At 44.5% G+C, this 72089-nt stretch overlaps 1 protein-coding gene and 1 long non-coding RNA gene across 3 annotated transcripts; one reads left to right on the top strand and one right to left on the bottom strand.

Annotated features, from left to right (window-relative positions):
- The first annotated feature begins 45955 nt into the window (after positions 1 to 45955).
- Positions 45956 to 48105, top strand: LOC125509268 (uncharacterized). 2 transcript variants are annotated; one of them, XR_015604783.1, is made up of 3 exons: positions 45956 to 46273; positions 47025 to 47467; positions 47650 to 48105. It is a non-coding gene; the product is annotated as an uncharacterized LOC125509268 (long non-coding RNA). The 2 variants fall into 2 exon arrangements; XR_007284020.2 differs by having other exon boundaries at positions 45959 to 46273; positions 47044 to 47467.
- A 4870-nt stretch (positions 48106 to 52975) lies between these two features.
- On the bottom strand, positions 52976 to 70265 carry LOC125507058 (F-box/FBD/LRR-repeat protein At1g13570-like). Its single transcript, XM_087524059.1, has 5 exons — positions 70099 to 70265; positions 55674 to 56496; positions 54473 to 54619; positions 54089 to 54368; positions 52976 to 53461 (listed from the first exon to the last, which is right to left on the bottom strand). Exons 1-5 carry the CDS (start codon positions 70263 to 70265, stop codon positions 53439 to 53441), a joined length of 1440 nt encoding a protein of 479 aa, XP_087380185.1. The 3' UTR covers positions 52976 to 53438.
- Positions 70266 to 72089: the final 1824 nt, after the last annotated feature.

The following is a 72089-nucleotide window of genomic DNA, read 5'->3' as shown; positions in this document are numbered from 1 at the left end:
AGGCAAGCCATAGTCAAGTATTCAATAGAGTGAAAGCACAATGACTAAGAGCAGCAATGTAGTAAGGATCAAGTAGGAAGAAATTATGAAGCCAAACAGAACACGCAGTCACTCAGTGAAGATAAAAGATAGTGCAATCATACAATGTCTTCACAAGGAGTAATAGTACGTAAAGAGAAGGGAAGGATGAAACCAGTGACTTGTTGAAGACAATGATGTGTTGGACCAGTTCCAGTTGCTGTGACAACTGTACGTCTGGTTAGGGCGGCTAGGTATTTAAACCTGAGGACACACAGTCCCGGACACCCAGTCCTGAACACGCAGCTCAGGACACCCAGTCCTCACCGTATTCCCCTTGAGCTAAGGTCACACAGACCTCGCCCAATCACTCTGGTAAGTCTTCAAGGTAGACTCCCAAACCTTCACAAACTTCGTTCACCGGCGATCCACAATGTCTCTTGGATGCTCAGAAGCGACGCCTAACCGGCTGGAGGATGCACAGTCCTCAAGTGTAATAAGTCTTCAGATCACACAGACAAGAAGACTTAAGTGATGCCTAATTCTCTTTGGCTTTGGGTGGTTAGGGCTTTATCCTCGCGAGGAATTCTCTCTCAAATGCTTCGAGGTGGGTTGCTCTCAAGTGACAAAAGTCGTACACTAACTCTGAGCAGCCAACCGTTTATGGTTGTAGGGGGTGGGCTATTTATAGCCACTAGGCAACTCGACCTGATTTTTCCGAAATGACCCTTGGTCACTAAGGAACTGACACGTGTTCCAACGGTCAGATTTCAAACTCACACGGCAACTTTACTTGGCTGCAAGCAAAGCTGACTTGTCCGACTCTGGACAAGATTCGCTCTCATAGTCTTCACTCGAAGACACAGGTTTTGGTTAGGCATCACTTCAGTCATTCTGACTGGTTCTCTTGGACCCCACTTAACAGTACGGTGGTTCCTATGACTCAACAAAGAAGAAAAGGAACTACGAAAGATCTAAGTCTTCCAGCTCCATAGGCTTCATGTGATGTCTTCTCTTGTCATAGTCTTCAATGTGAATATCTTCATATACCACCTTTGACTTCAATGTCTTCATACATTTTTAGGGGTCATCTCTGGTAGGAAAACCGAATCAATGAGGGACTTCTACCTGTGTTATCCTGCAATTCTCACAAACACATTAGTCCCTCAACTAAGTTTGTCGTCAATACTCCAAAACCAACTAGGGGTGGCACTAGATGCACTTACAATCTCCCCCTTTTTGGTGATTGATGACAAACTAGTTGAAGTTTTCAACGGGGAATATAATATGTGAAATTGTAAAGGATAAGGAATTGTCTTCATAAGTTGCAAGGGCTCCCCCTGAAGATGTGCATATAAGTAATTTGCTTTTGGAATGCAAATGCACATGGCAGGTTGTGCTTGCGGAGATCCTCTTCAACTTATGATGACAATCCACTATGCATGTGAAGCTATGTGAAGATAATGATATGTATAATGGAAAATGGACGTCTGCAAAATGTTCTAAGTGCGGAATTTATCATCGCACATGCGGAATTTATCATCGCATCACAAGGTGGCAAATAAGTAGCAGATGGCCATCGAGTTTTAAGTGTTACAACTCAAAGAACCAAATGTATCAAAATGAGAGTTGTAAACACGAAGCAAAATATAAAGCACCCGCCCATATGGACCCCCTTGAAGACTATCAAACTCAGCTTCTCCCCCTTTTGTCAGTAAGGACCAAAAAGGTTTGAAGACATAGAGCATCTACTCGTTCCCATGAAGAGTAGGTGAAGCAGCAGGGTCGTTGGTGGTGTTTGGCGGTGCAGAAGATCTTGGAGCAGAGTCGAAGCATGCTGAAGGAGGTGGCGTGAAGTAGCATCGTCTTCATCCTCGATCACTCTGGCATTCATAGTTGCAGCAAAGGAAGAGAACTCAGAGTCTTCAAGAGATGGAGTTCATCGCAGCACTGCCCTTCGAGGAGGTGTGGAGTCAAACTTGAAGCGCTCAGTGAAGCCATCCTCTTGAAGATCATCTTCAGAACACATCAGTGTCAGCCCTTTCCATGTGCGGCGAGAGGTTTCATGGGAACAAAAGCATTCTTGGTGGCAAGATTGCGAATGCGATTAACATCCACCAAGAGGCTTTGCATTTGACGCTTCAGCCAGTCATGATGCCTATCCTGTTTCTGATGAAGAGCCACAAGAAGCTCTCGGTCATTGAGAACACGAGTGCACTTCTTGGGTCGTGGAGCAGTTGTACTGTCAGTGGCTTCAGTGAGAGCAGGATGCGGTGCACGTGTAGTGCCAGCCAAAGGATACACACGAGTGAATGCTTCAACTCCTTGAATGTTCTGAGAAAAACTTTGATGCTCCGCATTCTGAAGACTTAGAGGTTCCTTGGTAGGCCCAGGATAGATGGCTTCAATAGACATATCCACATCAGGTAGAAAAATCTGATGATTGCGAGCAGATGGCTGATATGAGATAGCAGAGTGAAGTTTGATCAGCCGCATTATCCATGGGGCATAGAACTTCAAGCCAAAAAGATCAGAGCCTGATGCAGCAAGTTGGCGAATGAAGAAGTCCTGTGCATTGAAGCATTTTCCATGAAGAATATAGAAGACCAAAGCCTTCATTGCACCTTCAAGCTTGGCATGTGGAGAGTGCCCTTTGATGGGCCAGAGAGTTCGCCTTATGATGTGATAAATAGTCCTTGGCAGATACTCTAGGTCTTCAACAAAGAACTCTTTGGGATATGCAGCATCTTGGGGTAATGGCTTCATCATACTGAGCATCTGACTCATGTTAGGTTCAGGCTTCTGAAAGATGAAGTTGACAGCCAGATTCATAGAGATCTCCGGGAGTGGGCAGACCAGTGAGCTCAATGATGTCAAAGGCTTTGGCTTTGTGATGAACGTTTCCTGTCATCCACTCCAGGACCCAAGTCTTCGAATCTCTGTTATACCCGCGGATGTGAAGTGTGGCATAGAATTGGAGCAGCAACTCTTCATTCCAATGCTCTTGGTCAGTGACGAATGGCAGCAATCCAACTTCTTTGAAGCAATCCAGAGCTTCTTCCAGATAGGGCAGACCAGCTATAGCTTCAATGTCAAGACGCTTGTGTGGGAAGATGCGACCTTGATTGTATAGAATGCAGGAGTAATAGCTTCGCTGCGGATAGCTCCAGAACCGATCAGATGATATTCTTTCCCTTGAGTAGGGGTTCCTGGAGCTATTGAAGAATGTGTTGCCTGCTCTGAAGCCATTGATATTGAAGGATCCAGGTGCTGCTGCAGGACCTGGGAACCTGGGAAATCTTGGGATTGGCTTTTGTACCTGAGGCCTGTGCTCAACATGTTAGTCGAACTGTGGACCGGCAGCAGGTGTAGGAACAGAAGTGGTGGGATCAGTGGCTTCGCTGACTTCTGATGCTTTTGTTGGGGAGGGCTCCACATTAGCTTCAGCCATGACAGCGTTAGTGGCTTCATTGGTGGTGGTGGCAGCCTCAAGGTTTTCAACCTCCACTTGACGAGCTGGAGGGTCGGTCACAATCACGTTCTCCTCGAGAACCGCTTCTTGGTGGGACAGGGGAGTAGCAGTTTGTGGGACTTCTTCTTCATCGGCTGATGCAGTCAGAATGTCTTCAGCAGTTTCAGCTTCAGATGCAGAGACTGGAGGCCTAGGTCCTTTGCGAAGCCTGCGCAACGCAGGCGACGCATGTGTAGTTGGAGTTGGCTGGGCCTCAAAGTCTTCTTCCTCTTGTGGGCGATCAGCCCATGAAGCATCCTGATCGATTGGCGTCAGAGGACGACCAATGCTAAGGAGTTCGTTGTGCTCGAGCTGAGGAAGGACTGCACCATCTTCTACATGGTCATGTTGACCAATGTCTTCAGCAGCGATGGGATCAGCTGCTGGAAAGTCTTCAGCTTCATGAGCCTCTGTGAAAGCAGGCTCATGGATTGTCAGTTGGCGTTCAGCGTCAGGACGAACCATGGAAATGGGTTCAACTATCAAAGGCTCTGTGGGAGCAGCCCGCTCTTTCTTGGTCTTCCTCTTTTTCTTGGAGGGGGCAGTAGGAGAGGCTTCAGGATGTTTCCTCTTCCTGGCTTCAGCCTCAGCAGTCCTCGTCTTCTTGAGCTCTGAAGTGGTTGACCGGCTTTTTGGCTTCGAGCCAGTCATTCAAGTTGGGAAGACAATGGGATCTGCTTCCTGCCTTGGTGCGTCAGGTTCTGCCGTAGCGGGCATCTTCATCTTCTTTGCGGCCATCCTGGGGTCGATGCCAGGACGCCCAAGGGCCTTGCGCTTCTCAGCCTCATTGTAGGCCTACACACATTTGTCAGCCAGAACCTTCATGCGCTCACGAGAACCCTGAGCTTCTGCATGTTTCTTGAGAAAGGCTTCCTTGAGCTCGTGCAGCATAATCTTGAAGTTCTTCACCTCTTGCACGCTGAGCTTGGCCATATGCTTCTTGAACTGAGCCTTTTCATAGTCAATCTTTTGCTTCAATTCAACAATGCGCTGGGCGATAGCTAACTCGGAAGCAATGGTGCCATGAAAGGCGACACTGAGGCCAATGGGTAGTTGCAGATCATCGAAGCTGATGTTTGGCGTGTCAAACCATTCATCAATGAAGTTGTGGATGATTGTTACATCAAAGAGAGGCAGATCATTGAAGATTTCTACTTCTTCTTTGCTCTTGATGAGTTTCTCAAGAGTGTCATCTGCAAGATCTTCATCACTTGATAGATCAATGGCATCATTGCACAGAATGGCAGCAGCTGTTAGCTCTTGGCCGGTGTGTGGCAGAGGCATCTTGACCTTCTGGGGCTTGGAGATGCGTGACAAATCTTCAGACTGCACACTATCTTCAGGAGGTGCAGTTGCCAGTGGCTTCGCCCGTGAGAGTTTTGGAGCAGAGGCAGGCTTTGAAGCTTTTGGCTGCTTCTTTGGCTTCGGTGCTGCAGGCGCTTCATCTGATTCAGCGTCATCTGCAGGCTCGTTCACGGCTGTCCCTTGAACCAAGATATGGGTAATGAGACCTTCAAGGTTGTAGAAAGGACCGACGACATTGGGTTCTGCATCACATGTGCCGTCAGCCCTTGGAGCAGAAGGACCAGGGTTGAAGTCTGGTCCCAATGTCTTCTTGTTTTGCTTTGCTGAGTTCTGGGCAAACTGGAAGTTGCGCTTGAACAGAATGTCGTCACGACACCATAGCAGGGACGATGGGTCAGCATCCGCAGGTTGTGGTCCACGGACCATGCAGGGATAGAAGCCTTGTTCAATGGCTTCATCTCTGGTCCTGGGTTGAAGATTTTTGTAGAGGATGTCTCCCCATGGTCGCTTGATGGCATTCTTTTCAGCATATTCCTTGGTCACAAATCTGTACTTGAACCACTGTTCTGCCCAATAGCGTCGAATCCATTGGATTCGTGTCTTGCGCTGATTGTAATCCTCTTCAGGATCTGTCTTGTACAGCTCTGAGAGGTCATCGGGCAGATCTCTTGATGTTTCTCCTTGACGCTTTCTGCCACTCTTCCTTGCTGAATTTTCTGAAGCCATGAACCTTAATCTGAAAGGCTTCAATACGTTCAGAGGCTTCAAAGGTTTTCGCTTGTTGGACAAACAGGAACTGGCTTCGGGAGAATTTATGTGATGCTGTAAGAATTCTGCAAATGAATGCAGACTATGAGAACCAAAGGATTCTCCCACGGACATGTACCTGTGACAGCATTAAGGTGCGAGGGAAGGGGAAGAGGTCATATGCATTCTCAGAAGATTTTGAAGATAAATCAGTTTAGAATACATTGACCTCATCGTGCGAAGAGATTCACTCATAGATAAGGAGTTGGTTCCAGATTTGTACGAATCCATGGGTCAGTACAAGTGAGGAATCTAACTACTTTGTGAAGCATAAGTGAATATACTAGGCATGTTATGAGATGCAGTATGAAAGGGATCCAACTTGTGTGAATAGAAACTGCTTGTGGTAGAAAGTGATAAAGCTATAGGATCAAAGGGGGCCGTAAAAAGGAGGTTTTATTTACCACACGAAGAACTGCTAGACGGAGTGGAAGAGGAGGCCGAGCAGTTCAATCTTCCGTTCCCTAACTTGGCGACGGAGGACACCTACGGCGACGGCGGAGAGGACGATGTCCGCGGTCGGCGTGAAGACGGTGTCGGAGAGGTTGCGGCAGCGAAGCGCTTCGTCGCCGGCGTCGTCGAGTGCTAGCGGTGGCGCTAGGGTTCGTGCGAGAGTGGAAGAAGAGATAATGACTGTGGTGAGGCATGTATTTATAGGTACAGGGGCGGCACTGCGTTATTACACAGGAGCCCCTGGCGATTCACATCTGATGGGCATGTGGCCGTCATGCAGCATATCGGGGGTTGTTCCACGTCCCACGCACGCCTGGATTGTCGGGTGGTCGTTCCCACTTCTTCGGGTTTCAGGTAAAGGAATGAGCATTGAAAACAAACTTAATGGTTGTCTCTGTATCTTCTGCTGACAAGGACGCAGAGAAGACATTCAACAGTTTCAATAGAATGCATATGATTTGGAGAGATAGAGTCTGAGATAGAAAGCATAGAGAGGTTAGGGTCCGATCACATTCACTTAGTTCAAAAGATTCAACAAGAAGACATAGCTATAAGTGAATGCTGTAGAGGACAGAACACTAGTATATGTATATATATAATCAACATAGTGAAGATAATCATGAAGACATGTTGAGATTGAAGCCAAACCAAATGTGAAGACATAGCTAATGTAACACCATGAGTGAAACACTTCAAACAAAAAGTTTGGTGGTGGCGTTACCCACCGTATAGGAAGTATTAGACCCAGACACGGCGCACAATTATCGTGGTGCTCTGAAGTCAAATTCCACATTAATGTATTCACACTTGGAATGTATGTCTTCATTGATTGAAGATATATTTTTCTTCGTGTGTTGCACATCTAAGTCATCAATATGCATAAGTGTTAAGATGTGTGCCTAATCACAGGACATTTGAGGATTCCAAGATATTTAGCTCACACCGTAACTTGCAAAATCTCTTCTCATCCAAGGGCTTGGTGAAGATATCTGCCAATTGCTCTTCAGTGTTGACGTGTATGATATCAATATCTTCCTTCACAACATGATCTCTGAGAAAGTGATGACGAATTTCAATGTGCTTTATCTTCGAGTGCTGAACTGGGTTGTTGGCAATCTTGATGGCGCTTTCGTTGTCGCAGTAGAGTGGCACTTGCTTCAGATGAATGCCATAGTCCTTGAGTGTTTGCTTCATCCACAGAAGCTGAGCGCAGCAAGATCCAGCAGCAATGTATTCAGATTCAGCAGTGGAGAGAGATACACAGTTCTGCTTCTTTGAAGACCAACATACAAGTGATCGTCCCAGAAAATGACATGTGCCTGATGTAGACTTGCGATCCACCTTGTCACCAGCATAATCAGCATCCGAGAATCCAACCAGATCAAACTCTGAGCCCTTTGGATATCATAATCCTAGAGTTGGGGTGTGAGCCAAATATCGAAGAATTCGCTTCACAGCTAAGTGATGCGACTCCTTTGGTGCCGCTTGGAATCGAGCACACATGCAAACACTAAGCATAATATCTGGCCTAGATGCACATAGATAAAGTAAAGAACCAATCATGGAGCGGTATACCTTTTGATCGAACTCTTTACCATTGTCGTCGGGACCCAGATGATGTTTGGCTGGCATTGGCGTCGTGAAGCCTTTGCAGTCTTGCATACCAAACTTCTTCAGGCAATCTTTGAGATACTTCTCTTGAGATATGAAGATGCCATTGCGTTGCTGTCGTATTTGGAGACCGAGGAAGAACTTCAGCTCTCCCATCATGGACATCTGATATTGCTCTTGCATCATATATCCAAACTCTTCACTGTACTTCTGATTGGTGCAGCCGAAGATAATGTCATCCACATATATTTGGCACACAAACAGTTCACCATCATATGTCTTCATGAAGAGAGTGGGGTCGAGGGAACCAGGTATGAAGCCTTTGCTCTTCAAGAAGTATTTGAGTGTGTCATACCAAGCCCGAGGGGCTTGTTTGAGGCATTACATTGCCTTGTTGAGCTTGTATACCATGTAAGGATGTTTTGGATCTTCAAAGCCAGGCGGTTGTGCAACATACACTTCTTGTTCAATCTTGCCATTGAGAAAAGCACTCTTCACATCCATTTGATATAGAAGTATGTTATGATGATTTGCATAGGCCAGCAGTATGCGTATGGCTTCAAGTCGAGCCACAGGAGCAAATGTTTCATCGAAGTCAATGCCTTCCACTTGAGTATATCCTTGAGCAACGAGGCGAGCTTTGTTTCTGACAACTTGACCATGCTCATCTTGCTTGTTGCGGTATATCCATTTGGTGCCAATTATGTTGTGCTTCCGAGGATCAGGACGCTTAACCAGTTCCCATAAATTATTCAGCTCAAACTGTTGAAGCTCTTCTTGTTGGGTTTCGTAGTAATTTCAAAAAAATTCCTACGCACACGCAAGATCATGTGATGCATAGCAACGAGAGGGGGAGTATGATCTACATACCTAGTAGATCGACAACGGGAGCGTTTGGTTGATGTAGTCGTACGTCTTCACGATCCGACCGATCAAGCACCGAAACTACGGCACCTCCGAGTTCGAGCACACGTTCAGCTTGATGACGATCCCCGGACTCCAATCCAGCAAAGTGTCGGGGAAGAGTTCCATCAGCACGACGGCGTGGTGACGATCTTGATGCACTACAGCAGCAGGGCTTCGCCTAAACTCCGCTACAGTATTATCGAGGACTATGGTGGCTGGGGGCGCCGCACACGGCTAAGGAATAGATCACGTGGATCAACTTGTGTGTCTCTGGGGTGCTCCTGCCTCCGTATATAAAGGACTAGAGGGGGGAGGCTGGCCGGCCAAGGAGGGCGCGCCAGGAGAGTCCTACTCCCTCTGGGAGTAGGATTCCCCCTCCCCAATCCTAGTTGGAATAGGATTCGCGGAGGGGGAAAGAGAGAGAGGGGCCGGCCCCCTCTCCTTATCCTATTTGGACCAAGGGAGGGGAGGGGCGCGCGGCCCATGTAGGGCTGCCTCTTCTCTTTTCCACTAAGGCCCATCATGGCCCATTTAGCTCCCGAGGGGTTCTGGTAACCTCCCGGTACTCCGGTAAAATCCCGATTTCACCCGGAACACTTCCGATATCCAAACATAGGCTTCCAATATATCAATCTTTATGTCTCGACCATTTCGAGACTCCTTGTCATGTCCGTGATCACATCCGGGACTCCAAACAACCTTCGGTACATCAAAATGCATAAACTCATAATATAACTGTCATCGTAACCTTAAGCGTGCGGACCCTACGGGTTCGAGAACAATGTAGACATGACCGAGACATGTCTCCAGTCAATAACCAATAGCGGGACCTGGATGCCCATATTGGCTCCTACATATTCTACGAAGATCTTTATCGGTCAGACCGCATAACAACATACGTCGTTCCCTTTGTCATCGGTATGTTACTTGCCCGAGATTCGATCGTCGGTATTCCAATACCTAGTTCAATCTCGCTGCTGGCAAGTCTCTTTACTCGTTCTGTAATACATCATCCCGCAACTAACTCATTTAGTTGCAATGCTTGCAAGGCTTAAGTGATGTGCATTACTGAGAGGGCCCAGAGATACCTCTCCGACAATCGGAGTGACAAAACCTAATCTCGAAATACGCCAACCCAACATGTACCTTTGGAGACACCTGTAGTACTCCTTTATAATCACCCAGTTACGTTGTGACGTTTGGTAGTACCCAAAGTGTTCCTCCGGTAAACAGGAGTTGCATAATCTCATAGTTATAGGAACATGTATAAGTCATGAAGAAAGCAATAGCAACATACTAAACGATCAGGTGCTAAGCTAATGGAATGGGTCATGTCAATCAGATCATTCAACTAATGATGTGATCCCGTTAATCAAATAACAACTTTTTGTCCATGGTTAGGAAACATAACCATCTTTGATTAACGAGCTAGTCAAGTAGAGGCATACTAGTGACACTCTATTTGTCTATGTATTCACACATGTATTATGTTTCCGGTTAATACAATTCTAGCATGAATAATAAACATTTATCATGATATAAGGAAATAAATAATAAATTTATTATTGCCTCTAGGGCATATTTCCTTCACTTCTTGCATAGCTTGAATCCATTCAGGTTCCATGAAGGCTTCTTCAACTTTCTTGGGTTCTGTTATTGAGACGAAGGCGAAGTGCCCACAGAAATTTGCCAGCTGAGTCGCCCTTGAACGAGTAAGCGGACCAGGTGCATTGATGCTATCAATTATTCTCTCAATCTGCACTTCATTGGCAACACGAGGATGTACAGGGCGAAGATTTTGCTCTTGCTGATCATTGTCATTGTTAGTGGGATTGTCTTCAGACTGAGCATTGTCTTCAGGTTGATCAGGTGCGGAGATGATAAGTTCCTCTTCAGGTTGAGCTTCAGAGGGTATGATTTCTCCAGTTCCCATTAGCTTGATTGATTCGCTGGATGGAACTTCATCTAGCACATTTGGCAGGTGCTCTCTTTGTGAACCGTTAGTCTCATCAAATCGCACATCCACTGTTTCAACCACTTTATAGAGAAAGAGATTGAAGACTATGTAGGAGTGCGAATCCTTTCCATATCCAAGCATAAAACCCTCATGTGCTTTTGGTGCAAATTTTGAAGTGTGATGTGGATCCTTGATCCAGCACCTGGCACCAAATACTCTGAAGTAACTGACATTTGGCTTCTTGCCAGTAAGGAGCTCATAAGATGTCTTGTTCAGAAGCTTGTGAAGATAAACACGATTGATTGTATGGCATGCAGTATCAATGGCTTCAGGCCAGAATTTTCTTGGGGTCTTGTATTCATCCAGCATCATTCTGGCCATCTCAATGAGTGTTCTGTTCTTGCGTTCGACGACGCCATTCTGTTGTGGCGTGTACGGGCTGAGAATTCATGTGTGATGCCCAAGGTATCAAGATATGTATCAAGGCCAGTGTTCTTGAATTCAGTGCCATTGTCACTTCTGATGTGCTTTATCTTGGCGCCATAATTGTTCATAGCTCGATTGGCGAAGCGTCTGAAGACATCCTGCACTTCAGTCTTGTAAAGGATTATGTGCACCCAAGTATATCTAGAATAATCATCAACAATAACAAAGCCATAGAGACAAGCAGTAGTAGTAAGAGTTGAGTAATGAGTGGGACCGAAAAGATCCATGTGGAGCAGTTCGAAGGGTCGAGTGGTTGTCATGATTGTCTTCGAGGGATGTTTGGCCCTCATCATCTTCCCTGCTTCACAGGCACCGCATAAGTGATCTTTCTTGAACTTGACGCCCTCGATGCCTATGACATGCTTCTTCTTTTCAAGGGTGTGGAGGTTCCTCATGCCAGCATGCCCTAGCCTCCGATGCCAGAGCCAGCATTCTGAAGCCTTTGCTAGAAGACATACGGCAAGCTGTGGTCCTGCCGAAAAATCTACCACGTACAAATCATCTTTCCGATACCCTTCAAACACTAGAGACTTGTCAGATTCCATTAGTACAAGGCAACGATATTTTCCAAATATTATGATCATGTTCAAATCGCAAAGCATTGAGACAGACATTAAGTTGAAGCCAAGGGATTCAACAAGCATGACTTTATCCATGTGTCGATCCTTTGAGATTGCAACTCTACCTAGACCCAATACCTTACTTTTACCAGTGTCAGCAAATGTGATGTGACTCTTGTCGGATGGATGTAAGGTTGAGTCCATAAGAAGGCTTCTTTTGCCAGTCATGTGGTTGGTACACCCACTATCAATAATCCATTCTGAAGACGCTGGTTGATCTACGAAGATCAGTAGCAACTTGATCTGACGTTTCATGATCATCATCATTAACTTCCTCACTAGTTGGTGTAGGTGTCACAGAAACCAATTTCCGTGATGTACTACTTTCCAATAAGGGAGCAGATACAGTTACCTCATCAAGTTCTACTTTCCTCCCACTCACTTCTTTCGAGAGAAACTCCTTCTCTAGAAAGGATACAATCTTGGCAACGAATGTATTGCCTTTGGATCTGTGATAGAAGGTGTACCCAACAGTCTCCTTTGGGTATCCTATGAAGACACATTTCTCCTGATTTGGGTTCGAGCTTAACAGGTTGAAGCTTTTTCACATAAGCATCGCAGCCCCAAACTTTAAGAAACGACAACTTTGGTTTCTTGCCAAACCACAGTTCATAAGGCGTCGTCTCAATGGATTTTGATGGTGCCCTATTTAACGTGAATGCGACCGTCTCTAAAGCATAACCCCAAAACGATAGCGGTAAATCTGTAAGAGACATCATAGATCGCACCATATCAAGTAAAGTGCGATTACGACGTTCGGACACACCATTACATTGTGGTGTTCCGGGTGGCGTGAGTTGCAAAACTATTCCACATTGTTTCAAATGTAGACCAAACTCGTAACTCAAATATTCTCCTCCACGATCAGATCGTAGAAACTTTATTTTCTTGTTACGATGATTTTCAACTTCACTCTGAAATTCTTTGAACTAAATGTTTCAGACTTATGCTTCATTAAGTAGATATACCCATATCTGCTTAAATCATATGTGAAGGTGAGAAAATAACGATATCTGCCACGAGCCTCAACATTCATCAGACCACATACATCTGTATGTATGATTTCCAACAAATCTGTTGCTCTCTCCATAGTACCAGAGAACGGCGTTTTAGTCATCTTGCCCATGCGGCACGGTTCACAAGTACCAAGTGATTCATAATCAAGTGGTTCCAAAAAGTCCATCAGTATGGAGTTTCTTCATGCGCTTTATACCGATATGACCTAAACGGCAGTGCCACAAATAAGTTGCACTATCATTATCAACTCTGCATCTTTTGGCTTCAACATTATGAATATGTGTATCACTACTATCGAGATTCATCAAAAATATACCACTCTTTAAGGGTGCATGACCATAAAAGATATTACTCATATAAATAGAACAACCATTATTCTCTGATTTAAATGAATAACTGTATCGCATCAAACAAGATCCAGATATAATGTTCATGCTCAACGCTGGCACCAAATAACAATTATTTAGGTCTAATACTAATCCCGGAGGTAGATGAAGAGGTAGCGTGCCGACCGCGATCACATTGACTTTGGAACCGTTTCCCACGCGCATTGTCACCTCGTCCTTTACCAGTGTTCGCTTAATCCGTAGTCCCTGTTTCGAGTTGCAGATATTAGCAACAGAACCAGTATTAAATACTCAGGTGCTACTGCGAGCTCTAGTAAGGTACACATCAATAACATGTATATCACATATACCTTTGTTCACCTTGCCATCCTTCTTATCCGCCAAATACTTGGGGCGGTTCCGCTTCCAGTGACCAGTCTGCTTGCAGTAGAAGCACTCAGTTTCAGGCTTAGGTCCAGACTTGGGTTTCTTCTCCTGAGCAGCAACTTGCTTGCTGTTCTTCTTGAAGTTCCCCTTGTTCTTCCCTTTGCCCTTTTTCTTGAAACTAGTGGTCTTGTTGACCATCAACACTTGATGCTCCTTCTTGATTTCTACCTCCGCAGCTTTTAGCATTGCGAAGAGCTCGGGAATTGTCTTATTCATCCCTTGAATATTATAGTTCATCACAAAGCTCTTGTAGCTTGGTGGCAGTGATTGAAGAACTCTGTCAATGACACTATCAACCGGAAGATCAACTCCTAGCTGAGTCAAGTGATTATGGTACCCAGACATTCTGAGTACATGTTCACTAACAGAACTATCCTCCTCCATCTTGCAGCTGTAGAACTTATTGCAGACTTCATATCTCTCAATCCGGGAATTTGCTTGAAATATGAACTTCAACTCCTGGAACATCTCATATGCTCCATGACGTTCAAAACGTCGTTGAAGTCCCGGTTCCAAGCCGTGAAGCATGGCACACTGAACTATTGAGTAGTCATCAGCTTTGCTCTGTCAGACGTTCTTAACGTCGTCAGTTGCATCAGCAGCAGGCCTGGCACTCAGCGGTGCTTCCAGGACGTAATTCTTCTGTGCAGCAATGAGGATAATCCTCAAGTTACGGACCCAGTCCGTGTAATTGCTACCATCATCTTTCAACCTTGCTTTCTCAAGGAACACATTAAAATTCAACGGAATAACAGAAGGGGCATCTATCTACAATCAAACATAGACAAGCAAGATACTATCAGGTACTAAGTTCATGATAAATTTAAGTTCAATTAATCATATTACTTAAGAACTCCCACTTAGAAAGACATCCCTCTAATCCTCTAAGTGATCACGTGATCCAAATCAACTAAACCATAACCGATCATCACGTGAAATGGAGTAGCTTTCAATGGTGAACATCACTATGTTGATCATATCTATTATATGGTTCACGCTCGACCTTTTGGTCGCAGTGTTCCGTGGCCATATCTGCATATGCTAGGATTGTCAAGTTTAACCTGAGTATTCTGCGTGTGCAAAACTGGCTTGCACCCGTTGTAGATGGACGTAGAGCTTATCACACCCGATCATCACGTGGTGTCTGGGCACGATGAAATTTGGCAAAGGTGCATACTCAGGGAGAACACTTTTATCTTGAAATTTAGTGAGAGATCATCTTATAATGCTACCGTCAATCAAAGCAAGATAAGATGCATAAAAGATAAACATCACATGCAATCAATATCAGTGATATGATATGGCCATCATCATCTTGTGCTTGTGATCTCCATCTCCGAAGCACCGTCATGATCACCATCTTCACCGGCGCGACACCTTGATCTCCATCGTAGTATCGTTGTCGTCTCGCTAATCTTATGCTTCCACGACTATCGCTACCGCTTAGTGATAAAGTAAAGCATTACAGGGTGATTGCATTGCATACAATAAAGCGACAACCATATGGCTCTTGCCAGTTGCCGATAACTCGGTTACAAAACATGATCATCTCATAAAATAAAATTTAGCATCATGTCTTGACCATATCACATCACAACATGCCCTGCAAAAACAAGTTAGACGTCCTCTACTTTGTTGTTGCAAGTTTTACGTGGCTGCTACGGGCTTAGCAAGAACCGTTCTTACCTACGCATCAAAACCACAACGATAGTTTGTCAAGTTGGTGCTGTTTTAACCTTCGCAAGGACCGGGCGTAGCCACACTAGTTCAACTAAAGTTGGAGAAACTGACACCCGCCAACCACCTATGTGCAAAGCACGTCGGTAGAACCAGTCTCGCGTAAGCATACGCGTAATGCCGGTCCAGGCCGCTTCATCCAACAATACCGCCGAACCAAAGTATGACATGCTGGTAAGCAGTATGACTTATATCGCCCACAACTCACTTGTGTTAAACTCGTGCATATAACAACAACGCATAAAACCTGGCTCGGATGCCACTATTGGGGAACGTAGTAATTTCAAAAAAATTCCTACGCACACGCAAGATCATGGTGATGCATAGAAACGAGAGGGGAGTGTGTTGTCCACGTACCCTCATAGACCGAAAGCGGAAGCGTTAGCACAACGCAGTTGATGTAGTCGTACATCTTCACGATCCGACCGATCAAGTACCGAACGTACGGCACCTCCGAGTTCAGCACACGTTCAGCCCGATGACGTCCCTCGAACTCCTATCCAGCCGAGTGTTGAGGGAGAGTTTCGTCAGCACGACGGCGTGGTGACGATGTTGATGTTGTACCGACGCAGGGCTTCGCCTAAGCACCGCTACAGTATTATCGAGGTGGAGGGGGGCACCGCACACAGCTAAGAGATCAATGATCAATTGTTGTGTCTCTAGGGTGCCCCCTGCCCCCGTATATAAAGGAGCAAGGGGGTGTGGCCGGCTAAGGGACAGGGCGCACCAGGAGGAGTCCTACTCCCACTGGGAGTAGGACTCCCCCCGTTTCCTAGTTGGATTAGGACTTGAGGGGGAAGGAGTGGAGGAGAAGGAAGGAAGGGGGGCGCCGCCCCCCTCTCCTTGTCCTATTCGGACTAGGGGGAGGGGCGCGTGGCCAGCCCTTGCCTCCTCTCCTCTCTTCCATCTAGGCCCACTAAGGCCCATTTGATTCCCGGGGGGTTCCGGTAACCTCCTGGTACTCCCGTAAAATCCCGATTTTACCCGGAACACTTCCGATATCCAAACATAGGCTTCCAATATATCAATCTTCATGTCTCGATCATTTCGAGACTCCTCGTCATGTCCGTGATCACATCCGGTACTCCGAACAACCTTCGGTACATCAAAACATATAAACTCATAATATAACTATCATCGTAATGTTAAGCATGCGGACCCTACGGGTTCAAGAACTATGTAGACATGACCGAGACACGTCTCCGGTCAATAAGCAATAGCGGAACCTGGATGCTCATATTGGCTCCTAGATATTCTACGAAGATCTTTATCGGTCAGACCGCATAACAACATACGTTGTTCCCTTCGTCATTGGTATGTTACTTGCCCGAGATTCGGTCGTCGGTATCTCAATACCTAGTTCAATCTCATTACCGGCAAGTCTCTTTACTCGTTCCGTAATACATCATCCCGCAACTAACTCATTAGTTGCAATGCTTGCAAGGCTTAAGTGATGTGCATTACCGAGAGGGCCCAGAGATACCTCTCCGACAATCGGAGTGACAAATCCTAATCTTGAAATACGCCAACCCAACAAGTACCTTCGGAGACACCTGTAGAGCACCTTTATAATCACCCAGTTACGTTGTGACGTTTGGTAGCACACAAAGTGTTCCTCCGGTAAACGGGAGTTGCATAATCTCATAGTCATATGAACATGTATAAGTCATGAAGAAAGCAATAGCAACATACTAAACGATCGTGTGCTAAGCTAACGGAATGGGTCATGTCAATCACATCATTCTCCTAATGATGTGATCCCGTTAATCAAATGACAACCCATGTCAATGGCTAAGAAACTTAACCATCTTTGATCAACGAGCTAGTCAAGTAGAGGCATACTAGTGACACTCTGTTTGTCTATGTATTCACACATGTATTATGTTTCCGGTTAATACAATTCTAGCATGAATAATAAACATTTATCATGATATAAGGAAATAAATAATGACTTTATTATGGCCTCTAGGGCATATTTCCTTCAGTCTCCCACTTGCACTAGAGTCAATAATCTAGATTACACAGTAATGATTCTAACACCCATGGAGCCTTGGTGCTGATCATGTTTTGCTCGTGGAAGAGGCTTAGTCAGCGGGTCTGCAACATTCAGATCCGTATGTATCTTGCGAATTTCTATGTCTCCCACCTGGGCTAGATCCCGGATGGAATTGAAGCGTCTCTTGATGTGCTTGGTTCTCTTGTGAAATCTGGATTCCTTCACCAAGGCAATTGCACCAGTATTGTCACAAAAGATTTTCATTGGACCCGATGCACTAGGTATGACACCTAGATCGGATATGAACTCCTTCATCCAGACTCCTTCATTTGCTGCTTCCGAAGCAGCTATGTACTCCGCTTCACATGTAGATCCCGCCACGACGCTTTGTTTAGAACTGCACCAACTGACAGCTCCTCCGTTCAATGTAAACATGTATCCGGTTTGCGATTTAGAATCGTCCGGATCAGTGTCAAAGCTTGCATCAACGTAACCATTTACGATGAGCTCTTTGTCACCTCCATAAACGAGAATCATATCCTTAGTCCTTTTCAGGTACTTTAGGATGTTCTTGACCGTTGTCCAGTGATCCACTCCAGGATTACTTTGGTACCTCCCTGCTAGACTTATAGCAAGGCACACATCAGGTCTGGTACACAGCATTGCATACATGATAGAGCCTATGGCTGAAGCATAGGGAACATCTTTCATTTTCTCTCTATCTTCTGCAGTGGTCGGGCATTGAGTCTTACTCAACTTCACACCTTGTAACACATGCAAGAACCCTTTCTTTGCTTGATCCATTTTGAACTTCTTCAAAACTTTGTCAAGGTATGTTCTTTGTGAAAGTCCAATTAAGCGTCTTGATCTATCTCTATAGATCTTAATGCCCAATATGTAAGCAGCTTCACCGAGGTCTTTCATTGAGAAACTCTTATTCAAGTATCCCTTTATGCTATCCAGAAATTCTATATCATTTCCAATCAGTAATATGTCATCCATATATAATATCAGAAATGCTACAGAGCTCCCACTCACTTTCTTATAAATACAGGCTTCTCCAAAAGTCTGTATAAAACCAAATGCTTTGATCACACTATCAAAGCGTTTATTCCAACTCCGAGAGGCTTGAACCAGTCCATAAATGGATCGCTGGAGCATGCACACTTTGTTAGCTCCCTTTGGATCGACAAAACCTCCCGGTTGCATCATATACAACTCTTCTTCCAGAAATCCATTCAAGAATGCAGTTTTGACATCCATCTGCCATATTTCATAATCATAAAACGCGGCAATTGCTAACATGATTCGGACAGACTTAAGCATCGCTATGGGTGAGAAGGTCTCATCATAGTCAATCCCTTGAACTTGTCGAAAACCTTTCGCAACAAGTCGAGCTTTGTAGACAGTAACATTACCGTCAGCGTCAGTCTTCTTCTTGAAGATCCATTTATTCTCAATTGCTTGCCGATCAACGAGCAAGTCAGCCAAAGTCCACACTTTGTTCTCATACATGGATCCCATCTCAGATTTCATGGCTTCAAGCCATTTTGCAGAATCTGGGCTCACCATTGCTTCTTCATAGTTCGTAGGTTCATCATGATCTAGTAGCATGACTTCCAGAATAGGATTACTATACCACTCTGGTGCGGATCTTACTTTGGTTGATCTACGAAGATCAGTAGCAACTTGATCTGACGTTTCATGATCATCATCATTAACTTCCTCACTAGTTGGTGTAGGTGTCACAGAAACCGATTTCTGTGATGTACTACTTTCCAATAAGGGAGCAGGTACAGTTACCTCATCAAGTTCTACTTTCCTCCCACTCACTTCTTTCAAGAGAAACTCCTTCTCTAGAAAGGATCCATTCTTGGCAACAAATGTCTTGCCTTCGGATCTGTGATAGAAGGTGTACCCAACAGTCTCCTTTGGGTATCCTATGAAGACACATTTCTCCTGATTTGGGTTCGAGCTTATCAGGTTGAAGCTTTTTCACATAAGCATCGTAGCCCCAAACTTTAAGAAACGACAACTTTGGTTTCTTGCCAAACCACAGTTCATAAGGCATCGTCTCAACGGATTTTGACGGTGCCCTATTTAACGTGAATGCGGCCTTCTCTAAAGCATAACCCCGAAACGATAGCGGTAAATCTATAAGAGATATCATATATCGCACCATATCAAGTAAAGTGCGATTATGACGTTCGGACACACCATTACGTTGTGGTGTTCCGAGTGGCGTGAGTTGCGAAACTATTCCGCATTGTTTCATGATCATGGCGGTTTGATGAACCGCGCTCATATTCATAGGCTTGAGTACGGTTTCCCTGCAAAACATTTGCGTTAGTGCGACTCAGGTGAGTCCTTTGTCTGTATGAAGCCTTTGGACCGTATGAAGTCTATGGTCTGAGGTTTGTCTTCTTCACGTGTGGTGTCATGATGACATTCACAGGAAGATTCTCTAGACACTTTTTCGGAACATAGATCTTCTTCATAGGCGGTCCATTCCTGCAGTTAGTACCAATGTACCTGGCAAACACTTCACCATTTTGATTCTTAAACAGTTTATAGTTTGCATCAAAGGATTCATCAATGACAATGGGATTTGCACAAGAGAAGCCAGATAGATTGGATAGATCTGTAGAAGATTCCTTTGCAGCAACCCATGTGGTTTTAGGGTACTGCTCAGGTTTCAAGTAAGAGCCATCAGCATTCATTTTCCTTACGAACCCAACACCCTCTTTCCTCGGGTTTCGGTTCAAGATCTGCTTTTTGAGGACATCACATAGTGTCTGATGCCCTTTAAGACTTTTGTACATCCCTGTTTCAAGCAATGTCTTCAATCTAGCATTCTCATCAGCAATAGCAGTGGAATCCTCAGCAGAGGGGTTAGTTCCCACATCAACAGTTGAAGATATTGCAATAGTAGCAGCAGTAGAACATTCAGCAACAGTAGTAGCATTATCACGCTCAATGCACTTAAGACATGGTGGTTCAAATCCTTCCTGAGCGGAACTGATCTGTTTGGAGCGAAGTGACTCATTTTCTTTTTGAAGATCTTCATGATCCGCTCTCAATTTCTCAAGATCTTGCTTCCTTTGAAGATAATCATAGGAAAGCTTTTCATGAGTTGTTGAGAGCGTTTCATGACGACTTTCAAGTTCCTCATACTTAACGTGAAGATTTTTTATATCTTCAATTAAGGACTCAGAACGAGTCATTTCAGCGCCTAACAGATCATCGCTTTTGTCTAATAGTTTTTGAATATGTTCCATGGCTTTCTGTTGTTCAGTTGCAATTTTAGCAAGTGTTTTGTAGCTGGGTTTTGAACCACAATCAGAGTCATCGTCACTGGATGTTTGATAGTGAGTAGTGCGTGTGTTTACCTTGGCACCGCGTGCCATGAAGCAGTAGGTAGGAGCGGAGTAGTCCTTGTCATTTGCATCGGTGTCGGTGATGAGGTCATTGTCTTCAGTGTTGAAGATGGACTTGGCAACGTATGCTGTAGCCAGACTTGCGACGCCAGAATCGGACTCCTCCTCAGACTCCACCTCCGCCTCCTCAGAAGCGGACTCCTCCTCTGAATCCATTTCCTTGCCAACAAACGCACGTGCCTTGCCAGATGAGCTCTTCTTGTGTGATGAAGACTTTGAAGAAGACTTGGAAGAGGACTTTGAGTATTTCTTCTTCTTCTTGTCGTCAGAGTCATATTCCTTGCTCTTCTTCTTCTTTTTGTTCTCATTGTCCCACTGCGGACACTCAGAGATGAAGTGGCCAGGTTTCTTGCACTTGTGACATGTTTTCTTCTTGTAGTCATGAGGAGAAGCTTCATCATTCCTTGAGCTTGATCAGGAAGACTTTCTGAAGCCTTTCTTCTTGGTGAATTTTTGGAACTTCTTGACAAGCATAGCAAGTTCCCTTCCAAGGTCTTCAGGATCATCAGAACTGCTGTCAGATTCTTCTTCAGATGAGGAGACAGCTTTTGCCTTCAAGGCACGAGTTCGCCCATAGTTTGGACCGTAGATATCTCTTTTCTCAGAAAGCTGAAACTCATGTGTGTTGAGCCTCTCAAGTATGTCAGACGGCTCGAGTGTCTTGAAATCAGGACGTTCTTGAATCATCAGGGCTAGGGTGTCAAACGAACTGTCAAGTGATCTCAGTAGTGTCTTGACGACTTCATGCTTGGTGATCTCAATAGCGCCAAGGGCTTGAAGCTCATTCGTGATGTCAGTGAGTCGATCAAATGTGAGTCGGACATTCTCATTGTCATTTCTCTTGAAGCGGTTGAAGAGGTTGCGAACGACACTGATTCTCTGATCTCTCTGGGTTGAGACGCCTTCGTTGACCTTGGAGAGCCAGTCCCAGACTAGCTTAGATGTTTCCAAAGCACTCACGCGGCCATACTGTCCTTTGGTCAGATGACCACAGATGATATTCTTGGCAGTAGAGTCCAGTTGAACGAACTTCTTGACGTCAGCAGCAGTGACACCTTCTCCAGCCTTGGGAACGCCGTTCTTGACGACATACCATAGGTCGACGTCAATGGCTTCAAGATGCATGCGCATCTTATTCTTCTAGTAGGGATATTCAGTTCCATCGAAGACGGGGCACGCAGCGGAGACTTTGATTATCCCTGCAGTCGACATAGCTAAAACTCCAGGTGGTTAAACCGAATCACACAGAACAAGGGAGTACCTTGCTCTGATATCAATTGAAAGTGTGTTATATCGACTAGAGGGGGTGAATAGGCGATTTTTATGAAAGTCTTCAAATCATGGAAGTTATGAAGACAAATGATAGAAATAAACCTAATACCCTGCAGCGGAAGGTAGACTACACTAGGCAAGCCATAGTCAAGTATTCAATAGAGTGAAAGCACAATGACTAAGAGCAGCAATGTAGTAAGGATCAAGTAGGAAGAAATTATGAAGCCAAACAGAACACGCAGTCACTCAGTGGAGATAAAAGATAGTGCAATCATACAATGTCTTCACAAGGAGTAACAGTATGTAAAGAGAAGGGAAGGATGAAACCAGTGACTTGTTGAAGACAATGATGTGTTGGACCAGTTCCAGTTGCTGTGACAACTATACGTCTGGTTAGGGCGGCTAGGTATTTAAACCTGAGGACACACAGTCCCGGACACCCAATCCTGAACACGCAGCTCAGGACACCCAGTCCTCACCGTATTCCCCTTGAGCTAAGGTCACACAGACCTCGCCCAATCACTCTGGTAAGTCTTCAAGGTAGACTCCCAATCCTTCACAGACTTTGTTCACCGGTGATCCACAATGATTCGGACAGACTTAAGCATCGCTATGGGTGAGAAGGTCTCATCGTAGTCAATCCCTTGAACTTGTCGAAAACCTTTCGCAACAAGTCGAGCTTTGTAGACAGTAACATTACCGTCAGCGTCAGTCTTCTTCTTGAAGATCCATTTATTCTCAATTGCTTGCCGATCGACGGGCAAGTCAACCAAAGTCCACACTTTGTTCTCATACATGGTCCCATCTCAGATTTCATGGCTTCAAGCCATTTTGCGGAATCTGGGCTCACCATTGCTTCTTCATAGTTCGTAGGTTCATCATGATCTAGTAGCATGACTTCCAGAATAGGATTACTATACCACTCTGGTGCGGATCTTACTCTGGTTGATCTATGAAGATCAGTAGCAACTTGATCTGACGTTTCATGATCATCATCATTAACTTCCTCACTAGTTGGTGTAGGTGTCACAGAAACCGATTTCTGTGATGTACTACTTTCCAATAAGGGAGCAGGTATAGTTACCTCATCAAATTCTACTTTCCTCCCACTCACTTCTTTCGAGAGAAACTCCTTCTCTAGAAAGGATCCATTCTTGGCAACGAATGTCTTGCCTTCGGATCTGTGATAGAAGGTGTACCCAACAGTCTCCTTTGGGTATCTATGAAGACACATTTCTCCTGATTTGGGTTCGAGCTTATCAGGTTGAAGCTTTTTCACATAAGCATCGTAGCCCCAAACTTTAAGAAACGACAACTTTGGTTTCTTGCCAAACCACAGTTCATAAGGCGTCGTCTCAACGGATTTTGACGGTGCCCTATTTAACGTGAATGCGGCCGTCTCTAAAGCATAACCCCGAAACGATAGCGGTAAATCTGTAAGAGATATCATAGATCGCACCATATCAAGTAAAGTGCGATTATGACGTTCGGACACACCATTACGTTGTGGTGTTCCAGGTGGCATGAGTTGCGAAACTATTCCGCATTGTTTCAAATGTAGACCAAACTCGTAACTCAAATATTCTCCACGATCAGATCGTAGAAACTTTATTTTCTTGTTACGATGATTTCAACTTCACTATGAAATTCTTTGAACTAAATGTTTCAGACTTATGCTTCATTAAGTAGATATACCCATTGAAAGTGCGTTATATCGACTAGAGGGGGGTGAATAGGCGATTTTTATGAAAGTCTTCAAATCGTGGAAGTTATGAAGACAAACAACAGAAATAAACCTATTACCCTGCAGCGGAAGGTAGACTACACTAGGCAAGCCATAGTCAAGTATTCAATAGAGTGAAAGCACAATGACTAAGAGCAGCAATGTAGTAAGGATCAAGTAGGAAGAAATTATGAAGCCAAACAGAACACGCAGTCACTCAGTGAAGATAAAAGATAGTGCAATCATACAATGTCTTCACAAGGAGTAACAGTACGCAAAGAGAAGGGAAGGATGAAACCAGTGACTTGTTGAAGACAATGATGTGTTGGACCAGTTCCAGTTGCTGTGACAACTGTACGTCTGGTTAGGGCGGCTAGGTATTTAAACCTGAGGACACACAGTCCCGGACACCCAGTCCTGAACACGCAGCTCAGGACACCCAGTCCTCACCGTATTCCCCTTGAGCTAAGGTCACACAGACCTCGCCCAATCACTCTGGTAAGTCTTCAAGGTAGACTACCAAACCTTCACAGACTTCGTTCACCGGCGATCCACAATGTCTCTTGGATGTTCAGAACGCGACGCCTAACCGACTGGAGGATGCACAGTCCTCAAGTGTAATAAGTCTTCAGATCACACAGACAAGAAGACTTAAGTGATGCCTAATTCTCTTTTGCTTTGGGTGGTTAGGGCTTTATCCTCGCGAGGAATTCTCTCTCAAATGCTTTGAGGTGGGTTTCTCTCAAACGAGAAAAGCCGTACACTAACTCTGAGCAGCCAACCGTTTATGGTTGTAGGGGGTGGGCTATTTATAGCCACTAGGCAACCCGACCTGATTTGTCCGAAATGACCCTGGGTCACTAAGGAACTGACACGTGTTCCAACGGTCAGATTTCAAACTCACACGGCAACTTTACTTGGGCTGCAAGCAAAGCTGACTTGTCCGACTCTGGACAAGATTCGCTCTCATAGTCTTCACTCGAAGACATAGGTTTTGGTTAGGCATCACTTCAGTCATTCTGACTGGTTCTCTTGGACCCCACTTAACAGTACGGTGGTTCCTATGACTCAACAAAGAAGAAAAGGAACTACGAAAGATCTAAGTCTTCCAGCTCCATAGGCTTCATGTGATGTCTTCTCTTGTCATAGTCTTCAATGGGAATATCTTCATATACCACCTTTGACTTCAATGTCTTCATACATTTTTAGGGGTCATCTCTGGTAGGAAAACCGAATCAATGAGGGACTTCTACCTGTGTTATCCTGCAATTCTCACAAACACATTAGTCCCTCAACTAAGTTTGTCGTCAATACTCCAAAACCAACTAGGGGTGGCACTAGATGCACTTACACCCATATCTGCTTAAATCATCTATGAAGGTGAGAAAATAACGATATCCGCCACGAGCCTCAACATTCATCGGACCACATACATCTGTATGTATGATTTCCAACAAATCTGTTGCTCTCTCCATAGTACCGGAGAACGGCGTTTTAGTCATCTTGCCCATGAGGCACGGTTCACAAGTACCAAGTGATTCATAATCAAGTGGTTCCAAAAAGTCCATCAGTATGGAGTTTCTTCATGCGCTTTATACCGATATGACCTAAATGGCAGTGCCACAAATAAGTTGCACTATCATTATCAACTCTGCATCTTTTGGCTTCAACATTATGAATATGTGTATCACTACTATCGAGATTCATCAAAAATATACCACTCTTTAAGGGTGCATGACCATAAAAGATATTACTCATATAAATAGAACAACCATTATTCTCTGATTTAAATGAATAACCGTATCGCATCAAACAAGATCCAGATATAATGTTCATGCTCAACGCTGGCACCAAATAACAATTATTTAGGTCTAATACTAATCCCGGAGGTAGATGAAGAGGTAGCGTGCCGACCGCGATCACATTGACTTTGGAACCGTTTCCCACGCGCATTGTCACCTCGTCCTTTACCAGTGTTCGCTTAATCCGTAGTCCCTGTTTCGAGTTGCAGATATTAGCAACAGAACCAGTATTAAATACCCAGGTGCTACTGCGAGCTCTAGTAAGGTACACATCAATAACATGTATATCACATATACCTTTGTTCACCTTGCCATCCTTCTTATCCGCCAAATACTTGGGGCGGTTCCGCTTCCAGTGACCAGTCTGCTTGCAGTAGAAGCACTCAGTTTCAGGCTTAGGTCCAGACTTGGGTTTCTTCTCCTGAGCAGCAACTTGCTTGCTGTTCTTCTTGAAGTTCCCCTTGTTCTTCCCTTTGCCCTTTTTCTTGAAACTAGTGGTCTTGTTGACCATCAACACTTGATGCTCCTTCTTGATTTCTACCTCCGCAGCTTTTAGCATTGCGAAGAGCTCGGGAATTGTCTTATTCATCCCTTGAATATTATAGTTCATCACAAAGCTCTTGTAGCTTGGTGGCAGTGATTGAAGAACTCTGTCAATGACACTATCAACCGGAAGATCAACTCCTAGCTGAGTCAAGTGATTATGGTACCCAGACATTCTGAGTACATGTTCACTAACAGAACTATCCTCCTCCATCTTGCAGCTGTAGAACTTATTGCAGACTTCATATCTCTCAATCCGGGAATTTGCTTGAAATATTAACTTCAACTCCTGGAACATCTCATATGCTCCATGACGTTCAAAACGTCGTTGAAGTCCCGGTTCCAAGCCGTGAAGCATGGCACACTGAACTATTGAGTAGTCATCAGCTTTGCTCTGCCAGACGTTCTTAACGTCGTCAGTTGCATCAGCAGCAGGCCTGGCACTCAGCGGTGCTTCCAGGACGTAATTCTTCTGTGCAACAATGAGGATAATCCTCAAGTTACGGACCCAGTCCGTGTAATTGCTACCATCATCTTTCAACTTTGCTTTCTCAAGGAACGCATTAAAATTCAACGGAACAACAGAAGGGGCATCTATCTACAATCAAACATAGACAAGCAAGATACTATCAGGTACTAAGTTCATGATAAATTTAAGTTCAATTAATCATATTACTTAAGAACTCCCACTTAGAAAGACATCCCTCGAATCCTCTAAGTGATCACGTGATCCAAATCAACTAAACCATAACCGATCATCACGTGAAATGGAGTAGCTTTCAATGGTGAACATCACTATGTTGATCATATCTACTATATGATTCACGCTCGACCTTTTGGTCTCAGTGTTGCGAGGCCATATCTGCATATGCTAGGCTCGTCAAGTTTAACCTGAGTATTCTGCATGTGCAAAACTGGCTTGCACCCGTTGTAGATGGATGTAGAGCTTATCACACCCGATCATCACGTGGTGTCTAGGAACGACGAACTTTGGGAACGGTGCATACTCAGGGAGAACACTTTTATCTTGAAATTTAGTGAGAGATCATCTTATAATGCTACCGTTAATCAAAGCAAGATAAGATGCATAAAAGATAAACATCACATGCAATCAATATAAGTGATATGATATGGCCATCATCATCTTGTGCTTGTGATCTCCATCTCCGAAGCACCGTCATGATCACCATCATCACCGGCGCGACACCTTGATCTCCATCGTAGTATCATTGTCGTCTCGCCAATATTATGCTTCCACGACTATCGCTACCACTTAGTGATAAAGTAAAGCATTACAGGGCGATTGCATTGCATACAATAAAGCGACAACCATATGGCTCCTGCCAGTTGCCGATAACTCGGTTACAAAACATGATCATCTCATACAATAAAATTTAGTATCATGTCTTGACCATATCACATGACAACATGCCCTGCAAAAACAAGTTAGACATCCTCTACTTTGCTGTTGCAAGTTTTACGTGGCTGCTACGGGCTTAGCAAGAACCGTTCTTACCTACGCATCAAAACCACAATGATAGTTTGTCAAGTTGGTGTTGTTTTAACCTTCACAAGGACCAGGCGTAGCCACACTCGGTTCAACTAAAGTTGGAGAAACTGACACCCGCCAGTCACCTATGTGCAAAGCACGTCGGTAGAACCAGTCTCGCGTAAGCGTACACGTAATGTTGGTCCGGGCCGCTTCATCCAACAATACCGCCGAACCAAAGTATGACATGTTGGTAAGCAGTATGACTTATATCGCCCACAACTCACTTGTGTTCTACTCGTGCATATAACAACAACGCATAAAACCTGGCTCGGATGCCACTGTTGGGGAACGTAGTAATTTCAAAACAATTCCTACGCACACGCAAGATCATGGTGATGCATAGCAACGAGACGGGAGAGTGTTGTCCATGTACCCTCGTAGACCAAAAGCGAAAGCATTAGCACAACGCGGTTGATGTAGTCATACATCTTCACGATCTAACTGATCAAGTACCGAACGTACTGCACCTCCGAGTTCAGCACACGTTCAGCCCGATGATGTCCCACGAACTCCGATCCAGCCAAGTGTTGAGGGAGAGTTTCGTCAGCACGATGGCGTGGTGACGATGTTGATGTTCTACCGACGCAGGGCTTTGCCTAAGCACCGCTACAGTATTATCGAGGTGGACTATGGTGGAGGGGGGCACCGCACACGGCTAAGAGATCAATGATCAATTGTTGTGTCTCTAGGGTGCCCCCTGCCCCGTATATAAAGGAGCATGGGGGTGTGGCCGGCCAAGGGAGAGGGCGCGCCAGGAGGAGTCATACTCCCACTGGGAGTAGGACTCCCCCCTTTCCTAGTTGGATTAGGACTTGAGGTGGAAGGAGTGGAGGAGAAGGAAGGAAGGGGGGCGCCGCCCCCCTCTCCTTGTCCTATTCGGACTAGGGGGAGGGGCGCACGGCCAGCCCTTTCCTCCTCTCCTCTCTTCCACCTAGGCCCACTAAGGCCCATTTGATTACCGGGGGGTTCCAGTAACCTCCCGGTACTCCGGTAAAATCCTGATTTTACCCGGAACACTTCCGATATCTAAACATAGGCTTCCAATATATCAATCTTCATGTCTCGACCATTTAGAGACCCCTCGTCATCTCCGTGATCACATCTGAGACTCCGAACAACCTTCAGTACATCAAAACATATAAACTCATAATATACCTGTCATCGTAATGTTAAGCGTGTGGACCCTACGGGTTCGAGAACTATGTAGACATGACCGAGACACGTCTCCGGTCAATAACCAATAGAGGAACCTAGATGCTCATATTGGCTCCTACATATTCTACGAAGATCTTTATCGGTCAGACCGCATAACAACATACGTTGTTCCCTTTGTCATCGGTATGTTACTTGCCCGAGATTCGATCGTCGGTATCTCAATACCTAGTTCAATCTCGTTACCGGCAAGTCTCTTTACTCGTTCCGTAATACATCATCCCGCAACTAACTCATTAGTTGCAATGCTTGCAAGGCTTAAGTGATGTGCATTACCGAGAGGGCCCAGAGATACCCCTCCGACAATCGGAGTGACAAATCCTAATCTCGAAATACGCCAACCCAACAAGTACCTTCGGAGACACCTGTAGAGCACCTTTATAATCACCTAGTTACGTTGTGACGTTTGGTAGCACACAAAGTGTTCCTCCGGTAAACGGGAGTTGCATAATCTCATAGTCATAGGAACATGTATAAGTCATGAAGAAAGCAATAGCAACATACTAAATGATCGTGTGCTAAGCTAACAGAATGGGTCATGTCAATCACATCATTCTCCTAATGATGTGATCCCATTAATCAAATGACAACCCATGTCAATGGCTAGGAAACTTAACCATCTTTGATCAACGAGCTAGTCAAGTAGAGGCATACTAGTGACACTCTGTTTGTCTATGTATTCACACATGTATTATGTTTCTGGTTAATACAATTCTAGCATGAACAATAAACATTTATCATGATATAAGGAAATAAATAATAACTTTATTATTGCCTCTAGGGCATATTTCCTTCAATGCCTATATTCATGATCATTGCGTTAGATATCGTCATAAGTTTGCGCTTTTCTATCAATTGCTCGGCAGTAATTTGTTCACCCACCATATTATTTGCTACCTTGAGAGAAGCCTCTAGTGAAACCTATGGCCTCGGGTCTATTTTCCTTCATATAAGTTCCGATCTACTGTTTTTGCAATATTTTACTTTCTGGTCTATAAACCAAAAATACCAAAAATATTTACTTTATCGTTTATCTATATCTATCAGATCTCACTTTTGCAAGTAACCGTGAAGGGATTTACAACCCCTTTATCACGTTGGGTGCAAGTTGTTTGATTGTTTGTGCATGTATTAGGTGATTTGTGTGTTGTCTTCTACTGGATCGATACCTTGGTTCTCAAACCGAGGGAAATACTTATCTCTACTTTACTGCGTCACCCTTTCCTCTTCAAGGAAAAAACAACGAAAGCTCAAGAAGTAGCAAGACATACCAAGTATCTCACTTTTCCGATCTACGCCAAGTCAAGACATACCAAGTATCCATCATAAACTCCCATATCTTGCATTACATTGTTCGCCATTCACCTCTCGTTTTCCTCTCCCCCACTTCTAAAGCGATTTTCAAAAATATTTGTCTTTTCTTCGCCCCTCTTCCGTTCATGTTATTTGTTCACTTTTGGTTTGCTCGTTTGCTAGATTGGTTTGTAGCCACCATGTCTGAAAGTGGGGAGGTTATCATTGAAAATCTTGAGGAAAAACTTGAATCTTGTTCTTTGGATCATGAAGCTGAAAATCCTCCTAATTACAAAGCAAAAACTTTTCATGTGGGGGACAGTAATATTATTGGAAAAAGTGTTATCCAATAATTCTTTGATTGTATGGGATCTATGCCTATTAGTAAAAGATCTATTCTTCTCGATACAAATTGTTATGCGGATGCCATTGTTATGCTTGTTGATAAATTAGAAAGAAAGTTTGTGCATCTTCATCCTGCTTTACAAAAGGCTTTTTATGAACTCCCCAATATTAATCACCCTATAGCTAAAAATATTTCTACCATTATCCTGATGCGGGAATTTGATTTCATAATACAATAAGCTAGGGATATCTTTGCTTTCTATAAAAAAAATATGTTGAACACCCTCGATTGAAGATATACTCCATGATAAAGAAACCATGCGTAGTTTGGAATCTAGGGATTATCAATCTTATAGTGAAAATCTTAGGAGGAGAGTTCCTTATTCAGAAATTTCTCAATATTTGTACCTTGAGGCTTATGAGGAGTTTGATTGGATTACAAGGGGAATTTATGTAGGATTTAATAGGGATTTGTTGAATAAGATGATGAAGGAACCCGTTAGAAACGAGATACGTGTTTTATATGATGATATATATGGTGATGATCCCCACTATGGGTTTATGAATGTTAAAATTAGCAATCAAAGTCCTTTTCATGAGTTAATTTCATCTACTAGGAGGTAAATAAAGGAAATGATAGATTTGCTAAGACGAGTTTTGGAGGATTTGATGAGAAAATAATTGCATATCAAAGATGACAATACCTAGATCTATTCGTGTTTTTATGCCTAGCTAGGGGCGTTAAACAATAGCGCTTGTTGGGAGGCAACCTAATTTTATTTTTGCTTTTTCTTTTTAGGTCCTGTTTTGCAATTAATAATTCATCTAGTCTCTGGTTAGATGTGGTTTTGTGTTTTAATTAGTGTTTGTGCCAAGTAAGACCATTGGGATGGCTTACGGTGATAGTTGATTTGATCTTGCTGAAAAACAGAAACTTTTGCGCTCAGGAAAACAATTCTCATTTTTAACATGGTGTGATAAAATACTGATTATTTTTGCAGAAGATTAATAAACAAATTTCTTAGGTTTTCCTAAATTTTCAGAATTTTTGGAGTTATAGAAGTATTCTAGAGTTACAGATTGCTACAGACTGTTCTATTTTTGACAGATTCTGTTTTCTATGTGTTGTTTGCTTATTTTGATGATTCTATGGGTAGTATCGGGGGGGTATGAACCATGGAAAATTTGGAATACATTAGATATTACACCAATATAAATAAAGAATGGGTTCACAAAAGTACCAAAAGTGGTGATTTATTTGCTTATACTAACGGAGCTTATGAGATTTTCTGTTGAGTTTTGTGTTGTGAAGTTTTCAAGTTTTGGGTAAGGATTTGATGGACTATGGAATAAGGAGTGGAAAGAGCCTAAGCTTGGGGATGCCCAAGGCACCCCAAGGTAATATTCAAGGACAACCAAAAGCCTAAGCTTGCGGATGCCCCGGAAGGCATCCCCTCTTTCGTCTTCGTCCATCGGTAACTTTACTTGAGGCTATATTTTTATTCACCACATGATATGTGTTTTGCTTGGAGAGTCTTGTATGATTTGTGTCTTTTCTTTTTAGTTTGCCACAATCATCCTTGTTGTACACACCTTTTGAGAGGGACACGTATGAATCGTGATTTATTAATACTCTATGTGCTTCACTTATATCTTTTGAGCTAGGCAATTTTGCTCTAGTGCTTCACTTATCTCTTTTTAGAGCACGGCGGTGATTTTATTTTACAGAAATTGTTGAACTATCATGCTTCACTTATATTATTTTCATTGTTCCATGCTATTATATTATCTGTTTTGGATGTTTTATATGTATTAATATGCTATTTTATAAATTTTTTGGACTAATCTATTAACCTAGAGCCGAGTCCCAGTTTTTGATTTTCCTTCGTTTTGAGCTTCACAGAAAAGGAATACAAACCGAGTCCAAATGTAAAGAAACCTTTGCAATGATTTTTCTTGGACTAGAAGACAACCAGGAGACTTGGAGATGAAGTCGGAGGAGCCACGAGGCGGCCACAAGGACGGAGGGCGCGCTAAGGGGGGTAGGGCACGCCCCCACCCTTGTGGGCCCCCATGACCCTCCTAACCTAATTCTTTCACCTATATATTCCCAAATATCCCCAAACCACTAGAGGCATCCACGAAAACACTTTTCCACCGACGAAACCTTCTGTACCCGTGAGATCCCATCTAGGGACCTTTTCTAGCACCCTGCCGGAGGGGGATTCGATCACGGAGGGCTTCTACATGAACTCTATTGCCCTTCCGATGAAGCGTGAGTAGTTTACCACAAACCTACGGGTCCATAGCTAGTAGCTAGATGGCTTCTTCTCTCTCTTTGATTCTCAATACCATGTTCTCCTCGATGTTCTTGGAGATCTATTCTATGTAATACATTTTTTGCGGCGTGTTTGCCGAGATCCAATGAATTGTGGATTTATGATCAGCTTATCTATGAATATTATTTGAATCTTCTCTGAATTCTTTTATGCATGATTTGATATCTTTGTAATTCTATTCAAACTATCGGTTTGGTTTGGCCAACTAGATTGGTTTTTCTTGCAATGGGAGAAGTGCTTAGCTTTGGGTTCAATCTTGCGGTGTCCTTTCCCAGTGACAGTAGGGGCAGCAAGGCACGTATTGTATTGTTGCCATCGAGGATAAAAAGATGGGGTTTTCGTCATCTTGCTGGAGTTAATTCCTCTACATCATGTCATCTTACTTAATGCGTTAGTCTGTTCTTTATGAACTTAATACTCTAGATGCAGGCATGAGTGAGTCGATGTGTGGAGTAATAGTAGTAGATGCAGAATCGTTTCGGTGTACTTGACACGAACGTGATGCCTATATTCATGATCATTGCCTTAGATATCGTCATAAGTTTGCGCTTTTCTATCAATTGCTCGGCAGTAATTTGTTCACCCACTGTATTATTTGCTATCTTGAGAGAAGCCTCTAGTGAAACCTATGGCCCCCGGGTCTATTTTCCTTCATATAAGTTTTCGATCTACTATTTTTGCAATCTTTTACTTTCTGATCTATAAACTAAAAATACCAAAAATATTTACTTTATCATTTATCTATCTCTATCAGATCTCACTTTTGCAACTAACCGTGAAGGGATTGACAACCCCTTTATCATGTTGGGTGCAAGTTGTTTGATTGTTTGTGTAGGTATTAGGTGATTTGTATGTTGTCTCCTACTGTATTGATACCTTGGTTCTCAAACAAAGGGAAATACTTATCTCTACTTTTCCGCATCACCCTTTCCTCTTCAAGAGAAAAACCAACGCAAGCTCAAGTAGTAGGAGTGGCTTCTCTCATGAAAAATAGCATACGACAGGTAAACAGATTACTGTTGGGCAACTAATAGAATTTCTAATGATCTTGATGATATCCAGGCAATGATCATTATATAGACATCACGTCCAAGATTACTAGACCGACTCATGCCTGCATCTACTACTATTACTCCACACATCGACCGATATCCAGCATGCATCTAATGTATTAAGTTCATGGAAAAACGGAGTAATACAATAAGAACGATGACATGTAGACAAGATCTATTCATGTAGGAATAGACCCCATCTTGTTATCCTTAATAGCAACAATACATACGTGTCATGTTCCCTTCTGTCACTGGGGTTGAGCACCGTAAGATCGAACCCGTCATAAAGCACCTCTTCCCATGGCAAGAAAAATCGATCTATTTGGCCTAACTAAACCAAAGATTCGAATAAGAAATACGAGGCTATAAATAATCATGCATATAAGAGATCAAAACTCAAATAACTTTCATGGATATACAGATCTGATCATAAACTCAAAGTTCATCGGATCCTAACAAATACACGGCAAAAAGAGTTACATCAAATAGATCTCCAAGAGACCATTGTATTGAGAATCAAAAGAGAGAGAGGAAGCCATATAGCTACTAACTACAGACCCGTAGGTCTACAATGAACTACTCACAATCATCGGAGAGGCACCAATGAGGATGATGAACCCCTCCGTGATGGTGTCTAGATTGGATATGGTGGTTCTGGAATTTGCGGCGGCTGGAATTGTGTTTCGACGACTCCCCTAGGGTTTTTGGATTTTCAGGGTATTTATAGAGCAAAGAGGCGGTGCGGGAGGCGGCCGAGGTGGGCACAACCCACCAGGGCGTGCCTGGGCCCCCAAGCGCGCCTAGGTGGGTTGTGCCCCCTGATACGTCTCCATCGTATCTACTTTTCCAAACTCTTTTGCCCTTGTTTTGTACTCTAATTTGCATGATTTGAATGGAACTAACCCGGACTGACGCTGTTTTCAGCAGAGTTGCCATAATGTTATTTTTGTGCAGAAATAAAAGTTCTCGGAATGACCTGAAACTTCACGGAGAATAGTTTTGGAATGAATAAAAAATATTGGCGAATGAATCAACAAAAGGGGACCCACCGGCTGTCCACAAGGGTGGAGGGCGCCCCCCTGTCTTGTGGGTCCCAGGAAGCTCCACCGACCTCAACTCCAACTCCATATATTCATGTTCGGGGAGAAAAAAATCAGAGAGAAGGATTCATCGCGTTTTACGATACGGGGCCGCCGTCACCCCCTGTTCTTCATCGGGAGGCCAGATCTGGAGTCCGTTTGGGGCTCCGGAGAGGTGAAATCGTCGCCATCATCATCACCAACCTTCCTCCATCGCCAATTTCATGATGCTCACCGCCGTGTGTGAGTAATTTCATCGTAGGCTTGCTGGACGGTGATGGGTTGGATGAGATTTACCATGTAATCGAGTTAGTTTTGTTAGGGTTTGATCCCTAGTATCCACTATGTTCTAAGATTGATGTTGCTATGACTTTGCTATGCCTAATGCTTGTCACTAGGGCCGGAATGCCATGATTTCAGATATGAACCTATTATGTTTTCATGAATATATTTGTGTTCTTGATCCTATCTTGCAAGTTATAGTCACCATGTGTTATGATCCGGCAGCCCCGGAGTGACAATAGTCGAGACATTTCTCGGTGATGACCGTACTTTGAGGAGTTCATGTATTCACTAAGTGATAATGCTTTGGTCCGGTACTCTATTAAAAGGAGGTATTGACATCCCTTAGTTTCCAATAGGACCCTGCTGCCATGGGAGGGTAGGACAAAAGATGTCATGGAAGTTCTTTTCCATAAGCATGTATGACTATATACGGAATACATGCCTACATTATATTGATGAATTGGAGCTAGTTCTGTATCACCCTATGTTATAATTGTCGCATGATGAATGACATCCGACATAATTATCCATCATTGATCCATTGCCTACGAGTTCGTTTCATATTGATCTTTGCTTTGTTACTTTTCACTTGCCACTATTACAATTGCTACAAAACTGCTACTACTACTTTTGCCACCGTTACCGTTATTTCCACACTACTTTGCTACTAAATACTTTGCTGCAGATATTAAGTCTTTCAGGTATGGTTGAATTGACAACTCGGCTGCTAATACTCGAGAATATTCGTTGGCTCCCCTTGTGTCGAATCAATAAATTTGGGTTGAATAATACTCTGCCCTCGAAAATTGTTGTGATTCCCTATACTTGTGGGTTATCACCCCCTCGGGGCACCCCTCTGGTACTTGTTTGGCCTATCTTGTGTCTTCTGATTCAGAAAAAATCTCCAAAAAGTTTCGCTGCATTTGGACTCTGTTTGGTATTGATTTTCTGTGAAGTAAAAAACAAGCAAAAAACAGCAACTGGCACTGGGCACTATGTCAATAGTTTAGTCCCAAAAATGATATAAAATTGCTATAAAATGATTGTAAAACATTCAATAATGATAATATAACATCATGGAACAAGCAAAAATTATAGATACGTTGGATACGTATCAGCATGCTGGTTCAAACTTGTTGCCTTGTCGGTTGTAGCATCGTGCGATCACCATCCCAGCTCGTTGTCCCGCTGGTCCTAGCATGGCGAGACCATCGTAGTAGCTTGCCGCTCTACCGGTTGCAACATGGTGCGACCACCGATGTAGTTCGCCGCTCTGTTGGTTCCAGCATGAAGAGACCATCGTCGCAGCTCATCGTCGTGCCTGTTGCAGCATGGTGCGACCACTCTCAGGTATTGGCATTATGCCGGTTGTAGCTCGTTTTCCACAACAGCTCCGCCAACACCCCTTGCACCGTCGCACCAAGTCGTAGAAATCCTCTCCCGTCGCCTCCCACACACATTGTCATTCCTGGTCACAACTCCTCTCTGTTGGTTGCAACTCTATCATGTGTACGATGCAACATCACCCTCCCCCATCGCAGCAGCTGACCTTGTGCATCGATGAACCGGTCTTGGCATAGAGAGACTGGCTCACACAGCCTTCGCGCGCGGTGACCGACCTTTGCACGAGGATAACACGACGAAGAGAACTGTAGCACCACGTCCTCTTGCACCGGTCGGAGGTTACCTCACTCGTGCGCACCGACCAAAGCAACAGCACGTGAGGGCGACCATTGGAGTGAGGATGAAAAAATCGGGAAGGTAGAGCTGGGATGAATGACTAGACATGAGGAAAACTGAAGAGATAAGATTTCATGCGAAATCACTAGTTAAGGGGTATCCCTTGCAAAGGCCACTCACACCTCCTTAGGTGCTGACAAGTGGTAACCTAGGAGTTTCCCTTTTTTTTCGTAGATTCATTTTTCAAAACTTTTATCTCTTATACTGTGCGTCCAAATCCTAAACCATTGTCGCCGTTGGATTCTTCGTTCAAATCTTCGAAACTAGATCCCATGTTAATAGATTTTGACGATATTTTTTACGAAATCAGAACAGACCGATAGAAAAAAGCATAGCCGAAAACACGTTTTTTCCTCATTTTTTACCTTTTCGAGAGGCATAACTATGCTTCTCGCGGAAACAAATTTGTGCCTCCACGAGAAGCAAATCCGTGCCTCTCATAAAAAAACATGTTTTTTCTATTCCAAGAAAAACAATTGTGCCTCTTGTGAAAGCAAACATGTGCATCCACAAGAGCAAACATGTGCCTCTCGTGGAATTAGAAAGGTACTTTTCCTTTTCGAGTGCCTCTCGCGTAAACAAATCTGTGCTTCCACGAAAAGAAAATCGCCGCCTCTCATGAAAGCAAAAAACGTGTTCTTTTACTTTTTTGAGAGGCACAATTGTGTCTCTTGCGGAAGCAAACCTATGCCTATCGTAGAAGGAAGAAAAAAAATCATTTCTTTTCCTTTCTAAGAGGCATAGCTGTGCCTCATTGAGAAGCATATGTGCCTCTTATGAAAGAAAAAACGTGTTTTCGCACAATTTTTCTCCCAACAGTTTTGTCTCAAAAATCTCAAGAAAACCGAAAAGCAAAAAAAACTAAAAAAACATCTAAACTACGAAACATGTACTAATCTTTTTTTAATTCCTAAGAGCACTCAAGATGTGACACGTGGCGGTGTCGAGAGTGCGCCAAATGACACACTCTCAACCCACTAAAAATGATCCTCAGGGGCTCCTCAAGGGGTACTTCTTAGTTAGTTGATTTTGACTTTGTGGAAAAGTTCCCTCTTCGCAGAAGATAAGTGACGCGCAAAGAACACAGGGAGTGTGCGTTGTTGAAAAGTGACGGACGCAGCCTCTAGCCAGTGGGCCGATTTAAATCGTTACCCTTTGAAACAGCAATGCTTAGCTGGCCCAACCCCATTTTCATTAGTTACCGTATTTGACTTTTCTTTTTTTTTCAAATATTCACTCACTGGCCTAATTTTTCATTTTGAGGGAAGTTACATTAGGGCATCTCCAACGCGGATCCTCTAACCGCCCATAACCATCTGGACCGTACGGTCCGGACATGCTTTACTATCCAACACGGTTCTGTATTGGTCCATTCGATGATCTGGACGTCATTTTTTCCTCAAATCAGAGGGCTTTGCGAGCATCCGGACCGCTGCCACGCAAGCGTTCGACATCCATGGCCCACCCAAAACCTCTCTCTCATCCGCGCCCTTTCCTGCCCGAAGTAGTCATCACCTCTCCAGAGCGTTGGTGCCGCATTCATACTGGCGCGGAGCACCTCTCCAGACAACGAGGAAGACTAGACCATGGAAGGCCGCCGACTCTCGAGTCCCAGGAAGGCCACCACTCCTCCCCTCCCGCCGAAGCCAAGCTTGGCGAGCTCAGTATCGTCGGCCGATTAGCCGCAAGCAAGCTACGAAGGCGGAGCTTCATTTTCCAGGGCTCATGGCCGGCCCGACATGGGGAATGGCTGTCGGCGGTCATTTAGACTAGGTTTAGAGTACGATCTAGTTGAAATATGTCGAAATGTAATGGATTTGCTTTGCTTTAGATGAAAAGCACCCGGTTTTATGTAAAAATTATCCAAGTATGAATGAATATCGCCCGGTTTATTTAAATATGTATCAAATTTATTCACTTTCATTAAAATTCTTCCAAAATGTTACCGGGCATTTTCTGCTATGGTTGGATGGGCCGCTCCCACGTCAGTGTCCGCGGATTGGTCCCTCCTGGTCCGCGGAAGGATGAGATGTCCGATTTGGGGGTCAATTTTGGAGATGCCCTTTGCTCCTATGGTCACCGCCGCTGCCACACACCTCGCCGCCTGTCACCCATGGCGCATCCCCGCATTCCTCCCTCAACCGTCTTCGGTGGACTCTTTTCTTCATTTTTTTCATTCTTCCCATTGTCTCTGGCCACGCAACACTCCTCGTCATCCTGGCCCAGCGACGCACCCCCCCTTCTGTTGTTACGCAAAGCACCACCACACGGGGTGGAGCACTTAATGAGAAAAAACTTCAAGCGTAGGACAAACCTTGAGAAACCTACAAACAGAAACATGGTTGTCGGCCACGATCGCCGATTCCAATGAATCATTGCATTCTGGACCACGCCATCGCGCCACTAGGAGAAATAAGAGGATAAGAACCCATTTTCTAAGGAATAAGAATCGACGGGTGTCGGGGATATACCTCGCGGTGTAAACCGACCGGAAGTTAGCCCGGCTGAACTTGGCGGTTTATCTGAAGACCCCGCTGACACTTGGCGAGTTACTAGCGACCCGCCCTGACCTGGCGGTTTACAAGCAACCCACCTTGGTCATTGTGACTCACTGGTGATCCGGCGTGCGGGATCGACGGATGATAAGGCCCAAAGCCTAGAAGGTCGGTTCACGTTTAACGGTGGGCCGGTTTAAGAGGAAAGGCATGAGGAACATTTATCTTACAAGGAGTTAAGACCTGGACTTGTATCCGGTTTGTATTAGAGATAGACTAGTCCTAATACTAATAGGACTCTACATGTAACCCGCCCCTCCAACATATATAAGGAGGGGCAGGGCTCCCCAAAAGGGACAAGATTCACAAGTTCCACAAGTTGGACAAGTTAGGTTTAGACAATAGCTCTCGAGATAGAGCACTTTTGTAACCGTTATCATTATCATCAATATCAATGAAGCAGGATGTAGGCTTTTACCTCCACCATGAGGGGGCGAACCTAGGTAAAACATCACGTCTCTCGTCCCGCTCAACCCCTCTCAAGCTACCACATAGATGCGTTGGCCTCGCGACTAAGTCCTCACACTAGGACATCTGCCGTGACAATTCCACGGCAGTTGGCGCCCACCGTGGGGCTAGCGCACGATGGTGTTGAGTTCTTGGAGGGATCTCCCTAGGATCGAGAAGTTTACAATCCATCAGATCAGCAAGGGCCGGTACGGAAGGATTTGCGTCAATACTAGCCTCGTCGGTGGAGATCAAGGAAATATTATTGTCAAGTCTCCATGGACGATCTCGATAGTTGTGATCCGATCTGTGTTGGTTGTCAAATCGCCATGGATTCAACCCGTACGTATCGACTAAAGGAAAATTTAAAGTTGTTGGTTCAATCCGATCTGCAGCAAAACCTAGTTTCGAAGTAAAAAGGAACCAAGGGCTAGACCCCGCTTGGTCATCGTACGATTCATAAGATATTTTCGGCCATAAACCGGATTTGCTGTCGCCGAGTTACAACAGTTTATTCCCCGAGCCATTGCCATGACCCACTCGGCTTCATCTCTGCCGCGATAAATTGGCCAGGCTGTGTCTCCTCTTGCCCCGAGCAGAGAGCTACCCTCGCCTCCTCAATCACAACCCGGAATCAGAGCCGGCCGCGACCCGGAGTCCTCCATGATCCGCTCGCCTCGAGGCGCCTGACGAATTCTCAGATGCCGGTGGTTGCAGTTCCAATGGACGGCCTCTTCTGCCGCTCCGGGCTGCCAGCTCGCCTCGCCGGGTCAAGTCTGCAACAGCTACGAGTCAACCTCGGATTAAAGTCAATCCGCCAGCCGCAACTACCGGGTTATCCGAGCAACCGCGCTGGCCGAGCGGCCTTGTCTCTGCCTGGTGGTACAATGAAAACCGCCCGCTTCACTGATGCGCCCTACGAGCTGTCCTGCTCCTTCCACGCACCGTGTCGCCGGTCTTTACCCCCTCCTCGCCGGCTTACTACGGTTGTGCCATATTTTCCACCAACCTACTGCCGCGGGTTGCCTTTGCCATCTTCGCTGGTGTTGTCTCGCCCTCACAGCCTCTTCACCCGCGGCCCCCGATTCATCCCCGCCAGAGACAGCACCGCTGCACTTCACTGGTGTCACCTTCAAACCACCGCTAGATGGGCATAGCCGTGCCTCAAACCGTCTCCGCCTCGACTCGCCGGGATACGCGCATCCACTGTCTCGCCGCCGGGCCTGAGCCGGCTTCGCCCTGCCCAAAACGCACCACAAGTTGCCGTCGCGGGTGGATAGCAAAAAAGTAATGAGCGGTGGTAACGGATCTGTAGTTGTTGCTGTCGCTTATGATCAAAAAAGAGCTGATGCAAGATCGTCATGGAATTTTATCACGTGAGGAAAGGAAGCAAAGGGATACTACTACTTCAAAATTTTGTCTTCTCAAAACTGCTCGAGCCACCCACATGAAGGGCCAAGCTCCAACGTCTACATGAGAATCAAAAACAAGAGCCACTCCGGTTTAAGGTCTCCTCAAGAGAGTGATTAAAGTGCCACCGGAGTCACCGTGGATTATTCATGGACTCTATGTATACGGACCATCCGTCGTCCAGACAAGTCAGGTGATGTTTATCTAAGTTATTTTGTTGACATATATTGTTTTTTTAAAAGGAACAATTACTTTCGACCGTATATTTTGATATGCAGGACAATTGTTCATTATAAACGTGGTTTATATCATGTGTGCGGAGCATGCGCTGGCAACGCCCTGCCCGGTGTTCGTCCGTGCTACATTACACGGTGAATGGACACGTACAAGATGCCGCCCTTACGGCCCGGATTACATCAGCTTGCCGGGATAGCGCATGTGATTAACTCGCCCGTCCGTACCGGTTCACGACGACACGGACAACTCGCCCATCCACCCTCGCGGCCGGTTCACGCGTCCGCGCCGGTCTACAACGTGGAGGAAAATTTGCTCGTCCGCGCCGGTTTACAACACCGGGCCGGCTCATCTGCTTAGCTCCCGCGGCCGACTCACCTGCGGGTAATTTCAGCTTCACCCGGTGATCATCAACTCCGCGGTGATAATCTCTGACCTGACGCATCAGGTGAAATCCATCCGGTATATTTTTATATTATATATTGCTTTCTTTTAAAAAAGAGGAGCCATTACTTTGTCTTGCAAGTTCTTCAATGTAGGACAAATTAAATCACAAAGCTTTGAAGCTCTCAATATCCGGTTTAACATCCGGTTCAAGAAGAATTTATCTCTTGCAAAAAGTTAAAAATTGCCAAAGAGGACCTGCTGCCATGATGCGCGGTTCAAACATGGGTATCCCGCCTTACTGGCCTGGCATATTATTGATCACATGAGGGCTTCTGCTTCATAAAGCGGGGTCTCTGTTCTTTTACATCATGTGTGGTTACACGGAGTTGTTCTAAAGCGGCCTCCGGTTTATCCCTTGAGTTTGCTTTTTAAAAGCATTGTGTTATATCACTTGGAGGATTGGTCGTGTCCGAACCAATACCATACCTCTTGATAGGCGAGAGCCACCAGATCACTTGGGGACTTGGTCACGTCTGAACCACTCATGCCTCTTGATCGGCCTAAGGCCACAGAATCACTCGGGGGCTTGGTCGAACCCGAACCATCGCCATGCCACTTGGTCGGCATAAATGCCACGGTTTTATTTGGGGACCTGGCTGACTAGAACCATAGTTACACCTAACGGGAGCTTGGTCGTGTTCGGCCATGGTAACGCCATTTGATCAACTCAAATAAACCTTTTTTGCAAACGGTTTTGTCATTGCTTTTGCTTCGCACTTTTCTTTGCAAGATACCTTTTTCTTTTTTTATTGCGTTTTTTTTAAAACCGACAAAGTTTTCAACCAATCAATTGACGGAACACAGTTCACGTCAATCCGGAGACTATTTGCCCGGTTTGATCCTTGTTGTTAACATCCTCTTATGGAGTAACACGGTGTTTATCACAGCCTGGCACGGTTTTATCATAAACTGGCACAATATGCAAGGAGTTATCAGTACTCAAGATTTGGGTTATCACCCTTACTACAAAAAGTTGGTAAAACCAACAATGCGATTCAATGTCACAGGTATGATATATTTCATATTTGATTATTTTTAAGTGCAGCCTTGGTTATAAACCCGGGTTATATGTTGGGTATTATGACCCGTCCGGCGGTAAACCGTCAGGACACTTTAAACTTGTTGTATGCAGAAACAGGTTTGTTAAACCGGCCTGGCTTTGGACAATAAGTCGCCAGTATATATTTGGATTGCGCCATTGGAATCATGCGCTTATAAATCATTGGGTTATATTATTCAAATAGCCAAACTTGGCTGAAATTTCATTATGATATTGAATGAATAAGGTTTTCATACTGGATTATATTATCTTGAATAGCCAACATGGCTGGATTTTTATTATTAAGGTTTTCAAAGTCGCTATAGCGCAATGTCTACTCTTTTATCAAAGGATATGATTTATTCTACAATGGAAGGAATAGTCCCGAGTCGCTGCAGGCTTACAACCCGGCACTTGGGGGCTACATTATTCAAATTGAGATTACATGCAAGTCTCATGTCGCTGCAAGCATGCACCATGACACTTGGGGGCTAATGCAAAGTCATTTTTACTAGTCTTATTGAAGACCCGACTCATCATATTATAATGAGCCGGCCCTTGGGGGCTACCAATTGCTCCTGTCAACAATTCAAGGTACATAAGTTTTCGTCCATAATATTGAAGGATCCATTGCTTAGTTGGTAAAGTACAAAGCTCTTAACCTTGTGGACGTGGGTTCAAGCCCCATGATGGGAGTTACATAATATAATATTATTCTCAATGAAGTATATATAAAGTCCCGGCTCAATATTATCTTACTGAGCTGGCCCTCGGAGGCTACACGTTGCTGTTAAAGTCTACATGATCATATTTTCAAAGTCCCTGCTCATTCTTTACATAATGACCCGGCCCTTGGGGGCTACACTGGTTGAAGTTTTTTATGAGCATCAGGAAATTACAAGTCCCAGGTGCTGCAAGTATGACAACCCGGCACTTGGGGGCTACATATATGGAGTATTCAGTTTATATGATTGAGATGAACTAATCGGATTTCTTCAAGGTTGAAATACTTATTGGAGCAAGTCTTAAGTTATCACTATGTTCTCCTCTTAAGACTTGGGGGCTACAGGTATTATGCATATAAAGAAGGAACATCTTTATTTTATCAGTTTTGAGCAAATCAGGAAGATCAGTTACATGACCCGGTGTCGACAACAATTATGACCCGGCGCCATCAATATTTATAAACCGGCCATTTTGGTAATATTAAACCGGCAAGTTTTACATCTTCAAACCAACTGAATATCAGATAAGTATTTTCAGACCCATATTTCTTAAACCGGCGAAGCTGAGTCAAAGGAGTTATTCTTCACAATATTTCTCGATGACAAGCCAATGTCGGCAAATTGATTATGAAGCTGGTCTGTTGACCCGGATTTCCCAGAAGGAGGAAATAACAAGGACTTAAGGATGATCGGGTACCGGTTTACAAAAATTCTTAACCCGGAGCATAACCTGTCAAATTTGTTCTTGTATTTATTTTGCAGCATAAGTTTACCATGAATAAATCCAAGCTAAACTTGGGGGCTAATGTCGGGGATATACCCCGCGGTGTAAACCGGCCGGAAGTTAACCCGGCCGAACTTGGCGGTTTATCTGAAGACCCCGCTGACACTTGGCGAGTTACTAGCGACCCGCCCTGACCTGGCAGTTTACAAGCAACCCACCTTGGTCATTGTGACTCACTGGTGATCCGGCGTGCGGGATCGACGGATAACAAGGCCCAAAGCCCAGAAGGTCGGTTCACGTTTAACGGTGGGCCGATTTAAGAGGAAAGGCATGAGGAACATTTATCTTACAAGGAGTTAAGACCTGGACTTGTATCCGGTTTGTATTAGAGATAGACTAGTCCTAATCCTAATAGGACTCTACATGTAACCCGCCCCTCCATCATATATAAGGAGGGGCAGGGCTCCCCAAAAGGGACAAGATTCACAAGTTCCACAAGTTGAACAAGTTAGGTTTAGACAATAGCTCTCGACATAGAGCACTCTTGTAACCGTGATCATTATCATCAATATCAATGAAGCAGGATGTAGGCTTTTACCTCCACCGTGAGGGGCCGAACCTGGGTAAAACATCGCGTCTCTCGTCCCGCTCAACCCCTCTCAAGCTACCACATAAATGCGTTGGCCTCGCGACTAAGTCCTCACACTAGGACATCTGCCGTGACAATTCCACGACAACGGGTGTGCACCTTTTAGGGGAAGAATGCCACAACCCTTCTCTTCTCAATTTCTCCTCAACGGAAGCAAAACCTTGATCTTTGGACCCATCAACTTGATAAAACTATCCCCTTGTTCTAGGAATTCTGGTGATAGGAATATTTCGTCAATTTTCAGTTAAGCACTTGATCAGTTCCCTTTAATTATCCCATTGCTCGACTCAGGGGAAGCTGCTTTTTCTCGCTCAATGCCTGGGCTAACGATAGATTAGTCTCTGAGGATTTTTGCCTACATTCTCAACACCTTCATCACACACGTATGTTGCCAACAGTGAGTCTATGAAATTACTTTTGTTAATCGTCTATCCTGGTCCCTGGCTAGCTCATGGACGGTGAGAAGTCAACATTGTTCGCGTGCACGGATGAAGAAAGAAGAACAAAGGCTTCTATGTGGGGTCAAGTGCATTTGGGGGGTTAAGTTGAAGGGATGGACTAGATCGACAAACCCTAAAATATGGGGAATTAAAGGATGGGGAATTAACTTATGTGGGATGGGCTAGATCTCTTCTACATCTACATCTATTTTCTTCGACTATTTCTTCTTCTACTACTACTACTATTAAACAATCGAACAAGAATTTTTTTATGTGTACCCCACAGTTAGACCCACAACACTACACAAACCAATCTGTACCGCACAATTAGACTCACAAATCTTAATCTAACAGCCATCATTGATCTAATAGCTCTATGGGGTGCAGTTAGCAATTTCCCTTGTCTGACCATACTCCGTCCGCAGAGGAATGTTTCACACACTGCGCCCGCGACTGCGCATACAACGCTCATTCCTCTATTTGGTTCGTGAAGCCGTGATGAAACCCTTCCTTGTCTCTCCCTCTCGATCTGCGCCGCCGGCTCCCTTCCCTCGATCTACGCTCGGCTCTTCCACTGCGGCACAGCAGGGGAAGAAGATGGGATTGGCGGGCGAGCGGCTGCGGGGTGCGAGTGGCCTGTGGCGGGCGAGGGCCTGCGGGGCGGCGAAGAGGGGATACTCCGGTGGGCTACCAGCAGCGGCAGAGGCTTAGCGCCTGCTTCTTCTCCTGAAGGTATGAACCGGCCCTTCTCCCACCTTGTATATTTGCAGCTTGTCCCATCTTTCCTACCCAGCCGAGAGAGAGATGGAGAGGATATTGAGATGTCACTCATGGCTATTTTGAATTAATTTTGTACCTCTATGTTGTTCAAACAACTGGGCTCACACCTGACTGCCATAAGAGCAAGCTGAAAGTGGTGTAATCGACTGTAATCCAGCGAGAAGCTGGGATGAGTCTTCCTGCGCACAGCTGTAATCGACTTATGCAAATATACAGTTGCAATACTATTAGTTTACAATGAAAACATGTCCAACCAGCTTAAATCTAGCAATACTTATCTGGAATGGAATGACGTGTCCAGCCAACTTAACATATTCTTTTAATTCTACATCTCCAACTAGAAAGCAATCTTTTGCGGGGAAATTAGTTGTAAATTAAATTAATAACCGGGAAACTGTCTCTTCTTGGAATGTTATGATAAAAATCAACAATTTTAAGGATGGAGATCTGCTTCAGTTGTATGCTCTCTTGTAGCAAGGAAAGTGTGCTGGGTGGTTTATCTTGTATGTGCTTGGTTATGTCTTAAGGTTCAAACGAAAGAAGTACTGAAAGTCTGTTCTGTCCATGCCACCAAACTGCTAGATTGAACAACTAGCACGAGAGATTCATTGTGCAACTAATGGATAGTTTCGTTTTTAGATCAAAAATATTTCCTACAATACTTGTTAAACTACTTCAGAGTGGAATTAATGTAGCTCTTTAGGTTCCCTTATTTTTTTCAGGGTCATCGCCAACTCACTGCTGCTCATAGAGGTGAGTCAAATGCTGTAACAATCTCTGTCATTATTTTGCTGCTCAGGTAGGAGTTCGAGAAATCATGAATTACCTGACAGATAATGCAACCAAAACACAGGAAGAGAAACATATATGGTGATGATGTCCATCATGCTTTTGCAGGTAGTAGTATGCATCCACACAATTCAAATTCATGTTCTGGAAGGACATTGACCAACTAACCATGTATTAATTGTATAGTTAAATTTGTTGTTTTACTTCTATCCGAACTGAGTTCTAACAATCAATATTTGATTCTGCTACACACTTCCAAGGACAGTTACAACAATTCTGGAGCATGTATCGTCCTCAATCCTCTGATTTTGCTACCGTCATTTCCATAGTATTCAAGATGTAAAACCTCGACCTGTGGTACGTGATTAATATTGGGTTCCTAAGCTTGAAATGTTTATGGCATGAATAGTACTTGATTTTATCATGTTTACGTATCAATTATTTTTGCTAGAAGACTACCGTGAGGCGTATCATTTTAGTATGGTACTTATATCTTAGGGTATGGGAAATAATTGTATTAAACTATTTTTTCCGTGTAGGCTACTATGATTTGCAGGAAGTAATTGTTTCCGATGAAGAGTTAGATCTAGGCGCCATGGATGACAACAATTCAGGCTTTTAACTAAATATTTTGTCATGTCCGCAATCGGCTGGTTCATTTAGCCTGATATATATCCACATAACCATCAGATAAAATATTTCATCAAGTAATTAGTGGAAATATTGGATATAGAGAATCAGCATCACAGTTCGGAGGAGCTTCATTTCTCAAACTTTCTGGAGCAGATCATCTTGGTCATTTTCTAAGGATGGGTGCTGGACTTGGCACATTTCCCTGAGAGGATTGCTTCAGCAATAAATGCTGGTTTTTTTATGGAATTATTTATTTGTATTATGCACCGCTACCAATTTTGATTTTGTTCTCTGGTAATCTACAGAACATGAATTCTAATTGTGTCCAACCATAAGGGCGGGACGAATCCCTCATTTTGTCATGTATTTGTTTTTCTCTTGAGTTTCTTTGAAAGAGATAGTTGTTAGGCTCGGCAAAACCAATAGAAAGTAGGAAAAAATGAAACATCCGGATGCCGTTACCTTTGAAGCTGAAGCCCTTCCTCACTTTGCACTGCTTCTAGCCCATTGATCATTGCATTGTCTCTATTATCCGTCTTCTCTGCTTCTTTGCTAAAGCTTACCCAGCTGGCGCTAGCACATGCTGATTTCCATCCGCATGTACTGGCAGGAGAGGTGAGTGGTGCTGTGGGTTGAGGAAAATGATGTACAAGGGGAAGTCAAGGAAAGAGGTGTTGCCCTGAAGGATCTCATCGAGCGTAGGCGCGAGCGTGCGCCCGAAAGGGATGAGGCGGTGGAGGGGTGTTGTTATTGTATACAAGACATGACTTCAAATACAGGAGACGTGTGTTGCACGTGCAAGTTTACTAGTCCTAATAATAAAGCACGGATTGACTTTATCGGGTTCACCGTCACAATACGCTTTCTTCTCATGTCATAATATGCTTTTACGATTTGTGTAGACAAAATTGTAATATAAATGAGGTGGTACTAACCCGCGCTACAGATTTAAGTTACTACAGTAAAAAATTGTTCCGCTCGTTCACAGGAGATACACGAGGAGGTCGGCGACCTAGGCAGCAGACGACGGGGCAGGAGGCGGAGATGGCGTGTGGTGAAGAGCGCCAGGGGAGCAGAGAACGGCGGTGCCGCTGCAAGAAGATGACGGCGTGCTGGACGGCCGGTTGGAGGAGCGAGTAGGCGGAGAGGAAGGGAAGAAGAGGCGGTGGGGTCCAGCCGTCTCGTCGGCCGGCGGCGAGGGACGCCGGCAGGAGTGGCGGATGGGTGCTCACGAGATCTAGCCCCGTTCTCGGCGGCAGGAAGGGAAGAAGAGGCAACGGGGTCTGTCTGGCGACGACGGACGCCGGCAGGAGCGACAGACGGACACTCGGGATCGAGCCCCCACCTCAGCGGCGCGAAAGGAGATCGGGGTGAGGGAGAGAGCCGTCGAAGGGGACCGGGAGGGAGAGAGAGTTGGGATTGAATTTTTTTTAGGCAAAGAGTTGGGATCGAGTGGCTGTGAGGGGATGGAGCGATGGCTCCTGTGCAGCTAGGTTTAGAAGGGTTTAGGCGGGCCTTGGTTAGGAGATGGGCCGGCAGGCGCTGGTAGGCCCAGCTGGGCTGGAGGAAAAACTAGGGAGAGAGAGAGAGAGACAAGGAGAGTTGGGCCAGCCTAGCGCTGCTGAAGATTTTTATTTTCTCATCACACTAGCATAAAAGTGTTTCTATATGCACCATTCTTCTGATGTTCATGTCTCACATAACAGGATTTATTTTCTTATGTATAAGTATATCATGCATGCACACGGGATAACTTGCAATTTCATAGAGCTTTGTGAGAAGATTGCCCATAAGAAAATTGTCTGCGGTTTAGAAAATATAATTATGTGTGTTTCCAGTTAATGAACCAGTCACAACAGTTGAGCAAATATCCCAGATCCTTCTGTCCCTGGCACTACATATATGTTTTGCATTAATCATGGACAATTAGTACACCATTGTTAGTGGATAGCACCTGAAATAGTGGGTGTCCAAATAAAATAAAGAAGTTGGAAATCAAACAATGATTTGGGTGAAAGTACAATTCTTTTTCATGTTAGAGAAACTGGATACTTATTTGGCTAGGGGAGTGCCATATTTTCCCCCATTGCAACGCACGAGCATATGTGCTAGCATTCCAAAAAATCGTATTGCTAATTGATCCATCAACCATATACACTTAATTATCTATGTGGTTCATTTATGTCTAAAAAAATCCATTTGGTTCATTTAGCTGCATTGTCGTCTGCCGCTTGGTTTATCGCAATTGTTGTTTAACCAATAGCGAAGCACGGGCAATGGGCATGTGGTTTTTTCTCCCGTTGCAACGCACGGGCAATTTTTCTAGTATATCCTAATGTATACAAAAATGAGCAAGGAAAATTGTAGATATATAGACCCACCGGAAAATTGTCGCCATCTTCAACATGTAAAAACCAACGGTGCATCGTACACGTAACTCGATGCCATACCTGCTTCACCATGTTGAAGCCAAAAAGTCGTTTAACCGTGGCCTGCAAGTCATCTGACATTATCGGAGAGAGGAGATGCCATCAACGACCGTTCGAACCACGGATCGTTGACCTAATCACATGGAAAGAAGGTACTCCCTCCGTCCGAAAATACTTGTCATCAAAATGGATGAAAATAAATGTATCTAGAACTAAAATACATCTAGATACATCCATTTCAATGACAAGTATTTTCGGACGGAGGAAGTACTAAAAGGTCGGAGAAGGAGATCCACCCCACGTAGATGCTGAGGAACATTGTCTTGTGGTCTTATTGATGAGACCACGGGTGCCACCGTGAATTGAGGCAGAAGTGTCACGGTTGACAATTCTTTTCTCTCAACCCCAACATTAATATGCCATGGGTCAACACCGTAACAAGTGTCGCGCCACCATGACAAGGATAGTAGATACTTGTTCCACCGTGTTGTCCCTTCAACCGCTTGGGTGAGCGGCATGAGGACAAATAAGCTATACATCATGCAAGCGTGAAGGTTCATGGTCTCTCCTTCTCCTGCCTCCCGACGCCAAAATTGGTCATTGGAGCAAGGGTATGGACGAAATCAACCGTTGAGGATGAGAGTTGTGTGTTGTCTACGATATAATGGTACGATGCCAATCTACATAATATAGCTATTGATTATCATGCGCATTTTTGAAGCACATGTTCTCGTGTCATTTTGAGGACTGACAAACTCAAAAAATAATTCAGAATACAGATGTACTTCCTTCGGTCCTTTTTACTCTGCATATTAGAATTGTCTGAAGTCAAATTTCACAAAGTTTGACCGTATTTATATGAAAAAATATCAACATCTGCCATGCTAAAGTTATACAATATGAAACTTTAAGTCATGACACATCTATTGATATTGATTTCAGATTATGAATGCTGGTACTTTTTTCTATAAAGTTGGTCAAACTTTACGAGACTTGACTTCAGTCAAATCTTATATGCGAATTAAAAAGGACAGGAGGAAGTACTAGTACACTGCTATTAAATGTGAATTCACAATTCTTAATCAGACATTAATTTGAGGGTATTTAAAAAATTTTAAGGGTATTAATCAGACATTAAAACCATGAATCCACAATTTTAATGAAAAAATAAGACCACCCAAGGCTTTGCCCTGGAAAGAACTCCATTAAACACTGTATCTATATAAGGGCAATCCCAATGCTCCATCTTGTACGATATCTTAGCCATGACAACTAAGCAAAAATCTGACATGACATCACACTTAATGAAGAAAGAGAGACTTGTCATATCTTAACTAGATATACATTCTACTCACAAAGCCCATTAAATGAGACATATTTTAAGATACAATGCATCGTAAGAGGTATGTGTATGGGGAGTGTCCTAGATTCTTGATTTTGAAACATTTCAGCGCCTCAAAACAACACGAGCATGTGCTTATATGAGTAAACAGTAGTTCTAAATAATTTAGTCAAGTTGAATTGAAATTAATATTTAACCAAATGAAGTGAACAATAAACCGACTCTCATGGCACCATAATGTTTGATTGGGCTCACCTGATATATATATTACTCTTTTCATCGCAAAAAATAATAATTATATACTACTCACTTTGCCTATATTTACATGTCATCCCTACGGCCTCATTCGTCTTGGAGGATTTTCGTATGAAAGAACATAGGAAGAAGGATTCCAGAGGGAAAAAAAATTTATAGATGCATTCGGTTTGTAGGAACGCGGATAGGAATTCCTTAAAAATACTACTCATTTCGTGTATTTTTTAAGGAAACTACACATCCACTTAAAACCCATTTTTTGCATAGGAACGGGTAAGATAGTACTAAGGATGACAAGTGTCGCCCTATCAAATTTCCTGCACTGCTCCTAATTCTTAAGTTTTGGTTTCCTTCAAATCGAATGAGCCCTAAGCATTAATTTAACCAATAATATACGAGACATGTGTCATAAAACATAGAAAACATATTTGTGGTTGGATGGTAATTGTACCATATCAGAGATCAAACTCCAACTTCGACGAATTATGTGTCCCAATAAGGCGGATTATATTTGCTAAAAAAAGGCGGATTATCCTTTCAGTGTAAGGTGATATTCTCATTGATAGCAAGATGCATGCGATGCCTTCCTCAATCTTGAGTCTTCGCGACTATGGTCTTCAGTAGGTGATGCATGCGTAGTAGTACTTGGTGTTTCTAAAAGAAATTGTTTAAAAACCTTTTAAGTACAAATTCAAGGGTATAGTTTTCGTGGAGCATTAGTTGTGTTTTGTTGGCCAAGTTAATAATTAAAGTCGAAATGCAAAATAAGTTGACACCAATGTTAATTGGGGAGGAGGGAGTAATTTAAAGGGAAATAATTCATGATCCAAAATATTTGAAGAAGGTACACATATAGATGATTTGAGTATTGTGTGCATGAGTATATTTTGTGCAAAATACCATGTCAGTGCACACAAAAGAGACGTTGAGCTATTTCTCATCTCGAAACATATTTTCTCAAATTCTTTAGACCACTTTTTTACGGTTCGAGGAAATTTGTGCCCTGATAGTTTGATTCTACTAACTCCATCACACCCAATCAGCAAATGTTTCTCTCAATACTCAGCAAATGTTAGTACCTGGCTGTTTGGCCATCCTCGGCTCAAGCAGCCAATGAAACCATGGAGCAACAAACCTTCTCTTGGTACCTACAAATAACGGCGGCAGAGCCCATATGAGCCTAAGACTGGGGGCTCAGGAACAACCTTTATGTTTTGCTAGCAACAGGATAGCAAGTGCAGTTTTTCTTAAGAATGGAAGATAACTCCCTCGGACTCTCCAGCCTAAATTTGCTACAGCCAGTACAAGGATATAATACCAAAAGGCAAAGTGCGCTTCATTTTCAGAGGCCTGAAAAGTCAAACGAAACACGACCCATGTTCGAAGGCGTCTTCTCGCTACGGTATACTACTAACTAGAGTGCTAGACAAAGACAATGAACTTAAACCTCATCGTCGGCTCTGACCGAAGCACCGATGGTAGGCCAATATATTTCAGAAAAGAACAAAACACAAAATGCTAGCAGTCCCTTTATACTCTAACAGAACTGGTTCCTTTTGATAAGCCATTCTCTGCATGTTGCATCTCTGATCGAAGACACTGCATCAGGCGATAGAACTGTCTCGTCGGAGCCACACCTCTCCAGCGATGCCCAGGAGTTGGTCCTGGCCTAATAATACTCTTCTGCTTTACCTGCATGAAAATGGAAACACACTTTATGCAGCTTATCAAAATAAAGGAAATGCAACCAAAATATATTGCACTTCTGCATATACACGAACTGATCGCCACTTGGCACAAATCAACTTAAAATTTTAGCAGACACATGCATGGCCCAGAGGAAAATATCAGATGCATTACGCGAAAGACCGTGCATCTAAGTCAATCACACAGATTTCGCTTAAGCAAGATACAGAATCCAATGGTTTAAGCTGCTTGGAGTAGTACGGCTTTTCAGTTTTCAATGAAATGCAGCAGAGAACAGGAGATTCTGCCCTTGTTAGAAAAAACAACAGGATTGCTATGTCGAAGCATGCATGAAAATGATGCATTCCACTTGTACCCCTGCCGAGGCACTGACCAAACTAAAATAGCGCGAACAACACCAATTTTGCAAACAGCTAAATAACAAAAATACTGATGATCCTTTTTCAGTTTTATTGCTTTGGTCTTTGTACATAAACTTTAATGGAATTGGGCAATGCACCCATAAGACAATAATTTTAAAAGTTAACAACTTCATGCATTTCATTCATAGTTTTAAATAGACAACGAGAATACATAAGATGAAATTTATTGTGTGAAATTAAGTTTCCCTACCTTTAAATAAGACCTGAGCTTCAGCTGAAGCCCTTTTGTATGTTAGTAATTCATTTATAGCATCCTCACTAGACATCACAACGTTCCCACCATAGCTAATACATAATGCACGAAGAAGCCTTGCTTTAGAGAGAATGAGCTCTATAAAGCACATTTCATTTCGACGCCAATTAATGCCAGTCATCTGCACAACCTGAAGGTTGGCACACATGCCATCAGTCCATAATGCATTTTGAAACTCTCCATTTGCCTCAAATTTCTGCTCCTCCTTATCATAGATCTTCACATATAAAAGTAAAAAAGATAATTAACCTGAAGTGCCAAAATGACCTTTAAACAATGTTATATGAAATATGCATGGGGATATTCATAAATCAGGATTACCTCTATTTTAAGCTTTTCAAGATTTGGGGCACTCTTTAGTAAGCAAAACGCTAACATAATAGGGGGTTGCTCACAAAAGTGCATAAGCAACTTCAAGCTCTTCAAGTTGTGAAAGGTGCACAGAATTATCTTCGGTATCATAGCACTCTGAAAAATAGGACAAAGAGAAAGCGAGGATAATATAAGGACTTAAACTGGATGCATCTCTAGAATCTAGGAGCAATGCAAACGAAGGGACAGATATTGTTTCTAGATAAATAGAAAAGAGATCATAAATGTTCAAAGGTTCAGCACACCATAAACCACACACAAATCAATACATTTTGCAAATGAAAAAGGAAAAATATACATCAGCCTTCTTTATCAAGTTGGGAATTGGAATAATAAAACACCGAGATGAAAATAAATAATATATGCAGGTTAATATGAACCATGTCTGTGGGACAATGCATGTACAAAAACATGATATAATTAAGTACTCCCTCCGTTTCTTTTTAGTCTGCATATAAGATTTGGTCAAAGTCAAACTTTGTTAACTTTGACTAAGTTTATAGAAAAAAATATCGAGATTCACAATATGAAATCAATATTGTTAGATGCATCATGAAATTAAGTTTCATACCATATAGCTTTCATATTGTAGATGTTGATATTTTTTTCTACAAAGTTTGAGTATGAACAAATCTTATATGCAGACTAAAAAGAAACGGAGGGGGTATATAACCCGGAACAAATTAATTAGTAGATTGGTCACAGCTAGGCTGAAAGAAGCCAAGCCCAAGGGGCAGACAGGAAATCATTTCAACAGTACAGAGGCCTACATATGTTGGCTCATTTGGGGAGGAAAAAAACTTGCACTTTCAAAATGGAGTACCTAGATCGCGGTTTTTTTAGAGCATCCAAGGACATACAGATAATGATTAGGCTATTTTCCCCCTTTGTTGCATTATGTTTCGTAAGTAATCAACCTTGTGGGCTTGAGGCCAGTTAGGGCAAAGCTATTTGTACTCTATTTTGTGTACTCTAATATGGTTGCCTAATGATACCAGCACAGCTGTGGCAGCCTAGCTTTTCAGACAGATTAAAGAGAAAAAAAAACTCCCCATATTCCGATATAGGGCATTTTAACTAGTTTCGGATTGATTCTGCGAAACAAGAGACTCAAAAGATAAAATAAGCAACTGGGGACATAAGCATTTACCGGTGCGTTGAATGAGACGACCAAAAGCTTCCTAACTTGAACAAGCCCGGAAAGAAACTTGGCAAAATCGTTGTGAACAACATTGTCAAACCAATCGATGACTGCAGAATTCAGGCATGTCAAGTCCTTGAGGATCCAGCCATAATAGTTCTCTGAACAAATAGTCAAGTGCCTGAGATTGGGCGCCCGAATCACCCATTCTCTGATGTACTCGCCACCGATGAAAACATCTGTAAGTACCAGATAGTCGAGCAACGGGGATGTCCTAATGATCTCCTCAAGCTGGTACTCCCCATAGTCCTCTAAGTTGACGTTTGCGAGGGTCAATTTCCTTAGCTCCGGGAAGGCCACAAAGCCCGCGGGTAGGAGCGGAATGGCGCAGCCGAAGAGGCTGAGGGAGGTGAGCCGGCTGCAGGAGAAGACGGAGGAGGGGAGGGTGGGGAACGAGTCGTTGAAGCTGAGGTCCAGGATCTCGACACCCCTGCGGGCGAGGACGAAGAGCCAGTCGTGGACGCGGCCTGCGTAGGGCCCGTCGAGCTCCGCGTGGAAGAGCCGGACGCGGGCGGGGCAGCGGAGGAGGATGCCTTCGAGGGATCCCAGCCCCGCCGGCGCGCCATCATCGCCTCCGAGGCAGGGGAAATGGAGGTCGAGGGATGGGAGGGCCTCCCATCGGTGTCGCCAGGCGCGGGAGAGCACCGACGTGCGGACGGCGTCGCGGATGTGGAGACGGACGAGGATGTTGTCGAGGGCGTCCGGGGCCAGGGAGATCAGGGCGTCCGCCTCGGCCAGTGCGGCCTCCTTCACGCTTCGGGCATGTTTTTTCCTAAAAAATAAAATACATCAGCCAGCTAAAAAAAACTAGGATCAGTCCATTTTGTGAACCATTAGATGCGAAATCAACGGCCCAAAGCCTTTCTTCAACCTCCCGCACATCTCCTTCCACCGCTAGCTACCGCCGGCCTAACATCCCCTCCCCCCTGCCCCCCGCATCGAGTTTTTTCTCCGACGAAGCCCCACCACCGTCCCCATCCTAAAGCCTAGGATGGATAATGGGGTGATGACGGCGAGCCCCTTCCTTCTCTCCGGCGAGGCCCTTCTCCTTCCTTCATTCAAAAATTGACTAACCCCGAATTCAAAATTCAGTTGACCAACATGTAGCTAAACTGATAAAATAATCGCCGGGAAATCCTCACATGTTTATACTACTAAGTATGGATACAAACATGCAAGACAAGGGATTTTTTTTACTTAAGATTTTGATTTCATTATGGGTGTTGAATAGGAATGCAAATAAACTCAAAGTTTTAAATAACCAGCTACAACTATAGTCACCTATAGTGGTTTGAGCAGTGTGCCGCTAAATGGTACTCCCTTCGTATCAAAATTTAAGACATTTTTAGGCTAAACTAGCCCAAAAACGTCTTATATTTTGGTACATACAATTGTCCGTAAAATTACAAAATAACAGACTATAACTATTTGAACCGAGTATCGCTGCTATTTAGCATAGCTGTGACGCCCCCGATTCAATCGTACACTAATCATACACGCAAATGTGTACGATCAAGATCAGGGACTCACGGGAAGATATCACAACACAACTCTACAAATAAAATAAGTCATACAAGCATCATATTACAAGTCAGGGGCCTCGAGGGCTCGAATACAAGAGCTCGATCATAGACGAGTCAGCGGAAGCAACAATATCTGAGTACAGACATAAGTTAAACAAGTTTGCCTTAAGAAGGCTAGCACAAACTGGGATACAGATCGAAAGAGGCGCAGGCCTCCTGCCTGGGATCCTCATAACTACTCCTGGTCGCCGTCAGCGGGCTGCACGTAGTAGTAGGCTCCTCCCGAGTAGTAGTAGTCGTCGTCGACGGTGGCGTCTGGCTCCTGGGCTCCAACGTCTGGTTGCGACAACCAGGTAGAAGGAAAAGGGGGAAAAGAGGGAGAAAGCAACCATGAGTACTCATCCAAAGTACTCGCAAGCAAGGAGCTACACTACATATGCATGGATAAATGTGTAAAGGGCCATATCGGTGGACTGAACTGCAGAATGCCAGAATAAGAGGGGGATAGCTAATCCTGTCGAAGACTACGCTTCTGGCCACCTCCATCTTGCAGCATGTAGAAGAGAGTAGATGGTAAGTTCACCAAGTAACATCGCACAGCATAATCCTAACCGATGATCCTCCCCTCGTTGCCCTGTGAGAGAGCGATCACCGGTTGTATCTGGCACTTGGAAGGGTGTGTTTTATTAAGTATCCAGTTCTAGTTGTCATAAGGTCAAGGTACAACTCCAAGTCGCCCTGTTACCGAGGATCACGGCTATTCAAATAGATTAACTTCCCTGCAGGGGTGCACCACATAACCCAACACGCTCGATCCCATTTGGCCGGACACACTTTTCTGGGTCATGCCCGGCCTCGGAAGATCAACATGTCGCAGCCCTACCTAGGCACAACAGAGAGGTCAGCACGCCGGTCTAAATCCTATGGCGCAGGGGTCTGGGCCCATCGCCCATTGCACACCTGCACGTTGCGAGGGCGGCCGGAAGCAGAACTAGCCCCCTTAATACAAGAGCAGGCTTACGTTCCAATCCGGCGCGCGCCGCTCAGTCGCTGACGTCACGAAGGCTTTGACTGATACTACGACGTCGAGTGCTCATAACTGTCCCCGCGTAGATGGTTAGTGCGTATAGGCCAGTAGCCAGACTCAGATCAAATACCAAGATCTCGTTAAGCGTGTTATTCTGAAATAACCACGGACGCCGACCAGGGCCAGGCCCACCTCTCTCCTAGGTGGTCTCAACCTGCCCTGTCGCTCCGCCACAAAGTAATAGTCGGGGGCCTTCGGGAACTCAGGCCCACCTCTACCGAGATGGAGCCACCTGCCCCTTCAGCCCCCAACATCGGAATCACTCGCGGGTACTCCTACGAGCCAACCCGACTTTAATCACCACAAGTATCATATATTATGTATAAGTATATACCCATGACCACCTCCCAAGTGATCACGGCCCGATAGTACAGCATGGCAGACAGACAAGAATTTAGGGCCACTGATGGTAAACTAGCATCCTATACTAAGCATTTAGGATTGCAGGTAAGGTATCAACAGCTGGAGCAACAATGACAGGCTATGCATCGGAATAGGATTAACGGAAAGCAGTAACATGCTACACTACTCTAATGCAAGCAGTAGAGAGAAGAGTAGGTGATATCTGGTGATCAAAGGTGGGGGGGGCTTGCCTGGTTGCTCTGGCAAGAGAGAGGGGTCGTCAACACCGTAGTCATACTGGGTAGCAGCGGCGTCGGTCTCGATGTCTAGCGGGAGAAGAGGGGGAAGAAACAATAAATATAATGCAAACAAATGCATGACGATGCATGACATGACAAAGCACGATGCTAGGTGTGCCCTAACGCGGTACGAGGTGGTACCGGTGAAGGGGGAAAACATCCGGGAAAGTATTCCCGGTGTTTCGCGTTTTCGGATAGATGAACTGGAGGGGGGAAGTTGCGTGTTCGGTATGTTAGGGATGCGTGGCGGACGAACGGTTTGCGTATCCGGATTCGTCTCGTCGTTCTAAGCAACTTTCATGTATAAAGTATTTTCATCCGAGTTACGGATTAAAAGATATGATTTTCTAAAGATTTTAAATCATTTTCTGATTTTAATTAGTTATTTAATTCTAACATTATCCAAAACAGTGAATGATGACGCAGGCATGATGTAGGATCGAAAGTATGTCTAGAGGGGGGGTGATTAGACTACTTGACCAAATAAAAACTTAACCTTTTTCCCAATTTTAGTTCTTGGCAGATTTTAGATATTGTAGGACAAGTCAAGCAATCATCACACAATTCAAGCAAGCATGCAAAGAGTATATTGGCAGCGGAAAGTAAAGCATGCAACTTGCAAGAATGTAAAGGGAAGGGTTTGGAGAAATCAAACGCAATTGGAGACACGGATGTTTTTCCCGTGGTTCAAATAGGTGGTGCTATCCTACATCCACGTTGATGGAGACTTCAACCCACAAAGGGTAACGATTGCGAGAGTCCACGGAGGGCTCCACCCACAAAGGGTAACGGTTGCGCGAGTCCACGAAGGGCTCCACCCACAAAGGGTCCACGAAGAAGCAACCACCCACAAAGGGTCCACGAAGAAGCAACCTTGTCTATCCCACCATGGCCATCGCCCACAAAGGACTTGCCTCACTAGCGGTAGATCTTCACGAAGTAGGCGATCTCCTTGCCCTTACAAACTCCTTGGTTCAACTCCACAATCTTGTCGGAGGCTCCCAAGTGACACCTAGCCAATCTAGGAGACACCACTCTCCAAGAAGTAACAAATGGTGTGTAGGTAATGAACTCCTTGCTCTTGTGCTTCAAATGATAGTCTCCCCAACACTCAACTCTCTCTCATAGGATTTGGATTTTGTGGAAAGAAGATTTGAGTGGAAAGCAACTTGGGGAAGGCTAGAGATCAAGATTCATATGGTAGGAATGGAATATCTTGGTCTCAACACATGAGTAGGTGGTTCTCTCTCAGAACATATGAGTTGGAATTGTGTATGTGTTCTGATGGCTCTCTCCACGAATGAAGAGGAGGTGGAGGGGTATATATAGCCTCCACACAAAATCCAACCATTACACACAGTTTTCCAATCTCGGTGGGACCGAATCAACAAACTCGGTCGGACCGAAAAGGTAAACCTAGTGATCGTTAGAGATTTTCGGTAGGACTGACATACAACTCGGTAGGACCGATATGGTTAGGGTTTGGGCATAACGTAATCTCGGTGAGACTGATTACACAAACTCGGTGAGACCGAATTTGGTAATTAGCTAACCAGAGAGTTGGTCAGGCAAACTCGGTGGGACCGATTTGCTCTTTCGGTGAGACCGAAAAGTTACAAAAAGGAAACACTGAATTTACATTGCAATCTCGGTGGGACCGATTCGCTCTTTCGGTGAGACCAAAAAGTTACGAAAGGGAAACAGAGAGTTTGCAATCCCATCTCGGTGAGACCAAGATACCTATCGGTAGAACCGAATTGCTAGGGTTTGGCAGTGGCTTATGACAAGTGAAACTCGGTGGCGCCGGATAGAAAGAATCGGTAGGACCGAGTTTGGCTTAGGGTTTAGGTCATATGTGGATATGGGAAAGTAGTTGAGGGTTTTGGAGCATATCACTAAGCACATGAAGCAAGAGGCTCATTAAGCAACACCTCATCCCTCCTTGATAGTATTGGCTTTTCCTAAAGACTCAATGTGATCTTGGATCACTAAAATATAAAATGAAGAGTCTTGAGCTTTTGAGCTTGAGCCAATCCTTTGTCCTTAGCATTTTGAGGGTTCCACTTTCACATCCATGCCATGCCAATCATTGAGCTTTTCTGAAATAATCATCTTGGAATAGCATTAGCTCAATGAGCTATATGTTGTTATGAATTACCAAAACCACCTAGGGATAGTTGCACTTTCAATCTCCCCCCTTTTTGGTAATTGATGACAACATATAGATCAAAGCTTCGACAAATGATAATAAGCATGAAATATATTGTCGCTTTGAGAAGTATGTGATAAGTAAGAGCTCCCCCTAAATTTGTGCATATTTAAAATTTGCTTTGGACTGCAAATGCACAAGGAGTTAGAGTCATGGGTTACTCTTCCATGTCACATACATCTTGATGGAGCGCTTAAAATGATAAGAATGAAATATATGCACTCATCACCAAGAAAAGTGAATGATCATATAAGATAGATAAGATAATAGCATTAAGCAAGCATTAAGTGTAGCTTATGATCAAACACATGATCATCAATGTCTCACGATCAATGACATAGTATCTCAAGCACTCAAAAGCAAACAAAGTTCGAAAAACCACCAAATAAAGCAAGAGAGAAACAAGCAACACTCTCTCTCTCTCTCTCAAAGCCTATGATCTATACATTTTCTCCCCCTTTGGCAACAAGTTACCAAAAAGTTCCTAGAAAATGCATAGTGCTAGATCGACACTCAGGCTTGATCTTCTGGTGGTGGTGGAGTCCGGATCACTCCAAGGACAAAGGCTTCTGTAGACGCTGAAGTAGACGCTGGAGTTGGAGCTGAAGTAGACGCTGGAGCAGGTGGAACTGAGGCTGTAGCTGGTGCAGAAGTGGTGGCTCTGGGGTCAGCAACTGGCACTGCAGACGACCTTGGACCTCGTGGCACTCTGGCAAAGGCATCAGTTGTAGTCCTGCCTCTCCTCTCCTGCATGTCATCCTGGAGCTGCTCCACTGTAGTCTGAATCTCTGTCACCTTGACATCCAAGTCATAGAACTTTTGTTCCATGATTCTCTCTAGGCTTGCCTGGTTCTGAGTTAGGGTGGCTAGTCCTTTCTCAATCCGCAGGGTGGATGCAATCAGGTAACCAAGCTGCTCTTGTTTGGTTTTCAGGAAATATTCAGATGCCTCCTCTTGAGTAGGCATCTTGGCAGCTTTCTCCTTCCTTGCCTTCTCCTTCTTTGCTTGTGCTTGTGCAGACGATGGTTCATTCTCAGTCATGACAACTTGATTGTCCTCAAAATCTGGACGGATGGGCAAGTGTTCCTTGTCCAACAAGTATATGCCCGTGCCCATCTTGGAGTTAATGAGCTCCTGAATTTGTGGGGCATATCCACAGCTCCTCTTCTGGTCTGCTGCTGTCCTCTTGATTGTCTCTACCATGAGGCTCATCACCTTGAACTTCTGTGGCACATCAAAGATATGTAGCAAGTTGATCGTGTGGCCTCTGATCATCTTGTGATCACCTGACTTGGGCAACAAGGTGTGCCTCAGTATCCAATTTATGGTTGGCAGCCCTGACAGAAGATAATGCACTGAGCCAAATTTGAAAGTTTCAAGAGCCTCGTTTGGAATTTCCTTGTACATATTGGACATAGAGTTGTGGTACATCTTCTTCTTGGCATAAATGTCCAAGTCATCTGCTTGCTCCTCTAGGGTATTGATCAACTTTGCCCATTCCTCAACAGTTGATTGGTACCTCGTACCCTCTGACATCCAAATTATCCTACCATCTGGATAAAAGTGTGCTGTGGAGTAGAATTTCATAATGAGCTCCTTGTTCCACTTTGTGAGCTTCTGCCCAACAAAGTCTGCTACTCCACAAGCATTGAAGCTTTCATACACTCCAGGGTAGTACTCTTCGTTTTCCTTGATGTACTCCCGATCAACCCATCTCATGTCACAAACTATGGGCTTCTTATCAAGTAGCACTGTCTCATAGAAATCTTGCTGTTCCTTGGTGTGAAACCTGTAATCCATAGCAGTTCTCCTCCCTGAAGCATACGGATCTGCTTCTCTCCACTTCCTCAGCCCTGAGTCTCTCCTGAGCTTCATATCCTCAGTCACAGGATGAGCATCGTTGTGGTCTGGGATCTTGGGCTTGAGTTTTCTGAGTACTTGCTCTTCATCATCTTCTTCTGCAGCTTCAGGCACTGGGGCCTTGTTCTTCTCAGGAGCAGGTATGCTTCTTGTATTCCTCTTTGGTGCAGACTTGGGCTTGGAGGCAGCTTTGGGTGCTTCTTTGGGCTTAGATGTGGCAGCCCCTGATCTTATAGCATCACCCATAAGCTTAGGTGCCTTAGGTGCTGGTGCAGCAACCTCTTCTTCTTCCTCTTCTTCCATGATGGAAGCCTTTCCAAGCACTCTGGCTACGGTCTTCTTGACCCTTTCCTTTCTTTTCTTGTCTTCAGTAGCAACTGGCTCTTTGGGAGTGGGCTCAGTTGAAGCTCTGGCCTTTGACATAGGCTGCCTGCCTGCTGGCCTTTTGACTTTCATCCCTGGCTTTATGCCTTGAGCTGGCTCAACTCTCTTTGATGTGGCTTCCTCTTCTGCCACATAATCTTCATCCTCAGAATCTGAAGTTCCCTTCTTCCTCTGTCTAGTGGCAGCTTTAGGCAGATTGCTTGGGGTACTCCTGCTGCCATCATCTGAAGAGCTGGAGGGACTAGTCCCCTCACTCATGTGCACTTGCTGTTCTGACACATTCTGGTTGTCACTCTGATCTGACATGATGAACAAGCTGACTGCTGACCCTGTGAATAGTTTATAGATGAGGAAGAGTGGATGAGCATCACAAAATGCAGAGATTTTTGCAAAAGAATGATCCAAAAACTTAGTTTTAGTTTCCCACTGAAATCATCTCGGATCTACCGATTTTTAAACTCGGTGATACCGAAGCAATTTTGGCACCTAAACTAGTGAACTCGGTCAGACCGAGTCACAGTTCGGTGGCACCGAGACTGCTAGGGTTTCACAGAGTTCCAAAATCGGTCACACCGATAAGTAATTCTCGGTCAGACCGAGTCTCACTTGTGCAATGGCATAAGCCAAATCGGTGGGACCGAGTTTTTCAACTCGGTGGGTCCGAGATGGTTTCGGCGGAAACCTAACCCTAAAATTTTCGAATCAAACCTAATCTACGAGCGCATTGACTGGATAGGAGTGTTTCAATCGTGGCAAGAATCATGATGATCACAATGTGCTAAGAATCGGATTGGAGAATAGCACAAAGATCGATTCCATACCCTAGTTCGGCGGAGACTCGCTACGGCGGCAACGGTGGGGTAGAATTCCGTTGACGGCGATGGAGACCAGCGACTGGAGGCGGCTGGCGGCGAGGAGACGATCCGGAGACCACGTTGGCAGAGCAGGCTATCGCGCGGGCGAAGGGGTTCGGAGAAATTTCCAAATTTTTGCCCGTGACTATATATAGCCCGACCCTGTCGGTGTGACCGAGTGGAACGACTCGGTGGCACCGAGATTCATAACTGCAAGCAGTTACTGAAACTCGGTGTGACCGAAAGGTTCAAATCGGTTGCACCGAGATCGAAAACCTAGATCAACTTAATGATCTCGGTAGGACCGAAAGTGGGGTATCGGTCAGACCGAGAATCATAAAGAGGTTTTGGAAGTTTAAGTCTATGACGAATCGGGGACTCCGAGCGCTCCTCACACAGAGTGGTTCGAATCTGACTTGATCAAATTTTGTGATGTAGCATGAATAGAGTTTGAGACGAGAAAAGCATAGATAGCTAGAGGAGGTTCTTAGGCATTCTTGTCCATCCACTTGGCAAAAGAAAATAAAACCGAACAATCAAAACAACAAGTGGATGTCCTCGAATGAGTAAAGTATGCAACCAGCATGCTCACACAATAAGATGGCAAATGAAATATGTGACAAGGCATGCACAACCAATTCTAGCATCTATCAAGCAATTTGCGATGACAAGGTCATCTATATATGAGTATATTGACTTAGGAGTCAAGTGAGAACACTTGATCATAGGTCATACTCATCGTTTAAGCTCAAGTGGGGTTACCACTTTTACATAAAGCATTGTTGTGTTCTCATCTTTAGAGTTGCTTTAGCTCAAGTCTTAGAGTAAAGCTCCCCCTAGATGTGATATCCCCCCTTAGAGGGATGAACTAACCTCGGGTTTTGTCGATGATGACTTCATGTAGATGTTGAAGATGTGGATGCTCAATGTTGATGTAGATCACTTGGAGCTATCCATTTGAGTGAATTGCACTTTCAATACCTACATGGGTTAGTTCCACAAGGAACAAACAAGGATATCCATAGACATAGAGTGATGCACACACAAGATGATGTCCATGAAAACTTTTAGGTTACCTTGTCCCTTTTCTTACCAACAAGAGGGTTTGTGACTCCTTGAACTAGTGCAAGATGTGGAAGTTGATTGCACTTGTTCTTGCCAAAATGATAAGAGTGAAGTATGTTGGCGGAGTCACCCTCAAGAACTATCTAGTTCTTCTTCTTTTGGATCAACACCATCTTGATGGGAATCCTTGGAGTTGTAGTCATACTTGATGAAGTGGAACTTGAAGTAGTCTTGGGAATCCACTTGACTAAGGTCTTAGGAGCTTCTTCAAATGCATCAATTTCCTCTTGAAGCTTGTCCTTGCCTTTTTGCTTGTAGTCTTGTGGTGGAAGATCATCTTGAGCTTGTGTCCCCTTGAAAGAAGTATCATACTTCTCTTGTTAAGGAACAAACTTTGTCTTGGGGTATTGATCTTCTTCCCATTCAACTCCATTGGCATTGAACTTTCGTTCAAAACCAACACCTTGATTCTTCCGGTGCATTCCTTGCTTGCGCACAATTTCCTCGAATTGCTTACTCCCGGCAAGGCTTTTGTACACTCCTTTCTCTATAATTCCCTTCAATAAACTATTTTCTTGCTCAAGTGTAACTTGGCTAAGAGAATCATTAGTGGAATCAAGAGAACTACTAGAAGCAACAATATTGGATTTAGCATGATCATCGTTAGTGCTAGAGGAAGAATCTTTCTTGTTCTTGTTACTAGACTTGACTTGAGGCATGTAAGTGGATAAGAGTAAACGCTTGGCAATGTAAGAAGAGATTTTCTTGCGGAGATCATCATTGATTACTTTTAAGAACTCATGCTCTTGCTCAAGATTGAGCTTTTCAAAGCGTAATTTCTCATGAGCTCTTAAAAGTTCTCGATGATCTTCGAAGATAGTTTCATGAGCTAACTTAAGAGTGTTTAGTTCTTTAGTTAGAGCCTCAATCTTCTCCTTACCATTGTCATTCGTTTTATCTTGATTAGCATGTTTAATTGACGTTTCATCATAGTATTCATCACTAGAGTTGTCAACAAGCAAATCATCACCTAACAAGTCATCTTCATCACTATTGAAATCAACATACTCGGGGTGTGTTACCTTAGGACCTTTGGCCATGAAGCATCTTCCAATTCCTTCATTTGGTGATTCAAATATGTCGTAGGAGTTAGTTGACACAAGTGCTAGACCAACAACACCTTCATCTTGAGTATCTTCGGAGTCGGAGTGATAACTTCTCTCGGAGTGGCTGTCGGAGTCGGAGCCGGATACCCATTCACCAACATGAGCTTGATGTCTTCGTCTTGTGTAGCTCCTTGATGATTTTCCTTCCTTTCGGAATCCTTGCTTCTCCGTGAGTATCTTTGTTCATAACGATCATCTCTACTCCTCCTCTCTCTTGGTGGTGATTCTTTGCTTCTTCTTTTTGGAGAATCTTCTCTTCTCTTGTAGGGAGCCGTACACTCATTGGAATAGTGTCCGGGTCTTCCACAACTGTAGCAGTTTCGCTCTCGACTAGAAGATCTTTTGTCATTGTAGGACCTTGACTTGAAGCTTCTATCTTTGCTTCTACTCTTGTAGAACTTGTTGAAGTTCTTCACCATTAAGCTCAATTCTTCATTGAAGTTATCCTTAAGTGACATCTCATGAGCAACAATTCTTCCAATCACCTCCGTTGGCTTGAGATCTTTGTAATTGGGCATCATTTGGATCAATGTGCACACGGTATCATATTTTCCATCCAAGGCTCTTAGAATCTTCTTGATGATGAATCTGTCGGTCATCTCTTCACTTCCTAAGCCGGCAATCTCATTTGTGATGAGAGCAAGCCTAGAGTACATTTCAGCGACACCTTCACCATCCTTCATCTTGAACTTGTCAAGTTGGCTTTGAAGCACATCCAACTTGGATTCCTTGACGGAGTCGGTACCTTTGTGCATATCAATCAAAGTATCCCAAATTTCCTTTGCATTCTCAAGACGGCTGATTTTTTTGAATTCTTCGGGGCACAATCCGTTGAAGAGAATATCACAAGCTTGAGCATTGTATTGCAACATCTTCAACTCATCCGCGGTAGCTTCACGGTTTGGTTCTTTCCCATCAAAGAAGTGACCTTGCAAACCAACACACACAATAGCCCAAACGGCGGGGTTATGTCCAAGAATATGCATTTTCATTTTATGCTTCCAACTAGCAAAATTAGTACCATCAAAGTAAGGACCTCTGCGGTGATAATTTCCCTCGCTAGACGCCATACTCTCCTAGGTTGTGAAACCAAGGCTACGACCACCAAAAGCTATGGAGATAAAAGCAAATGGAGACCAAAGCTCTGATACCACTTGTAGGATCGAAAGTATGTCTAGAGGGGGGGGGTGATTAGACTACTTGACCAAATAAAAACTTAAACCTTTTCCCAATTTTAGTTCTTGGCAGATTTTAGATATTGTAGGACAAGTCAAGCAATCATCACACAATTCAAGCAAGCATGCAAAGAGTATATTGGCAGCGGAAAGTAAAGCATGCAACTTGCAAGAATGTAAAGGGAAGGGTTTGGAGAAATCAAACGCAATTGGAGACACGGATGTTTTTCCCGTGATTCGGATAGGTGGTGCTATCCTACATCCATGTTGATGGAGACTTCAACCCACAAAGGGTAACGGTTGCGCGAGTCCACGGAGGGCTCCACCCACAAAGGGTAACGGTTGCGCGAGTCCACGAAGGGCTCCACCCACAAAGGGTCCACGAAGAAGCAACCACCCACAAAGGGTCCACGAAGAAGCAACCTTGTCTATCCCACCATGGCCATCGCCCACAAAGGACTTGCCTCACTAGAGGTAGATCTTCACGAAGTAGGCGATCTCCTTGCCCTTACAAACTCCTTGGTTCAACTCCACAATCTTGTCGGAGGCTCCCAAGTGACACCTAGCTAATCTAGGAGACACCACTCTCCAAGAAGTAACAAATGGTGTGTAGGTAATGAACTCCTTGCTCTTGTGCTTCAAATGATAGTCTCCCCAACACTCAACTCTCTCTCATAGGATTTGGATTTTGTGGAAAGAAGATTTGAGTGGAAAGCAACTTGGGGAAGGCTAGAGATCAAGATTCATATGGTAGGAATGGAATATCTTGGTCTCAACACATGAGTAGGTGGTTCTCTCTCAGAACATATGAGTTGGAATTGTGTATGTGTTATGATGGCTCTCTCCACGAATGAAGAGGAGGTGGAGGGGTATATATAGCCTCCACACAAAATCCAACCGTTACACTCAGTTTTCCAATCTCGGTGGGACCGAATCAACAAACTCGGTCGGACGGAAAAGGTAAACCTAGTGACCGTTAGAGATTTTCGGTGGGACTGACATGCAACTCCGTAGGACCGATATGGTTAGGGTTTGGGCATAACGTAATCTCGGTGAGACCGATTACACAAACTCGGTGAGACCGAATTTGGTAATTAGCTAACCAGAGAGTTGGTCAGGCAAACTCGGTGGGACCGATTTGCTCTTTCGGTGAGACCGAAAAGTTACAAAAAGGAAACACTGAATTTACATTGCAATCTCGGTGGGACCGATTCGCTCTTTCGGTGAGACCGAAAAGTTACGAAAGGGAAATAGAGAGTTTGCAATCCCATCTCGATGAGACCGAGATCCCTATCGGTAGAACCGAATTGCTAGGGTTTGGCAGTGGCTTATGACAAGTGAAACTCGGTGGCGCCGGATAGAAAGAATCGGTAGGACCGAGTTTGGCTTAGGGTTTAGGTCATATGTGGATATGGGAAAGTAGTTGAGGGTTTTGGAGCATATCACTAAGCACATGAAGCAAGAGGCTCATTAAGCAACACCTCATCCCTCCTTGATAGTATTGGCTTTTCCTAAAGACTCAATGTGATCTTGGATCACTAAAATATAAAATGAAGAGTCTTGAGCTTTTGAGCTTGAGCCAATCCTTTGTCCTTAGCATTTTGAGGGTTCCACTTTCACATCCATGCCATGCCAATCATTGAGCTTTCCTGAAATAATCATCTTGGAATAGCATTAGCTCAATGAGCTATATGTTGTTATGAATTACCAAAACCACCTAGGGATAGTTGCACTTTCACATGACATCGGAGAGATGTCAGCAGGTCAACTGGTCGGTTGACCAGTCAAACCAGACAGGTGGGTCCAGGGGGACCCACATGTCATTGTCAGGGGGCAATAATAGGGGGGTTTAGACTAACTAAATAGGTTAATTAGTGGGTGGGACCTAGCAGTCAGTGTCTAATTAGGTTTTAGTTAATTAACTTAAGTAATTAGCAGTTTATATATTTGTTTTTATTTGTTTTATGGCATGAGGCCCGCATGTCAGTGGCAGTAGCTGCCACGTCAGCGAAGTTGACTTCGGTCAACGTGGCCAGTTGGGGCCCCCAAGCCCATAGGCAGCGACCCAGGGGTGGGGCCCGCCTAGCCACGTCGGCAGACGGCGCCGGAATGACGTCGGTGAGGCAAAACGCGGCGGCGCAGCTCGGGCAAGCGTCGGGTTTCGTCTATAGGCCACCAAAATGGGCGGGATCGGTCGCATTCGAACGGCAAGACGACGGCGGAGTGAATGGTGGTGGTTGCGGAGGCTGTGGTGGCCAGAGTCGAGCGCTACAGGCTCATCGGCGGCGAGGTGGTTCGGGCGTGAGACTAAGACGGCGACGCAGCGCGCTTCGAGGCTAACGGGAAGGCTAGGGTGGAGCTGCGCGACGCGTTGAGCATAAAGGGCTCGGCCCCTTGACCATTTGGTCACCGGAAGGGCGCCGGCAACGCCGCAGGCGGCGGTGCAGTCGGGTCCCCGACGGGAAACACGCTAAGAGGAATGGGGAGGCTAGTGCGCGGGCGCGTAGGGCTCGCAGGAGCTCGATACTGGGCCCGAACGAGCTTGACGGCGTCTGTGGCCGCGGCGGTGTAGTGCATGGCGGCGACCAGAGCTCAGCAACGGCGGCAGCTGGCTACAGAGCGCTAGGGGGCCAACGAGGAGCAGCAGGGGGAGGAGAAGCTCACCGTGCGGCACGCAAGATGGCCTATGGTGGTTTAGTAGCAGCAGAGTCGACGGCGCTCGTCGGAGACGCGTCGGGGATCCGAGGAAGAAGACGAGGCCGGGGCAGCATTCGTGGGCGCTCGGCGTCCTGCGGCTCGTCGGGGAGGCGTAGTCGAGGGAGAGGGAGCGAGCGGACACGTCGGAGAGGCTTGGAGGTCGCGGTGGCCGCGAGTTCTAAGGCGGCGAGGCCATGGCGGTGCTCGGTTGTGGTGGGGAACGAGGGGGAGCGGCGCGGTGGATCGAAGGGGGAAGGGAGAGGCGCAGGAACCGAGAGAGAGAGCAGGGGCAAGTGGGAGGCGGGACCGAGGAGGCGGGGCATGGCGGCCTTATCCTCGCCCGTCGCCGACGAGGGGGGTGCGGCGGGGACACGCCCCTGTTCTGACCCGGGTCGGGGGAACAGGGAAGGGAGGCGGGGCAGAGGGGGTTGGGCCGGCTGATTGCTATGGGCCAGGTGGGCCGGCCGGCCTGTGAGCTGGGCCGCCTGGTCCAGGGGGCTTCCCTTTTTTGTTTTTTTGTAATTTCTTTCTTTTATTTATTTTCTTCTCTGTTTTATTTCATTTTAAAGTATCTAGGCATTTTCTAAAAATGTGTTTACTTCACCATAATTACCTATGCCATTTTTGGCACTGTCCGAACATTTTTGTTTCAACTTTTAAATTTTTTTGTTGTTTGCCATTTTTTTGGATTGATTTTTGAATCGGTTTTAACTAACGAAAGTTTAGCAACAGTAATCAAAGATGACATGGCATCATTAGGAGAGTTTTACTGTAGCCTAATTATCCGGGTGTTACAAATCTCCTCCACTACAAGAAATCTCGTCCCGAGATTTAGGATGTAGAAGGAAATAGTGCGGGGTATTCATCACGCAGGCGGTCCTCGCGTTCCCAAGTGGCTTCGTCTTCAGAGTGATTCGACCACTGAACTTTGAGGAACTTGATCGCCTTCTGACGTGTGTGGCGTTCAGCTTGGTCAAGAATGCGGACCGGATGCTCTTTATAGGAGAGGTCCTGTTGCAATTCGAGCACTTCATGATCCACTGCTCGGATTGGATCCTTGAAGGAACGACGGACTTGTGACACATGGAACACATCGTGAACCTGGGAAAGGTTCGGCGGAAGCTCCAGTTGATATGCTACTTTTCCATGCCTTTCGACAATAGTGAATGGGCCAATATAGCGAGGAGCTAGCTTGCCCTTGATCCCGAAGTGGTGAGCACCCTTCATTGGTGTAACTCGAAGATAAGCCTTTTTGCCAGGTTGATAGACCATGTCTTTGTGATGACGGTCATACTGACTCTTCTGACGTGACTGAGAAGTCTTGAGATTCTCACGAATAATGCGGACTTGCTCTTCGTCCTGTTGGATAATATCCGGACCGAAAAGTGGACGTTCCCTAGTTTCTGACCAGTTCAGAGGGGTTCGACACTTTCGTCCATATAGCACTTCGAAGGGGGACATCTTCAGACTAGCTTGATAGCTATTATTATAAGAGAACTCGGCATATGGAAGAGATTCCTCCCATTTCTTGCTGAAGGAAATTACACAAGCTCGAAGCATGTCTTCAAGAACTTGGTTGACACGTTCAACCTGTCCTTGCGACTGAGGATGAAACGCCGTACTGAACGACAGATGAGTTCCCATAGCTTCTTGGAAACTTGCCCAAAATCTTGAAGTGAATAAACTGCCACGGTCTGAACTGAT

This window comes from Triticum urartu, chromosome 5A (assembly GCF_056163025.1).
Source record: "Triticum urartu cultivar PI428250 chromosome 5A, HENAU_Tu73, whole genome shotgun sequence".
Lineage (NCBI taxonomy): Eukaryota > Viridiplantae > Streptophyta > Magnoliopsida > Poales > Poaceae > Triticum > Triticum urartu.
This window is presented reverse-complemented; position numbering and strand designations above follow the sequence as displayed.

Excerpts from the sequence above, each read along its gene's own strand:
- LOC125507058 (XM_087524059.1), bottom strand. The coding sequence starts at position 70,265 with ATGCACTACACCGCCGCGGCCACAGACGCCGTCAAGCTCGTTCGGGCC. Across the intron at positions 54,620-55,673 it reads TCGTCTCATTCAACGCACCG|AGTGCTATGATACCGAAGAT; the intron begins GTAAATGCTTAT and ends CCTATTTTTCAG. Across the intron at positions 54,369-54,472 it reads TTGAAAAGCTTAAAATAGAG|ATCTATGATAAGGAGGAGCA; the intron begins GTAATCCTGATT and ends TTATATGTGAAG.